Source organism: Psammomys obesus, unplaced genomic scaffold, assembly GCF_907164565.1.
Source record: "Psammomys obesus unplaced genomic scaffold, mPsaObe1.curated_primary_1811, whole genome shotgun sequence".
In the NCBI taxonomy this organism is placed as follows: Eukaryota; Metazoa; Chordata; class Mammalia; order Rodentia; family Muridae; genus Psammomys; species Psammomys obesus.
This window is the reverse complement of record NW_026596064.1, coordinates 23,220,755-23,284,965: the sequence shown is the minus strand read 5'-3', so window position 1 is coordinate 23,284,965 and position 64,211 is coordinate 23,220,755. Positions and strand designations below refer to the sequence as shown.

The window sequence follows — 64,211 nt, the reverse complement described above, 5'->3', positions numbered from 1 at the left end:
ATGTGTCTGGTCTTATGTTGAGGTCTTTGATCCACTTGGACTTCAGTTTTGTGCAGGGTGATAAGTATGGATCTATTTTCATTTTTCTACATGTAGACATCCAGTTGGACCAGCACCATTTGTTGAAGATGCTATCTTTTTTCCATTGTATGGTTTTGGCATCTTTGTCAAAAACCAGGTGTCCATAAGTGTGTGGGTTTATTTCTGGGTCTTCTGTTCGATTCCATTGATCCACCATTCTGTTTCTATGCCAGTACCATGCAGTTTTTATAACTGTTGCTCTATAGTACAGCTTGAGATCAGGGATGGAGATACCTCCAGAAGATCTTTTAGTATAGAGGATTGTTTTAGCAATTCTGGGTTCCTTGTTATTCCATACGAAGTTGAGAATTTTTCTTTCCAGGTCTGTAAAGAATTGTGTTGGCAATTTGATGGGAATTGCATTAAATCTGTAGATTGCTTTTGGAAGATGGCCATTTTTACTATGTTAATCTTGCCATGACATGAGCATGGGAGATCTTTCCATCTTCTCATATCTTCTTCTAATTCTTTCTTCAGAGACATGAAATTTTTTTCATACAAGTCTTTGACTTGCTTAGTTAGGGTTACACCAAGGTACTTTATGTCATTTGTGGCTATTGTGAAGGGTGTTGTTTCCCTAATTTCTTTCTCAGCCCTTTTGTCTTTTGTATACAGGAGGGCTACTGATTATTTTGAGTTAATTTTGTATCCGGCCACTTTGCTGAAGGTGTTTATCAGCTTTAGGAGTTCCCTGGTAGAGTTTTTGGGGTCACTCAAGTATACTATTATATCATCTGCAAATAGTGATAATTTGACTTCTTCCTTTCCAATCTGTATCCCCTTGATCTCCTTCAACTGTCTTATTGCTCTAGCAAGGACTTCCAGCACTATGTTGAAGAGATATGGAGAGAGTGGGCAGCCTTGTCTTGTCCCTGATTTCAGTGGAATTGCTTTAAGTTTTTCTTCGTTCAGTTTGATGTTGGCTATAGGCTTGCTGTATATCGCCTTTACTATGTTTAGATATGTGCCTTTTATCCCTAATCTCTCCAATACTTTAAACATGAATGGATGTTGGATTTTGTCAAATGCTTTTTCAGGATCTAGGGAGATTATCATTTAGTTTTTTTTTTCTTTCAGTTTGTTAATATGGTGGATCACATTGATGGATTTCCATATATTGAACCAACCCTGCATACCTGGGATGAAGCCTACTTGGTCATAGTGGATAATATCTTTGATGTGTTCTTGTGTTCGGTTTGCAAGTATTTTGGTAAGTATTTTTGCATCAATGTTTATAAGGGAGATTGGCCTGAAATTCTCTTTCTTTGTTGAGTCTTTGTGAGGTTTAGGTACCAAGGTGACTGTGGCTTCATAGAATGAGTTTGGTGATGTTCCTTCTGTTTCTATTTTGTGGAATAGTTTGAAGAGAATTGGAGTTAGCTCTTCTTTGAAGGTCTGGTAGAATTCTGCGCTGAAGCCATCTGGTCCTGGGCTTTTTTTGGATGGGAGACTTTTGATAACCGCTTCTATTTCTTTGTGGGATATAGCACTATTTAATTGATTTACCTGGTCCTGATTCAGCTTTGTTAAGTCAAATCAATCAAGAAAATTGTCCATTTCATTTAGATTTTCAAATTTTGTTGAGTATAGACTTTTGAAGTAAGTCCTAATGATTGTTTGGATTTCCTCAGTGTCTGTAGTTATGTCCCCCTTTTCATTTCTGATTTTGTTGATTTGGGTGGTGTCTCTCTGCCTTTTAGTTAGCTTGGCTAAGGGTTTGTCGATCTTATTGATTTTCTCAAAGAACCAGCTCTTGGTTTCATTGATTCTTTGAATTGTTTTATTTGTTTCTAATTGATTGATTTCAGCCCTGAGTTTGATTATTTCCAGCCGTCTACTCCTTTTATGGTGTGTCTGCTTCTTCTTTTTCTAGGGTTTTTAAGTGAGCCATTAAGTTGCTTGAATGAGCTGTCTCGAATTTCTTCTTGAAGGCACTTAGTGCTATGAACTTTCCTCTTAGCACTGCTTTCATTGTGTCCCACAAATTTGGGTATGTTGTGTCTTCATTTTCATTGAGTTCTAGGAAGACTTTAATTTCTTTCTTTATTTCTTCCCTGACCCAGCTGTCATTTAGTAACAAGTTGTTCAGTTTGCATGTGTGTGTAGGCTTTTTGCTATTTCTGTTGTTGTTGAGGTCCAGTTTTAGTCCATGGTGATCAGACAAGATACAAGGGATTCTTCTTGTATCTGTTGAGGCTTGCTTTGTGACCAACTATATGGTCTATTTTAGAGAAGATTCCATGAGGTGCTGAGAAGAAGGTAAATTCTTTTGTGTTAGGGTGTAAAGTTCTGTAAATGTCTGTTAGGTCCATTTGATTCATGACCTCTGTTAGAGACATTGTTTCTTTGTTTAATTTCTGTTTTGTTGACCTGTCCTTTGTTGAAAGTGGGGTGTTGAAGTCTCCCACTATTGATGTGTGGGGATCTATATGTGGTTTAAATTTTATCAATGTTTCTTTAACAAATGTGGGTGCTCTTGTATTTGGGGCATAGGATTGTGATGTCTTTCTGGTGGAATTTTCCCTTGATGAGTATGAAGTGTCCTTCCCCATCTCTTTTTATTAATTTTGGTTGAAAGTCTATTTTATCAGATATTAGAATGGCTACTCCCGCTTGCTTCTTGGGTCCATTTGCTTGGAAAGTCGTCTTCCAACCCTTTACCCTCAGGTAATGTCTATCTTTGTGCCTTAGGTGTGTTTTTTATATGCAACAGATTGCTGGGTTTTGTTTACATATCCATTCTGTTAATCTGTGTCTTTTTACTGGAGAGTTGAGTCCATTGATGTTGAGAGAGATTAATGACCAGTGGCTGTTAGATCCTTTGATTTTGATGTTGGCTGTGGTCATCAGTATGTGTGCTTGGTTGCTTTTTGTTTTACTATAGTAGGGTTAATTATTTCCTGTGTTTTCTTGAAAGAAACTAATTTTCTTGGGTTGTATGTTCCCTTCCAGTGTCTTCTGTAATGCTGGATTTGTGTGTAGGTATTGTTGAAATTTGTTTTTGTCATTGAATATCTTGTTTTCTCCGTCTATGAGGACTGAGAGTTTTGCAGAGTATAGTAGCCTGGGCTGACATCTGTGTTCTCTTAGGGTCTGCATGATATCTGTCCAGGCCCTTCTGGCTTTCATAGTTTCTGTTGAAAAGTCTGGTGTGATTCTAATGGGTTTGCCATTATATGTTACTTGGCCTTTTTCCCTTGCAGCTTTTAGTATTTTTTCTTTGTTCTGTATACTTACTGTTTGGATTATTATGTGGCGTGAGGATTTTCTTTTCTTGTCAAATTTGTTGGGTGTTCTGTAGGCCTCATGTATTCTTATTGGCCTCTCCTTTAACTTGGGGAATTTTTCTTCAATGATTTTGTTGAAAATATTTTCTGGGCCTTGGAGAAGGGAGTCTTCTTTTTCCTCTATATCTATTATTCTTAGGTTTTGTCTTTTCATATTGTCTTGGATTTCTTGGATGGTCTGTGTCAAGAATTTTTTGGATTTAACATTTTCTTTGACAGATACATCGATTTCTTCTGTTGAATCTTCCACACCTGAGATTCTTTTTTCCATCTCTTGTAGTCTATTGGTTATGCTAACCTCTGTAGTTCCTGTTTTCTTCCCTAAGTTCTTTCTCTCTGCAGTTTCCTCCATTTGTGTTTTCTTTAATTTTTCCAGTTCTATCTTCAGATCTTGAGCCATTTTGTTGATCTCCTTCACCTGTCTGACTGTATTTTCCTGTTTTTCCATCACTTCTTTCAGCTGTTTGTTTGAACCAACCTCTGTTTCTTTTATTTCATTCAGTGCTTTAAGCATTTCCTTTCTAAAGGCCACAAACTGTTTGGCTGCAACTTCCTCTATTTCTTTACAGATGGCAATATTCTGTTTGAGTTTATCTTCCTCTATGTCTTTACACATCTTATTTGTTTCCTCTGTTATCATCTTCATGAGCATAGTTGTTAGGTCATCTTCTTGGATTTCAGTTATGCCGGGGTGTCCAGGGCTACTTGCCCCTGAGTAACTGGGTTCTGGAGATGCCATCTTGCTCTGTCTTTTGTTGCTTGAGCTTTTACGCTGGCCTCTACCCATTGGGCTATCTTAGGTGTTTGGGGTTATTTTCTGGTGGTTCCTGGGGATCCTGTGGTGGAACGAATCCCCTTGGCAGAAAGCTGTTTTTTCCTGAAGGAAGTCTTCTCAGCTTTTTGAGTATAGTCCCTGGATGGCTGGCGTTTTTTCAGGAGTTGCTGCTGCTCACCTCAGGGATAGAGACCTGAGTGGTAACTGGTCTTTGTTAGTCGAGAGGGTTCTCCTCTCACCCAGGGAAGTCCTGAAGACAGCTGCCCTGTTTCTGGGTTTCTTGCTGTAAATTTAATGATCAGCTGCTGTGATACAGTTGGACATCTGGCACGCAGCCAACTGTTTGTGCCTGTGTCTGAAGCACAGCTGAGTGATGGCAGCTCGGCCCCACTGGTCCATGAGACTTTTTCTAGGGAAGGATTGGGTGATTTAAGTCAGTACAGTTACCTTCCTTCCTTGTGGATTCTCTGGAGACAGGGACTCTCAGTTTCTTTTTTGCCCTGGGGCGCACCGCTCAGACTCCACCAGCTAGTGTGCAGAGACTGCCTGTGTCTGGAGCACAGCTCAGTGATGGCGGCTCGGCCCCAGGGAAGGCTGGGTGATTTAAGTCAGTACAGCTTCTTCCCTTCCCTGTAGATTCTCTCGCGACAGGGACTCCCAGTCTCTGGTGTTTTTGTGCCCACCGATCAGCCTGGGAAGGGGATCAGGACACGCAGGCATGTGGCTCTGGTCTGGGGACCTAGTACCTGTACGACCAGGATCTCTTCCAGGTTCTGGCTGGGGGACCTGAGAGTGGTCAAGACCGATTCCCACGCCATGGGGGTTTCCTCTCACCTGAAAAACATGATCCTGTTATTTTAGGGCCCAGGGTTCAGTCTCTTGGTCGCTGTACAGGAAATGTTTTCCGGCTCCTCAGACTCCCTGTTCTCCCTGCGCAGCCATCTTGTCCCCTCCTCTCTATCTGTGTTTTCTTAAAGACCTGTTAGGTGGGGTTCCCACCACTTTCATAGGTGATATTTGTGACGGCCCCGGCCTCTGCATGTAGGCAGATAGTTTTCTGAATGAGGCGACTCTTCCGTGTCTGTACTCTTATCAAATTAGGTGAGGTGTGGCGTGCTTTTAAATTAAAAAATAAATAAATAAAATGGAGTAAGACAAAAACTGAAGCAACTTAAAACTTCGTTTTTAACTAAGTCTTGGTGTCTGAAGAGTGATTAAATTCTCTACCTTATCATAGACCTTCTCACCAGTTACATGAAATGGAAAGATTATGTCCACAAGGGTGATTGATTCTTAAGTTAAAATAAGATCGAGCCGGACCTCACTTTTAGGAACAAGAGCACGCAAATCATCTTACTGAGCAGATGAAGTTGTAGATGTGCTACTTACAGACATAGTATAGCAAGCATCAGTGTCAGTAGTGTGCCGTAGTTTGATTTTTCTGATTTACAATTACTGTTTTGCATTACATTTTGGAAAGCATCCAGTGCTCACCATCAAGCTTACTCTTGTTAACTTACCACCTCCTGAGGGGGCTGAGATGGAAAAAAAAAATGTCAAGTAGATGCACTAGAGTACTTTCAGGGCATCACTGTTTTAAGAAGGACAGTATGGGACGGCTCAGAGGTTAAAAACACTGGCTGCTCCCCCAGAGGTCATGAGTTCAATTCCCAGCAATCACATGGTGCTCACAACCATCTGTAATGAGATCTGGTGCCCTCTTCTGGTGTTCAGATGTACATGCAGACAGAACATTGTGTATGTAATAAATAAATAAAAAAAACTTTAAAAAAGAAGGAGGAGGATAGTGCGAAAGTGAGAGGCCCAGAAACAGTTTCCCAGGTACTGTTGGAGGCAACAGGTGTGTGACCTGAAAAGAACAATAGTCACACAGATAAGAAAAAAGACATGCTTCCTACTCCAGGAAGTAAATGGCAGTGAGGTAGCATGGTGATTCTTATACACATAGGATAAAGATCCCAACAAATGATGTTTCTCGACAGTGGGCAGGGAAGCAAGAAAGCAAATACTGGTTATGACAGGAAAGGTGGCTGAGACCAAGATCCCAAGTCCTTTCCCAGCTATTTCTTGCTCCATAGGTTTCCAAGATCTATGTACCAAGTGACCATGTCAGGGTATAATTACGTAGCTAAGGCTTAGTTTTTGTGCCTCTAAATCTCTGTGTGGAAGCCCTGTTGCTTGTGGACAGATACTGTTATAACTGGACTTTTGGCTACTTTAGTGAGTTCGTTTTCCTATCACCTTTCTCCACCCCAATCCCTTCCAAAACCCCAACACTAGTTAGGAGAGAGAAGGATAGAAGGGAAAGGGGACATCAATCTGGTTAGACTACTTCCTTTCCCCTTTACCTACAATCATTTTTATCTATGAACTCTTAACATTCCAAGCAGAAAAAGCTAAACATAGTAGGAGGGTGATGTCCCCTCTCTAAAGCCTAAATCAGAGTTCTTGAAATTGAGTAAAATATATTTCCACTTTTAATGAAGAAAACATTTAATAAAAGTTTCACCTTGAATTTTTAAAGTGCAACCAACAGAGTGCCACTCTGTAGCTTAGGCTAGCCTTGAATTCACTTCATAGACTACACTGGACTTAGAGCAGTCCACCTGCCTCAGCCTCCCAAGTGATGAAATTTCAGCCGTTTATATAAAAGCTAAAACACATTTACAGAATGAAATATGGTACTAGAAAGAGCAATAAATCTTAAATTACAATGTGAACTGTTCTGGCTAGTTTGATGTCAACTTATCACAAGCTATGGTCATCTAAGAGGAGGAAACCGTGATTGAGAAAATGCCTCCGTAAGATTGATCTGTAGACCATTTTCTGAATTAGTGATTGGTGGGGAGGGACTAGACCGCATACATAGAGTCATCCCTGGGCTGGTGGTCCTGGGTTCTTTAAGAAAGCGGGCCAAACAAGCAACGGAGTGCAGGCCACTAAGCAGCAGGCACACGTGCGCGCGCGCGCGCACACACACACACACACACACACACACACACACACACACACCTCGCCATTCCCCATGGCCTCTGCATCAGCTGCTGCTTCCAGCTTCCTGTCCTATTTGAGTTCCTGTCCTGACTTCCTTCAATGATGAACAGTTCCTCCTCAACTTGTTTTTGATCATGATGATTTATCACAACAAGAGAAATCTTAACTAAGACAGAAATTGGTACCATGACTGTGGAGTATTGCTGTTACAGACCTGACCATATTGTTTTACGGAGGATTGTGAAGGACTTTGGAAGTTTGGCCTGGAAAAGTCATTGAGTGTTGAGAGCTCAGTGGGCTTTTCTGTAGAAGATAAGTGTTGAGAGCAGTGTGGAGAATGGATGCCCTTTTTTGTAAGTTTCAGAGGGAAGCAAAGACTAACAGACTGGAGAACCTGTGGTGCCTGGTTAACAAGAACTGGCTGTGATTAACAAGAGACCAGAACCACTAAAGTGAAACCTTCGTTTTACTGGAACAATTGATGCTGGTCACCGGGAGCTGAAGAATTATTTGTGATTAATAAGAAACCAAAGTCTTTGAGATGAAATCTGGAAAGTGTTTCCTGAGAGCTCACAGAAGCTGTGTTCCAGAGGTGGTCAAGGTTGTACTTCATGCTGGCATTCCCATTTTTTTTTTTTGTTGTTGTTATTATTTTATATTTGGAGCACCCAATCTCTTCTGGTTATCCTTTAAACAAAGAATGGGTTGTTATAAACTATCATTACTCCACTAGAGTATAGAATATTGATGCCAATTCTTTCTAAATTATTGTGTTTGGGTACCCAGTTTCCAATCACCTCCACAACCCCCACCACACACCTTGACTAGTCACTATTTCGTTGTCAGATCAATTTCATAAGCTTCTGTATATGAAAGCATGTATATTTTTCTGTGCCTGACTTGTTTTGTTTAACACAATGTCTTCCAGATTCATTGACTTTACTGAAGTTGATAGGATTTTATTTTTTCCAAGTCTAAATTATTCTATAATTTTCTTGAAAATATTTTCCGGACCTTTGAGCCTGATGTCTTCTTTTACTTCTACTCCTATTATTCTTAGGTTTTGTCTTTTCATGGTGTCCTTGATTTCTTGAATGTTTTGTGTTTGGAACTTTTCTGATTTTATTTTTTCTTTGAGAGACACAATTTCCGCAAGTGTATCTTCGGCTCCTGAGATTCTTTCTTCCATTTCTTGTATTCTGTTGGTGATGCTTACCTTTGTAGTGCCTGATCTTTTCTCTATGTTCTCCAGCTCCTGGTTTTTCTCTATTTGTGTTTTCTTTATTGATTCTAATTCTGTTTTCATGTCTTGCACCATTTCCTTCATCTGTTTGAATGTGGACTCCTGCTTTTCAATGATAGCTTCTATTTTTTTGTCTGTTTCCTCTCTATGTATCACTAATTGTGCCTCTACTTCTTTGGGTATACTTGCCTGTATTTCTATGAGAGCTTTGTTCATTTCTTCTTTATTTGCCTTCATTTGTGTGGACATTTCTTTGAGAGCTTTGTGCATTTCTTCTCTGTTTGCCTCAATTTTCGTGGTCATTTCTCTGAGAGCATGATTTGTTTCCTCTTGGTTAGTCTCGATTTCTTTGGTTATTTCTCTGAGGGCTTTGTTCATTTCATCTCTATGGGCCTCTAGTAGCTGGAGAAACATAGTTTTGAGGTTGTTTTCTTGTATATCTAGTGAATTGAAGTGTCCATTGTTTTGTGGGGTTGCTGGTGAGGTCATTGTGTCTTGATTTTTGTTGGGAGTGTTCTTACGTCTGCCTCTAGCCATCTGGTTATTTATAATCCTCACTGGTTGTTCCTCGAGATTGTAGTTTGGGCTGTGATCCTTTCTTTCTGTTTTCTGGACTGTTTTTTCAGGAAGATGAGAGAGGTTCACTGCTTTGGGAGTGTGCACTTTGTTTTCAGTTTTGCCTAAGTAAAGAATGTGACGCTGGCGCTATTCGCGTGCGCTTTTAGCAGGCGCAGTGTGCATACGCGGATTCTCTGACTATTGCAGTGGCCTGCAAGCCACTATTACGCAGTTCTGACTGAGATCCAGGGATTGTTTGCCTGGATTACCCTGGTGGACCCACAAGGCAGAGGCTTCACTGTTGGGGTCGCTATCCCAAGAATCCCTCTGATGCCCACACTAGGAGTGTGGGTGCCAGGGATCTCGTCTGATTGCTTCTGTGGAGAGGCCCTGGGTCTGGGGCAATCTCTCCCTAGAAGGCTCACTCACTCTCTTGCAGGACCAGTTGGAATGCACAGAGGTTCCCCTTGCTCACTACTCTCTATTTTGGTCCTGCTGCGGAAGTGCACGGGTAGGCTATCAGTCAGCTCTGTGACACTGTGGCTGCAGAACTCGGTGTCCACCTTTCCTGTGTGCTGCCTCTTTGTCCTTTCCCTCTGCCAGGAGGGGTTATGTTGACTGGTCCCTAGGTGGCGCGGGAAAGAGTTAGGGTGAGTGTACTCAATCCCAGATCCCGGGCCCAGATCTCTCTGCCAGAAGCAGCCTAGCAGTAGAATCTATGTTTGCTGATCCCAAGAGAGTACCGGGTAGGGTTGAGTGACTTCAGATCCAGAGCTTGGGTTTCTCTGCTAGGGGCCGCTGGAGAGAGGGTGCTGTGTCCTTGGCAGGCTGCCTCTCTGTCCTTCCCCTCTGACCTTCTCCTCTGCTAGGTCAAGCTTATGGAGGTGCTCTCAGGGGAGTGCCAGCAGGGGTTGGGGCTTCTCAGTCCGATCCTGAGCTGGCGGCGTTTCTCTGCGGGGTGGGGGGGGGGGGGGCGCCGGTGGTAGAACTTGCTGCTAGACCTTATTGTGCTGGACCCAGGATAATCTCAGGACGTGTAGAATGACCACAGTCCCCAATCCTGAGCTATAGTTTGTTTGCTAGGAGCGGCAGGTAGCACTGGAGTTCCGGCACTGTGAAGCCGCTGTGCGCCTCTTTATCCTTCCACTCCACTGCGGCAGGGTGATGGCGGCGTTTGGGGGAGTGCCCGAAAGGATTGGGTTTTCTCAGCCCCGATCTCGGGTTGGGGTACAGACAATGTGGTCTGTGGCAGATTCTGCTGGATGCCTCCTGCCTCCTCCGAAGAGGGAGTAGGAATTTTGAGCTGGGCGCGCAGCTGAGATCCGTGCGCGGCAGGAGCTCAATTGTGATGGCGGCAGGTACCCGCCGAGGTCGGAGAGACCTTCCAGGGAAAGACCGGGTGATCAGTGACCAGTCTGGCAATTTTCCTTCCCCGTGGGGTTTTTTTGTGACTGGGACTCCCAGCCTCAGGCACCCATGTGCCCACCAATCAGCCTGGGAAAGTGATCGGGACAAGCAGGCTTGCAGCACCAGCCCGGAGACCCAAAGTCCGTATTAGCCGGGTTCTCTTCCGTGTTCTGGCTGGGCAGCCGAGAGTGGATCCGACCGATTCCCACGCCGTGGGAGCCTCCCCTCACCTGGGAAACACGATAGCTGTTGTTTTAGGGGCCAGAGTTCAGTCTCCTGGTCGCTGCTCGGAGTGTGTTGTCCTGCTTCTCAGACACGTTGTTCTCCTGGTGCCGCCATCATGGCTCCCCCCCAAGTCTAAATTATATCTATCAAATATATATATATTTTTAATAAAAAAACATATATATATATATATTTCTTCTAATATTCCTATGCTGATAGACAGCTGGGTTGGTCTCATATTTCAGCTATTGTCAATATTGCACTGTGAGCACTAGGGTACAGTGCCTGATTTCTATGTCTGTATATCCAAAAATAGTATGCTGTTCCATTTTTAGTTTTCCTAAGAACTTGCTTACTGTTCTTCATAGTGGCTGTCCTAATTTTCATTCGTACCTATAATGTGGAAACTTTCCCTTTCCTTCACATCTTCACCTGCACATTTTGTGTTTTCTTCTGATAATGGCCATTCTGCTTTTAGTGAAATGGTATCTTTTTTGAGAGCTCTTTCCCTCGTGGCTGAGTGTTGAGCAGTATTTAATGTTCTTATTGCCATTTAACTCTCTTCTTATGAGAAAACTTTATTCGGATCATTTCCTCAGTTTTAATTTTGTGATGTGAAGTATACATGTTTCTGTGTATGTTTGCGTGTGTGTAGATGCACATGTGTGGCTGTGGTGAATGTGCAGTGTGTACACATGTGTATGGAGGCCTGGGGCTGACATCAGGTGTCTCTCTTGATTGTTTCCCACCTGTTCATTGAGGCTAGTTATCAGTTGAAAACAGGACTCATCAGTATGGCTTAGATGGCTAGTCAGCTTGCTCGAGGGATTCTGTCTTTACATTAGATTCTAGAAATCCAAATTCCTGTCCTTGTGCTTACTAATTACATAGTGAGCACTAAAACTGCTAAGCAATCTCCCACGACCTATTTCCCCATTTTTAAGTTAGATTGTTTCTTTTTAATGTTGTTGTTGTTGTTGCTTGAGACTTGGGTTTTGTTTCTTTTTGTTGTTGTTGTTGTTGTTATTGATTATTATATAACATGGACAAATGAATAAATCCTGGCAAATATTCTTCCCAATATTACTCTTTTTGGTTGTCTCTTTTGCTTTGCAAAACTTCTTATTTTGCTATGATCCCATGTGTATGGTATTGGTTTTGGGTTGTTTGTTGTTTCTGGCTTGCTTTTTTTTTTCTTTTTTTCTTTTGCCTTTTGTCTCTTTTAAGAAGAAAAAGCTCTGTGCATATATCAGTGTTTCAATGTGTTTCCCTTTCTAGTAGTCTCAAGTTTTAGATAAAATTCAGTATTTGTTCATCATAAAACTTAGGTATAGAATAACATACATACACACACACACACACACACACACACACACACACACACATATACACCCAAAATAACATTGCATAGGGAAAACCAGAAAGTGTTTCCTCATATCAGAAATAACACTCAAATGTCTACTTCTAATGATTGTATGCATTATTATACTGTAAAACTTAAGATTAAATCTTACAGAAATTGGAAAGGGGAAAGAATTAAAAGCACACACAGTGGAAAGGAATAAGTAAAACGATCTCATATTGAAGATAATATGACCCAAAACATAAAAATCCAATTTATTGAATAAATGGTTAAGTGGGAATAATAAAAGAGAAAGGCGTGAACCTATGGCTAGATATCTCATTGACCTTAGGGGAGAATATACTACAACCATTCTACTAAATATCCATAGTATAATTATTACTTCAATAGATTAGTGCATAAGTCAACCTTCATCATTGAACCTTTTTTAATAGAAGATGTTGATTAACAGGGATCCACAACTGGTCAAGGTGCAGAGAATAAGAGACTATGGAATGCTCAGCCTTAAATGAGATGTCTATGTCATAACCCCTTCATCCCTAGACTTAGGAATAATTGCAGAAGAGGGGCCAGAAACATTGTAAGAGCCAGTGTGAGGAAACAGCATTTTCCATATACAACAGGGAAGCTGCACATACTATCTCAAAGTGATTGTGACCACATGAACAAAACCTGCCCAACCTCAAACCAGACAAATCCAAACATGAAGAGAGGAGGTGGGCACAAAATCCTAACCTTAGCTAAGAAGCTATTGGCAATGGATAGCCGCTAGAAGATGGAGAATTAGCTTTCTTTAAGTGTATCATTTGGGTAGGTCAGCCATATTTCAGTGGAAGGCCAAGAGTGTAAAACAGTAGCACAAACTGTCATTGATGGGTAGGTAGGTATAATAGTTACTTTTCAGTTGCTATGAGAGAATATTCTGACCAAAGGCAATTTGTGAACAAAAGATTTTATCTTATGCTACTAGATGGGTAAGATTCCATCCTGGTAAGGAGGTATGGTAGCAAACAGTGGCAGTTGTATAAAGTTTACATCTTCAACTGCAAGGATGAAGCAGACAGAGGGAACTGAATGAAAGAAGGGCAAAGACCGTATGATTTCAAAGCCCATTCCCAGTGACATACATCCTCCAGCAAGGTTTTCCTACCAAACCCTCCCCCAACAGTGCTACCAGATGGGCACTATGTATTCAAACACCCAATCCTATGGGGGAAAGCCCTCATTCAAGCCATCATTGCAGGGAAGAGGAGGTAGATCTTGGAGCCTTACTCTGCTTCTTTTTTCAGTCTTTTAAAGTTTTTATTATACAAGTCTTTCATCCCCTTTGTTAGAGGTTTTTCCATGATATTTAATTGGGGGGGGGGGTGTTGTGAATGGAATTGTTTCCTGATTTCTTTCTCATCTGTTTGTCTTCAGTATTTAGGAAGGCTACTGATTTGTATGTTTTAATTTTATAACCTGCCTCTTTGCTGTAACTGTTTATCAAGCCTTAGTATTTGGCTGATGGATTCTCTGGCTTTTCTTGTAGATAGATTCGTATCTCCTGCATAAGGTGATACTTTGACTTCTTTCTTTTCTATCTGTCTCTCTTTAATTTCTTTCTCTTGTCTTATTGCTTCAACACTTATGAAAAATTTAAATATAAAATGAAGTAGGAGCCAAGAAGACAGTTCAGTTCCACACAACTGAATAGCCAGTGTTGGTTCAAACCTCTGGAGTCTACCCCTAAGTAGTTTATTTTAGGTATATTTAAGCACAGTACTAGTTGGTGAAAACTTATTCTGGTGATAATTAACTTAATCCCATGTTTACAACAAAGCATGCATAAATCTCTTTAAGGAACAAAATAAGCTAAATATAGATTGGACATGACTACCTCATAACTGTATGCAAAGTCCACAAGGTTCTATAGACTAACTGAGAAAAACAAGCTTACCATAAGGGTCTGGGGAATCCCGTGCTGGAAGCGTCTCTAACCACACAGTGCAAAGAACACAAGCTATTGAATATGTTCACTCCCAGCCTTCTGGGTGAATAACAGGTTATACATTCTTTCCCTCAAAGGAACAACCCTGTGTGTTTGACATTCCAGGTTCCCCTAGTGCGTGTCTATGAGCACAAAGACCTCCATGCCTCCTACACACTCCAATACAAACCTATGAAAACAAATAAATATGGAAGCTTTTCAGACTTTTAAAATAAAACTATCTTAGGATCCAAGAACTAGCATAGATTCCTTTCAAGCCATTCCTGAAGGACTCTTACCCTACTCAGAGATACCTGCATATCCATGCTTATTGCTGCGGCAAGGAAATGTGCAGAAGCTTTTCAGAGTCTTTATGTAATGCAAACTTCACTCCTTTCACTATCTTCAGCTAAAACAATAAAGAGCTTGTATATCTGGATTTTGGAGAAGTTCAAAGTAAAACATTTAAGTATATTTTTTCATTTAAAAAGTTTTTATTATAATTACTGAGAGTAGATAGGTCAGAGAACAACTTGTAGGAGTCGGTTCTCTCCTTCTACCACATAGGTTCTGAGAATCAAACCAGGTCATCACGCTTAGCCCCAATAATCACCTGCCCTGCCATGCCATGTTGACAACCCCTAAGTAGAATTTGAAATATTTTCTTGTCCACCTAACCAACTAGGCTTAATGTTATACCAGTTGGAAACCACCTGACCTCAATAGTTTCAGACTGTAAACAGCACATTGTAAATTCTGCTGTCTTTGTCCTGGCCCAGAGTCAAAAACTATTCTGGTACTCCCAGAAGTATAGGCTTTGTTGCTTTAACTTTAAACCATACCCTGCATATCCTCTGCACTCCTCCTTACTCTTAAAGCTGGAAGAGGAAATGTAGGCATATAGCTTTGTCTCTTGTCTTTGGCCTCAGCTACAAATAAGCTTTATATCATGGGCAATAGACTACAAGTATGTTAATTATCTTTCCAGCTGCCTGATTTCCCCAAGTTGAAGATGGTAAACAGGCACTTATTTCTCAAAATGTAGTGTTAAAATTATTCCCTAGGTTCAACATTGATGAAATATTCTTTAATGAACTCACTATTCCATTTGTGTTTAGTTCAGGAGAAAAGAAGGCAACCTTTATAAATGAATTAGTACTAGTGCCACCACCTTTTACGGATACTCAAATAACTTCTTTTTTAATTTTTTTATTGATTTATTATTTATTACAATTTATTCACTTTGTATCCCAGCTGTAGCCCCCTCCCCCATCTCCTCCCAATCCTACCCTCCCTCTCTCTTCTCTTCCTATGCCCCTCTCCTCGACCACTGATAGAGGAGGTCCTCTTCCCCTACTACCTAACCCTAACTTATCAGGTCTCATCAGGACTGGTTGCATCCTCTTTCTCTGTGGCATGGTAAAGCTGCCCCCCATGGCAAGGGGGAGGTGATCAAAGAGCAGGCAAATGAGTTCATGTCAGAGACAGCCTCTGCTCCCCTTACTAGTGAACCCACTTGGACACTGAGATGCCATGGGCTACATCTGAGCAGGGGGTTATCTCCATGAATGGGGTACAGAGCTAAATAGAGAATTCTCAACAGAGGAATATCGAATGGCAGAGAAACACTTAAGGAAATGCTCAATGCCCTTAGTCATCAGGGAAATGCAAATCAAAACGACCCTGAGATTTCACCTTACATCCATCTTAGAATGGCTAAGATCAAAAACTCAAGTGACAACACATGCTGGAGAGGATGTGGAGAAAGGGGAACCCTCCTCCATTGCTGGTGGGAATGTAAACTTGGAAAACCACATTGGAAATCAATCTGGCACTTTCTCAGAAAATTAGGAATAGTTCTACCTCAAGACCCAGCTATAACACTCCTGGGCATGTATCGGAAAGATGCTCAATCATTCAACAAGGACATTTGCTCAACTGTTTTCATAGCAGTTTTATTCATAATAGCCAGGATCAGGAAACAACTTAGATGTCCCACAACTGAGGAATGGGTACAGAAATTGTGGTGCATTTACCCAAATAACTTCTTAAAGCTGAGAAAGATGACATTTCCAGAGAAGTTGTGCCTATACTATGAGGATCTCCATTGACCACTGACCGTGGTGATGGTGGAGCCAATGGAAGACACCTACTAAGGTCACGGGGAAATTGAAGGAAAAACAGTGTAAACATCAAGATGACTACCAAGCTGCAATTACTCTTTTTTCCTCCCTTGCTACTTCCTTCCCTTTATTTCCATCGCTATACCTACTGTGACAGTTGGCTATCTTTGTAACTGTTCTCTACTTGTCTGAGTTTATATGTAAGGAGAAGTTTCCTGTTTTGTGTTCTGTATTCTAGCAGAATGTAAAGAAAATAGTGTACATTATTTGAATCATTTATATGAAGTAGAGTCTCACCTTCAGGCTTATGTCAAGTCATTTCTTGCATGGGCCAAGTCTTTCAGTAATTCCCAACTTGGTCTTCTCAAATTTAGGCATGTTTCTAGAACTGGATCCACCCATGTTCTCTTTCATCTTTCCGCGGACACCCCATAGCAAGAAGCAAGCCAAAAGAGCTGTATATGAAGTACCGAGAAAAACTATGGCACGTTTTGTAGCTGTGGTAGGGGTTAGCTCTCATAAGCAGTGAAAGGGTCCATAGGAAATTACAAGGTGGATACAAAACCTAGGAACAAAATGATCATAGTTTGCTTAGAAACTGGCACACCTAGGCAAGGTGTATGGATGTCAAGCCAAGCAAAAGTCAAAAGAAAATGAACAGGCTGAAGCTCATGACACTCACCTGATTGGGAAACAGTGCACGATCATGTCCCAGGTTGAGACAGGGGGACCATGAACAGAGTATATGAGCTCCTATTGACTCAGTCACAATATGCTCAAGCTTTGTCTAGTTTCTTCCAAAACCCCTTTAAAAGCCCCTACACACAGGTCAACCTGTTTATTAATAATAAAATTTATTTCTCAAAGTCAGTTTTCAGTTTTGCCATAACAGGATTCCTAAAGTCAAAGCAAGTTTCTATCTCCTGGAACCTTTCCCATTCTCAGGAATCTTTCTCACTTTTCCTTAATACATCTGCTTTCATGGTACTCACTCCTTTCGGCAAATTCAAGAGGTGACTCTGCTGACCATCAGGCACCTTTGTCTCCTAGGCTAAGGACACCAGAGCCAAGAAAGGCAACAGCCATGTCCAGAAAATCAACATTAATACAAAACCTCTGGATTTAGCATTTTACCCCCAAAGCTGAAAAGATCATAAATGTCACAGAGTATGACAGGAATTCAGAAATTGCCTGTTTATAACAACATTGGTTTATTGTTGATGACCAATATCACTATTCAGGGGTCACCAGGTTTAATAAAAGAGCCTCATGTGGCATAAAACTGTTGTAAATATTTTTAGGCTGAGATTTCATGTGTTAAAAAGCCATCTGTAGCCAGACATGGTTACTCGTTCCTTTAATCCCAGCATTCGGGAGGAAGAAGTGGGTGGATCTTGTGAGATTAAGACCAACCTAATCTACATATGAGTTCTAGATCAGTCAGAACTATACAGACAGTCCCTGTCTCAAAAGAAAAAAAAATAAGCCATTTGTTGTCTTCTGTGTCTATCCAGACATTTTATGAAAACATTTGTACTATGATTTTTTAATTTTCTTTAACATAGTTTTCAGTTACAAAGTCATATTAAAATGAGGAAAATATGTGTAAACACTTTATAGACATTTTCATATCAAATAATAGTTATTTTATAAAAAAGAGAGATACTGCCTTTTTTTAGTACAAATTATTTAGCACCAGATTTTTCTCTCTCAAGTTAGAGAGTTCTTTTAAATGTCTTAATAACAACTCATGAATAAGGGAAATCTTACTATTTCTTTAATCTTGGAAGAACACTGGAAGAGAAAGGCAGGGAGTGTAGAGTATGGAGGAATTTCCTTATGCAGCTAGCCACACACAGCGTTAGCAGATGAAGGGGAAACTGGAAGGGAATAGGGTTACATATTTCTGTTCAGTAAGGGTAGCCATGATGGTAACTTTCATGATGACGATAGTCATCCTGGTAGCCATCCTGGTATCCTTGGTGGTAACTATGGTAGCCATATCCTGCATACTCATCTTCTGGGCAGCGCATCCCCAGTGACTGCTGAATGGCCATTTCCTGTCTCCGAAGTTGCATGGAATCAATTAAGTCATACACGATGACCATCGACCACATAGGAGAAGGATACCAAGATTTAACATTTCCATCTTTTCCAACTAGAAGCATGGAGAAGTACTCTGGGCTCACTTGAAAATAGTTGCGAATGTCTTTGACCAAGTGGGCTGGTACATCTTCCCTCTCAACTGTGGAGCTCCCTGAAACAGCATTGGAATGGTTATTAGTGGATTAAAGAGTCAGAATTAATAGAACAAAGCAAGAGGAAATCACTTTGAGAGCAGAACACCCACGAACCTGTTCTCTTTAGCTCAAAATCCAGTTGCCTGCTGGGAGTGCCCAACTAGACATTAAATGCCACATTGGGCAAGGTTGTTAGTGTCAAACTATGGGACAACTGGCATCTCTTTTGAGAGTGTTACAAAATACAAAACCCATGCCCTAATTTAATCCTACAGCATCAACATCTTTACTGACAAACAACAATGTTACTATATCTAGGCATGGTTTCCAATTAGCTGGCTTCATTGCATCCAGTTTTCCTTTCAAGGGAAGATGGAAAGCTTGTTTTATCACCCACAGTGAAAAATAACTATGATATTGAAAACCAATGATTGGATCTAAACTAGTAGTATATGTGAAAAGAAAAAAAGAGGTGACAGGGAACTGAGGCTTTCTGGGTGTCTACTCTGGCGATCCTCTAGGTATTTCACACTCTGCTATTTATATCAAAAGGGGGGTCCATAGGAGGAAGGAGGAGGCATGCTTTCCGAAACCTTCAGTCTGTGATCATTTTCTTTTAGCTTCTGTGAACGCTTTATTGCATTTCCTTATCTCTTGAAGAAAAATCAAGGTGATAGAACCTCATAAAACAATCACGAGATTAAGTGGTAGCACATATAGACCAAAAGCATTATTTTGATTATGAAAATGGACATGTTTCCTGTTTGAATAATTTTATATCAAAACCAAGCTTAGTTTTTAGTCCAGCCCCCGCCCCATCCACATCATGGGCACGCAAGCATGCTTGTGCACACACACACACGGTTCCTTTGGGCTTGCACATAGCTTAACGTAATGTTTTTAACATAATAAGACATTACCATTTATAGGGAACAGTTCTAAAACTCCTCCAACTTCCTCTCCGACACCCAGAAGCTTCAGAATGGTAATATGACGCAGACCTGACACAAAAGAAGAAATCCGCAAAATTAGAGGAAAAGATCTGAAAATAGCTTTTACTTCTAAAGGCCTGACAACTGATGATCTTCAAAGCCACTTAAAATTTGAAAAGAAAAATATAGAACACAATAAGCCAAGCACAATAATCTCTCTTTGATTTTCAAAAGACAGGAAACACTTTTAAAACTGAAAAGACCAGTTACTGATTTTAGGATTAACAAGAATCAGGTGGTTTTGTGTGAGGCGGATGGAGTACAAGAATTTGCTCTTAAAGTGGACCTTGCTATAAAACACCAAAATATGAAACTACTGAGAGTAAAACACCTAACATGAGCTAAGCACAATGATGGTTTCTAGGGCAAAAAATAAAAATAAAAAAAGGCCTAAAATTTCTATACCTTTTATGGTTAACTTCCCCTCAGAGAGAAAAGCCACACAAGCCATCAAAGTGATGGTTAAAGAGCCAGTCACAAGACAGATGCTTCATTTGATTATCAGGTTCTTAGTCATAAGAGGATGGATACACAGGGGAACCCCAAGCAAGCACAGCTTGCTTTCCATCTTCAGCTAAGGTTTCAGCAAAGGAGGGAAGGTCATGCCTTGATAGCTTGTTGGAATGCTTTTGAAGATGAAAAGCTTATGAAGGGAGCCTGAGAGAAAGAAGCAAGATGAAGAGTCTGGCTGGGGTAATAGCTTGGAGCCAATGATAAGATCAGTGGAGTTCGTTGCCCAAGAGAGAAAATTAAAAGCTTCTATATAGGAGGGCTCCATTAAGGGAAAGCTAAAATCAAGGCAGGATGCTGTTCCCCACAGTTTGTTTTGTTTTCCACCATTATCTCTTCCCGGAAAGGTGAAGCATCCTATTCCAAACACCAGTGAGTCATTTTTTCAGAGACTGAAGCTCATGTGTTTAATGACTCCCTGGAAAGCATGATTTGTTCACACTTCCTGCATGTAACAAAAGGCTTCACTTATACTCATGTGGCACAGGCTTTCTATGCTAGAGTATAAAAACTAAGCACCACTTTCTACCGCTTGAAAAGGCATCTATAGAAAGCTAGTAAACCATGATTGTATTTGTTTTTTGGCATGGGTCATAATCCACAGCCCAGGCTGACCTAGAACTCACAACCCCCTGGTTTGAGCCTCCTGGGGCTGAGATTAGAGCTATATGCCACGAAAGTGAGATTTCTTCTGATTTACATTTTTACTGTGATGAATTTATGGCTGCTTTAGTAATGTTATATTTATAATTAGCACCATTGATGACTCTGAAGAGTTCTAAATATAATTCAGAATATTGGTACAATCAAATATTCTGTTGATAGTCATAAATTATTAGCCTTGAAAAACGGAGGATAAATGTGAAATTCTTGAATTATATCTTACCATTTTGGGCTTGCTTTCTGCCTTCCTTTGAGTTATTTCACATCTTACAATTGAAAACTATTTATAATTTAGAGGTACTGGGACATACCACAGACCTTGGTCCTGATAATGCTTCACAAGACTTATGATGAACACCTTCCTTCAAAATCCAAGTACAAGCCGGGTACACCTATAATCCCAGCACTTAGGGAGGCAGAGGCAGGTAGACTGCTGTGCATTCGAGGCCAGCCTGGACTACAAAGCAAGTCCAGGACAGCTAAGGCTACACAGAGAAACCCTGTCTCGAATCCCCCCCACACACAACAAACAAACAAAACAAGTACAGTTTTATAGAAGTGCCATGATAACAGACATGATTCTCCCTACTGGAAGAATCAAAATAATCTTGATTTATAATGTTGTAATAGTGAATGTTTAAATCAGTGACTGGGAAACCAGCACTCCATACCTCTAATGACTCAAAGTGCTTCCTCTGCAATTGCACAGCTCATGGGTGTCAGCTACAACACTGCCACTGTTGACCTTGCCATCATCACATTTCACACTGAACCTAGCGGTAAGTTCTGTGGGCTGTTCATACATTTCTGTGGCCTGATTTAACATGATACCGGTGGGGTGGAGAGATGGCTCAGCAGTTATGAGCACTGTCTGCTCTTCCAATGGTCATGTTCAATAGATGTCTCACAACCATCCATAATGTGAACTGATTCCCACTTCTGGCAGGTATAAATGCAGATAGAACACTCACATACATAAAACAAAGAAATCTTTTTTAAAAATGATACTGGTGTTTCCCATTAGCCTAACAGAAAATTTGTCATGTTATTTTTCAGATGTTAAGGGATTTACAACAAAGAGAAAGGAAACTTTTTTTTTTCTTTCTGGCTTGGCTCAAAAAGGTTCAAAACCAGACACAGTGACACATACCCCGTAGCTCCAGCACACAGGAAGATAAGATAAGAGGATTTGGAGTTACATAGTGACATTCTGCCTCTAAGAAAATAAGGATCTGTTTCAATGATTCCCAGAACAAGAATTTACAGAGAAGTATCCAATGTTAGTAGCCAGTACTAAGTATCAGATAAGTGATAGTGCCTGTATTTTATCATCTTCAGACATGTTTAAAAAGAAATAAAAAATAATTAAAAGTAAAATAATTTAAAAATCATTAAAAAAAACTATTCAAAGTAAAGCAGTACACACTTTCAAACACTTCAGTATAAAATGTGGAAGGAATAAGGGTTATCTATAATTCACTAAAACAGTCCTTTGAAAGCAACTTAATATTCAATATAATAGAGTATGTGTCTATGAATCAACATCTGGATTGGGGTATATTTAGTTGAGCTAAGGTTTTATGATCCACTTGAGAATCATCCAGAAAGAAAGTAGTATGGGAAAACAGAAATGAGGTGTCTCCTACTCACCAAAGTTGCATGCCTGACCGCTAAGGGCAGAGAGCTGTTGTGAATAGGCCCAGTCTTCATCATTAGGGGCAGAGATCACTAGCAACCTCCTCCTCCATCGGAACCTGGAAAAGATGCAGAGGACCGCTATGACTGTTTCATACAACAGAGGCCAGTGAAAGAAAACAGAGCAGCTGTGGCTATTGGGTTTTTCCATTCCCAGAATTAAAACCCCTGGCCCATAGGACTCTCCCACAGTTCCTGAAAGCAGGGAAGCTGCATCACCACATGCTCTTAGTTTTTCTGTTGTGACTTTCTGCCTGCCTGATGTGTTGTGTCATGGTGAGGACACTTAGGGTAAGGTGAAGCTCTCAGTTACAATGAAGACTAGTCAAATTTGTAAGGGAAGAAGCAAAGCCAAGATTACAGAAGAATGCTGGAGAGAATTAATGTCCCAGTAGAGTTCCCCTAGGAGTTCAGCGGGGGGTGGCAAATGAGAAGATAAAGTAGAAAAGGACTACTAAATTTTAAGTACATGACCATGGTAGCAAGAAGGAAAATGGGAGGGGGGATCACTAAAAGAGTTAAAGAGAAATAAAACCTCATTACTTTCCTTAGTACATGATTGTTATCCTAGAGGCAATGCAAGTTCTTATCTTTATCTTATTATCATTAATAGAAGTCAATGCAAACTGCCTCTGTGAAGCACGGGATTTTGGTAAACCCAGTTTCTACTGTTAGTTGCCTGTCATGGTGCACTAATAGAGCTTTTAGCTTAGACTTGGACACTTTAATTCAATTTGTCATCAGATGTCTTTGTCCATGTTACTCATTTCAATTAAGTGTCACTTTTTCCTTATTTCTGGAAAGGGGTGATACAAAATTAAACTCCAAAACCCATCAGTATGTTATCCACATGATGACATGGAATTAGAAAATCATGTCTTCATTTGCAGCTCCCGGTTTAAAAACCTCTATCATTAACATACCTTGGACATCTATCACATCCATCACAATACGACATAACAACCTATTTGATTGTGTCAGTATGTAATTTTAAAGCTCACTTTTACTACACAGGAAGTGTTCCTCACTAATGCTCAAGAAAGCAAGCTTTATTTTTCTGATTTTATGAAGACGAGACACAAAGAAATAAGTAATTTGTACAACTAAGAAACCTAAGGTGGTAGTGGTACCAAAATATAGTCTTAAGGATGCGGATGCTTAATTCGTGCTCTCAGGATCCCCAGTGTGATATGAAATAAATAGTACAGTATACCTCAGAGGGAAAGCTGAATGGAGTTGTCTCAAACTGGAGAAGGAGTGTCGATTTCGGCCTGAGACAAGGCAACCAGCAGGGGTTAGCAATCACTGAGCTGACAGCCAGCCATTTTGCTCATGGTTTCTCTCCCTGTGCCCCATCTAGCTTCAGAGTGGACACGAGAGTTCGCAACTTCCAAAGAAAATGGCCTCTTGGAGGGAACAGCGGTTTTTGGTGAATGAGGGAAAATAATAGTCTAATGAAATACAAGCTCTGAATGGATGCCTGTCTCCTAAGACTCGCCAAGAATTGCTTGCTGTGACATTACACTCGGGTTCTCTGCTTGTTTTTCTTCAAAGGGAAAGGAAAACAAGTCTCCACTGGGGATAAAAAGATGACTGTTTTGGCACAGACAGAGGGGGAAGGAGCATATGAGACAGTCCAGAGGTTCCTGGGAAAGGGAACCCCAGCGGCTGCTGGGTCACAGACATGGTCTTTGGATCTCCCAGCTTCCTTAGGAGGAATGCCAGACCAGAGCTGGTCCCCAGCCACGATGTAACCAGGCCGGCCTGGCCTACATGGAGCCATTGAGTTATTTTGGTGAGATCTGTTTTAACTTGTTTACCTGTATGGCCACTGAATGAGGTTTTGATAGGAGAGGGATGACACGCCCTATCTCAGACACAACCCAGAGAAGGTTGCTTCCCATAAGGAATGATTGGACTTCCCACACGGGGACCCACAGCCCCAGCTCAAAGGCCCTAAAAGGAAATAATTTTCAAGGCCCGTGACAAGAATTGTGGCCCTGCTTAGGTCCCCACTTGAGGCAAATTATTCTCTGTCACTTTAGCTTCTCAGTAAATGAAACCTTACAAGCTCTGCGTGTGTTTGCTTCTTTTAACTGGCATCCCAAATTAGTGTGCATTTGCCCACTCTTTGGGGCTTCTGTCTCAGGAAGGGTAATTATAGCCTAAAATACAGCGCTAAAGACCAGACTGGCTTCAGGGTCTGGTCAGTTGAAACCAGGCTGTGCAGTCTCACGAACAAGTCAGCAAATTTAAGGAAAATTCCCATTTAGGGACTGGCTTAGTCATGGAATTTTTTTTTTCCAGTTTCAGGGTTTTTTTTTTTTTTTTTTTTTTTTTTTTTTTTCTTTTTCTCTTAGCCTGGGTTTCAATTTCAATTCTCAACTGTCTACTGAGCTTCTCTCACTGACAAAGCCAGGTATAGGACTTGTGCAACACACTGGAGCACTGGATTAGCCTTTGTTGACGGCTCTCTTTACTAGGTCCTGGGCCATCCTTACCTTCGTTATTAAATTGCCCTTTCACCCAATGATCTTAAGAAGAATGGCACTTATTATTATCATCTGGGAAAGGCAGGAAGCAAAGAAGAAATTGTTATTTTGTTTTTCTTACTGACTTCTTCTGGGGGCGGGGGCAGGAAACCCTGCTGTCAAAGGGCTTTGGGTAAACACTGCTTCCCAGAGAATCCTGGAGCTAGGTCAGGGGGACTCCCACTTGCAGGGAGGTAATGGGGCTCTCATTGTTTTGTTGTAAGGAAATGGAAAATCAACACTGTCAGTCCTTTTGAAGTGGAAGTAGACACATGTAAAACAAAACATTTTACATATTCACAGCTTCTCAGATTCACTGAGTGAAGCAATCCTCATGGAAGTTCTGAATTTTATGCTCTGTACCAAAAAAAAGAAAAAAAAAAGAAAAAAGGAACAGAAGGGACCCATCCAATATCACTAAATCAATCTTTGTAGTCGGAGTTGGACCTAGGCAGCCTTGCAAACAGAATCAGACACACAAGACTAAGCCCCGGAGCCAGGATGCGCAGAAACAGACAAGCAGTCTCTCATAAATACATCTGAACTTCTGTGTTTCTTTGATCCTGAATCATCAATTCACCCATAAGTTTAAAAAGAAAAACAAAAGAAGGGAGAAAAAAGAAAAAAGAAAAAAAAAAAATCTCCAGGCCAAACTGCACTGGCTTCTTCTGGGAATGCAAAGATGATGTACCTGGATAGGAAATTCTCCAGGGACTGCTTCTTGTCCTCCTTGCACGCAATGCCCTCCTTCTTCTGCTTCTCCATGTCTTTGATTCGGGATTGGAAAGTATCAATCAGATCAAACACCGATTTCATTGCTATTGGCACTTCGTAGTATTGCTGTTTAAGAAAGCATAGGATGCATATAATTCATACCTTCCAGAGAGGTCTGGGAAAAATCTTGTGATTTGGAGTGTAGAGGGTTTGTTGTTTTGTTTTAAGAATTTTTACCTTTTTGTTTATTTATTTATTTGTTTGTTTATTACGATTTATTTGCTTTGTATCCCCGCTGTAGCTCCTCCCAATCCAGCCCTCCCTCCCTCTTCTCCTCCCACGTCCCTCCCCCAGTCCACCAATAGAGGACCTCCCCCTCCCATCTGACCCTATCCTATCAGGTCTCATCAAGACTGAGTGCATTATCTTCCAGGAAGACTGCCCCCTACCTCAGGGAGGGTGATCAAAGAGCCAGCTACTGAGTTCATGTCAGAGACAGTCCCTGTTCCCCTTATTAAGACACCCACTTGGAGACTGAGCTGCCATGGGCTACATCTGTGCAGGAGTTCTAGTTTCTCCATGAATAGTCCTTAAGTAATCTAATTAAAAAATGGGGTATAGAGCTAAATAGAGAATTCTCAACAGAGGAATATTGAATGGCAGAAAAACACTTAAAAATGCTCAACATCATTAGTCATCAGGGAAATGCAAATCAAAACGACCCTGAGATTTCACCTTACACCCCTCAGAATTTCTAAGATCAAAAACGCAAGTGACAACACATGCTGGAGAGGATGTGGAGAAAGGGGAACCCTCCTTCATTGCTTTTGGGAGGTAAACTTGTACAACCACTTTGGAGATCAATCTGGCACTTTCTCAAAAAACTGGTCCCCTTACTAGGGAAACCCACTTGGATGGTGAGCTGCCACAGGTTACGTCTAAGCAGGGATTCTAGGTTATCTCCATGCATGGTCCTTGGTTGGAGAATCAGTCTCAGAAAAGACCCCTGTGCCTACTTATATTTGGTTCTTGTGGCACTCCCGTCCTCTCCAGGTCTTACTAACTCCCCCTTCTTTCATATGATTCCCTGTTCTCTGGCCAAGTTTTCAAGGGGAACAGGGACTGTCTCTAATATGAACTCAGTGGCTGGCTCTTTGACCTCCCTCTGTCCCGAGGGAGGAGCAGCCTTGCTAGGCCACAGAGGAGGACATTGCAGCCAGTCCTGATGAGACCTAATAAACTAGGGTCAGATGGAAAGGGGAGGAGGACCTCCCCTATCAGTGGGCTTAGCGAGGGGCAGGGAGGAGATGAGGAAGGCAGGGTGGGTTTGGAAGGGAATGAGAGAGGGGGCTACAGCTGGGATACAAAGTAAGTAACTTGTAATTAACATAAAAATTAAAATTAAAAAGAAAAAGAAAACTGGGAATAGTGCTACCTCAAGATCCAGCTATACCACTCCTGGGCATATACCTGAAAGATGTTCCACCATTCAATAAGGACATTTGTTCAACCATGTTTGAGGGTTTGATGCTTTCTAAATGCTGTTTTGAAATGCTACTATCTGCAAGTTGCTTTAATTGAGACCCCAGGAAGCAATTGGTATATTTATAAAGAATTATTCTGTTCTTCTCTTACTAAAAACAATTTATAGTTTCCTTACCATACAAACCCTATGTTTACTCCTATACTTCTGACACTAAGCTAGTTGCTATTTATGACACAACTAGAGATGCGAGGAACAGTATACTAACAGAGAGAAGCAAATGAGATGGCACGCTAGAGTTGTTAACTTTTCCCGCCAAATCCTGAGTCATTTAACATTAGGTCATGCTTGCTCACAGGTTCTCAGAAACAGGTGAGGATTCAACTTAAAGACAATGAAATTCATTTCCTTGGATCCCAGCCACCTAGACTTTAAAAAGTCACCTGGTGTGGATATGGACCCTGCTGAGCAGAATCAATAGGAGCGGCCCCTTCAGTGTGGCCTGGAACTTTGCCCTAGTGGAGCTTTTCACTTTAGAGATCAACTAGTTCAACTTCTGTGAGGCAACACACCTATAGAACACATTAATAGGGTGCTATCTCCCCAGAACCACAAAAATGCTACAGGTCAAGTCAGCTGTTCTGATGGTCCTCAAGGATCTTCATGAAAACTTGTTACACTGTCAGAAACCTAGATGGCTAAAGACCCCAGGATGTGTAGCTAGCCTCTGTGGGGGTGAAATCTAACACTAGCTGGATCAACTTGGACTAGCTACTTACCTTCTGGAGCATTTTTTTTTTCTGTGAAATAAGAAAGATATTGATTTTGTTTTAGATATTTGCTTGAGCAGGGTGCTTGGTGCAAGCAAAGCCCCCAGTAGAGTTAGCTATTTTATTACTATGGGGACTATATAACTCAGTTTTTGATGGTTCAGAAACTTTGTCACTACAGAAAGAAAGTAGGTAGAAAATTCTTGAAGTCCTTTTTTTTAAAAAAAAAAAAATCTTAAATCAGCAGGTAAACGTGTAGATTTTCCCTAAAGTAGTGGTCCTCAATTTGCCTCCCAAAGGGACCTTCCAAAGGGCCCAATGCCATCGCTTCTTAATACAGTTCCTGTGCTGGCCCCTAACCATAAACTTATTTTTGTTGCTACTTCATAACTGTACTTTGCTACTGCTATGAATCATAATATAATACCTGATATGCAGAATATTTGATATGCAACCTTCGTGAAAGGGGCATTTGACCCCCAAAGGGATTATGTCCCACAGTTTGAGAACCACTGCCCTAAAGGGACCTATGGTAAGTGTAGGTGTCTTGAAGAAAGGGACTCCTTTCCTCTTTTATTACCAGGGCTCTTTTATTCTCACAGCTATTTAACTAGTGTCTGATATATTCACGGCATTAGTGTGATGGAAAGATTCAGTCTGAGTCACATGGCTGGGCTAAGTTCAATTATTCAGTCTTTCACTGGAGAGATTATTTCTGAATGCAAATTCATAAGACAACTGAAATACTGGAGCCACTTTAAAACCTTATCATTATATGGCATAGTTTGCTCTTAATCATATCTCTAGTGGACTCATTGACCATAAGAAACCATAGGTTCTATTTCAAGGAATTGGGCTGCATCACCCACAGCAAAAATCTGTACCTTGACTCTTAAATCCACATCTGTTAGCACCATGAAGAAGTCATTATAGGTCATTCCATACTCTTTCCTCAGCTCGCCAATGAGATGTTGGTCTACCAAGTCCTCATCATCCACCACACGCATGGGTTTCTCATTATCTTAAGGAAAACAAAGTGGGAAGAAATATGAGTGTGGCAAACTAGAAATCACAAAGTAAGAGTGAGTGGGAACCCTGACCTTTCATCCAGCTCAAATCAGACAATCCTTTCTAGTTTTATATGCTTAACTCACAATATGTGTGAACAATTCTATAGTGAATTAAATTAAATCAATTCTATAGTGAATTAATAGGTATAAAGCAACCAATGCTTTATAGTTATAGAGTACATAAAATAGTATTGAAAACAATTCCTCTAAAGATGGCAACCCCATCTCTGCCCATCCTGTTCATGAGAATAGGAAGTGTTAGCATTAAGGTTGCCTTAGAAACGAGCCCATCCTACCACAGTATGAGCCTTTACCTACATTGCCAGGAAACTAGACCAAACCTGTTTGTAAAGGCTCACTTCCACTATAGGTAATTCTGAGTCTGAAGCCAGTGCTTGTTCCTTTTCTTAGCATATAATTAACTTTGGAGCTCAGGAAACATGCGCCATTGAGAAAAATAGAGTCTATGCTCGAAAGTAGTCACAGGTTAATTTTGGCTCCAGAACACACTATACAAATTTCTCAAATGAACATAATTTTTTAAGCAAAATTTAAGAGCTTTTGGAAGGCTTTTAGAATTAGGCAAGTTTTCAGTCAACAAAATCATAATTCAGAATAGTTCCTGAAGGTGTCAGTGAGTAAATAGGAAACATGAAAATCCAAGTTTCTTAATTAGGGTTTCCATTGCTGTATTAAAACACCTTAACCAAAAGCAGCTTGGGGAGGAAAGGATTGATTTCAGTTTGTAGTTCCACAGCACAGCCCATCACTGAGGGAAGTCAGGACAGGAACTCACACAGAGAAGGAACCTGGAGACAGAAGCTGATGAAAAGGCCATGGAGGAGTGCTGCTTACTGGCTTGATCTTCCTGGCTTGCTTGGCCTACATTCTTTTAGGACTCATGACCACCAGCCAAGGGATGACACTACAAAGACCACAGTGAGTTGGGCTTTCCCACATCAACCATCAATCAAGAAACTGCGCTCCAGGCAGTATGGTGGGGACATTTCCTCAATTGGGGTTCCCTGTTCCAAAATGAGCCTAGCTTGTGTCAAGATAACAAAAAAACTATCTAGAACACAAGACACAAGTAGCTGTGGCTTTACATGCAAGTTACATGTCTGAAAGTATTTAAACATTTCCAAGGGCAAGACAGCTTTACAAATTGTCACCAATTTGTGGTTTGGTTTAGAATTTTTTTTTCAGCTTTATGAAAGTGATATAATTTCAGTGAAGCCTTGCTTTGAATTTTGATCTTTTCCAAATATTTTCTCATGATGTAAAGGCTCCAGAAGCCATTTGATTATGGGTAACAGTTGACTCTGTAGAATAACGTGTTACTATGCTGTACCTCACAGCTTACAATATCAGTACGATAAGTGGATTTTTTTGTTGCTTTTGGAGGCATGGTCTCTCTGTGTAACAGTCCTGGATGTCCTGGAACTTACTACGTAGACCAAGAACTCAGAGGGATCAGTCTGCTTCTGCCTTTCAGGTGCTGGTATTAAAGGCATATACCACCATACCCGGCTTAAATGCATCTCTTACTTTTAATTTTGTTGATTTATTAGTGTGTAGGTACCATGTGTCCATGCCACAGCGTGGTTGTAGGTGACAGCTCTAGGAAGTTAGTTGACACAAGAGCCAGTTCTCTCCTGCCACCTGTGGGCTTGAGGAATTGTATTCATGTCATAAAGTTTTCATACAAGAGCCTCAATCTGCTGTGCCACTTTGCAGGCCCTAAATGTGTGCCTGTGTTATAATGGTCACAGTGGGTTTGTCTGGATACAACCCTATGATAGCTTAAAAGGTATCTATGTTTACTTCTTTAAAACAGAGTTTTCTTCAGCTTTACCTAAAATTGTATCTGCTAAATAATTCCTCATATTAAGGATAAATGTAAAGAAAATGAAATTAGTGAATGATGACAACATGAATATTAGCACAAAGAGTCTCAGTTATCAACACAGACACACAGTGAGCAATACTATAGACTGTTTTGCAAATAAAAGATTAAAGCTGAACATAATATCCATTACCTTCCTGATAAGAAGACAATTATAGCTAAACTGTTACTTCGATTGGTTTGATTACTTGAGTTGAAAAAATTAAGTGAGACTTGGAAGAGATCAAGAAATGGAAACAGTACTGAAATGATCAAATATATTGTGTACATGTGTGACGTGTGTAAAAAAACTCATTATTATACATAATAGGTTAATAAAACTATGAAAAATAAAAGCAAGAATTTGCAGTTAATATTCTAAATCTTTACAAACAGGGTTCATCTTCACCTAGAAATTATAATTTTGAAGGGTTTTTGGTTGTTATTTTGCTTGTTTTTGAAATGGGATCTCATATAGCCCAAGCTGGTCTTGAATTCACTCTGTAGATAAAGATGGCCTTGAACTCTTTTTGAAAATATATTTTTATTATTATTATTATTATTATTATTATTATTATTATTATTAGTTATGTCCATTATGTCAGTAAGTGGGTACTTATGCCATGGGGCATGTTCAGAGGTCAGAGAACAAGTCTGTGCAGCCTGTTGTCTGTTTCCACCTTTACACAGGCCCCAGGGATTAAACTCAGGCCACCAGACCTTGAGTGGTAGCCATGTGCCTTGAGCCATCTTATTGGCCTGATCTTGTACATGTACAATGATGGCTGCAAGGTTTTGTGAGGGTAATAGATACAAAAGCCATCCTGCTCACCTCAAAACTGACAGCCCTAAGTGCCAACCACATTAGAGCTCAAAATCAAATCTTTGTTCATCCTTGCACTCCTTTTCCTCATAGGAATGGAGGAAAAGAGTTAATTGTCAACTAACCTCTGTACATTAAAAACTCAGAGGGTTGGGGGGGTCTCTCTCAAAGAGCACAGTCTGTGACAGATTCTGAGGGGTAAAAAAGTGGACTGATGTGCTCAAGCTCACACTGCTAGCTAGACACAAAATGGCAGCAGGACTCAGACAACACAACTTATTCCCCCATAGACCCCTCTGTGCTACCCAAACCCCTCACAATCATTGGTCAACAGGACCCCGGTTCCAGACCCAAGATAAACTTTGTTCTAAGCAGCAAGAAGCTCATTTCACAGTCTCGTTTCTCCTCTCAAGCAAAATGTTTTCAGAAGTAATTCAGCCAAACATTAGAAATAAAACATTTTGCACTCTTGGGATACTGAAATGTCTACATGTTTTGCCTGAGAAGGAAAAATCTGCCAAAGGGGGGGGGGGACAAAAAACAGTGAAGGCTCTGATCAGCACTGGATCCAAGGAAAATGGAGGCAAGTGTACAGCAGCGAACAATCTACTCCCGGTCAAATTGTGAGAGGAGATGTGTATGAGGCCAGCTCCTGCGTGCGGCTGCCTGCCCTAGGCACAGGTCTCTGCAATCCTCCTTCAGGTTCACGTACATTCTGTGAGATCCAGACTAGGATTATCAAGGAAAGGGCCAGCCAGATGAGGGAAACTGTCTTTCACATGATTACAATCAGCCTAGAAATGGGACGCTTGCCTGGCTCCTCATCCTTTAGGAACCCCGACCCCAAAGCAAGTATGTGAGTTTTTTCATGCATCTGACTGTGCACAGCACAGTGGCACTTTAAAAATTAGCTTTAATTATAAGCTACTAAACAACTGTATGCCTGGAATTATGGGCAACCCCCCCACACACACACTTGTGACAACTTCCTTATTGTGTCATCCCTGATTTTTTCCTTCTCACCTTCCCCGAAGTTCAAGCTGAGAACTGAAAGGATGCTGTCTCTGTGCTAGAGAGTGTGCAGACTGACTGACTGGACTGGCTGACTGACTGACTGACTGACTGACTGACTGACTGACTGACTGACTGACTGACTAGACTGTTGTAACTGTGGAAAGATGGAATCTTGTACATTAAGAGACAAAATTATCCTGGGCTATCTTTAGTTGTGTTAATATCCACTTACCCTCAAACCATGTCTTTGACCTAACATCTTTGTGACTGCTAGTAAAACTTGTGGAATGTGTTACTCAGCAGATCTCCAGCTTCCACCAACCCTAAAGCTATGAATGTTAAAAGATAACATCTGGGCCTGAGGAGATGACTCATTTCGGTATAGTGCTTGCCACGCAAGCAGAAGGACCTGAATTTGGATCTTTAGCCCCACAGAAAAAGCTGAGCATGGGCGTGTCCTAGCTAGCCAGCCTTGCCAATCAGCAAGCATCAAGTTCAGTGACAAACTCTGTCCTAAAAATGTGGTAAGGAGGCCAGGCATGGAGATGCACCACCTTTATTTCAAGCAGTCTACAGGCAAAGCAAGTGGGTTTCTGTGAGTTTGAGGCTGGCCTGGTCTGCCTACATGGTTCCAGGCCAGCTTGGGCTACACAGTGAAACCTTGTCTTAAAAAGAAGAAAAAAATTGGCTGGAGAGTAATTAAGAAATAAATCTAACATCAACTTCCTATCACTACACATATGGCACACATAGGATCACATACACACACAGGCACACACACACACACACACACACACACACACACTCTCTCATCATCTGAAACCTGTAGAAGAGATTGCCCCGATGTGCTTACTGTGCCTCACTGTACCTTACTGTACCTTACTGTACCAGATCTCCCACCAATGTATTGGACAAGTACATTGATTTAGAGTTTTCTTTTTGCTCTATCACTAAGAAAGCTCATATAACCTCTTCCATACTAGAGCAAGCCATGAATACACCTGAATCTGTGTTCACAAGCCATGGTCTCTCATGCTTATATCATGGTGAACTCCATTATTTCCCTGGGACAAGGGCTGCTCTTTGCATCTCTAAAGCCATTCAACAAATACCAGGACCATTTCACCTTCCACTATCGCTTCAGCACTTTCCTAGCTTCACCAGCTGTTTTTTAAAGAGTAGAATTTATTGCCTACTTTCATCACAGTCACTGGAAACTTACCGTGACAATCTTTAGATCCAGACCACTCAATTTAGAATCACTCAAAGTAAAGCCAAATGAGCTGCATTCTAACAGGTTTCCTAGCTGACTTTAATGCACTCAAGAGAACAAAAGCCACTGTCTCACAGAAGAAAACCTGAATTCTTATCACAGCACATAAGGCCATTAATGTTATGGACCTAGTGTATCTTAACTAATATTACTATTAAGACTGTGCCCTTACACTATGCTCTATTTTCAATTATTGTAGCTATGGCCCCTCCCAACACATTAACAGTGCAAATCTAGAATCCCAGGAAGCTGAGGCAGGAGGATGGCAAGTTCAAGGCCAATACTTCAAGGCCATCCTGGGCAACTTAGTGATTCTCTCTCTCTCTCTCTCTCTCTCTCTCTCTCTCTCTCTATATATATATATATATATATATATATATATATATATATATATGCACACACATATATGTGTAAGTCTACATATATGTGTGTTATATATCAAATACAAACTTATATACAACAAATAAAAAATAGATATTTGTACTTATTTGTTCATGCATAAAGAAGCACAAATGGGCAAAGAAAGAATCATACATATGGTTGCCTGAAGAGGGCAGGAAGTAATAGGATAGAAGGATCAGGCACAGACTCAAGAACCATCTATGCACAACTTCTTATATAAAGAGTATAAAATGTATCAATTTCAAAAGTTAGATAAAGATAAAATACCTCAATTTCCAAAACTAGAAGGATACAAATTTGATTTCCCAAGGTTTCTTCATTAACAAACCCACTATTTACAAATTTTCTATCACTTATGGTTTTATCCCTGATAATGGCGATTGGAAGAGTCTGTTTTGTTTGTGTTTACATACATACATATACACACATAAAAGCTTAAATTTAGCTTCTTAATATGAGAGAAAATATAAGTTACTGGTCTGGGTCTGGCTTCTTGTGCTTAGCATGATGTCTAGTTGCATCCATTTTCCCCACAAATTTCATCTTTCTTAATGGTTACTAAAATTCCTCTGGTTTATGTGCCCTGTTTTCTGTATTTCCTCAGCTTTTGAAAGGGAATTATTTATTTCTCCGCCACATTGTCCAATACTTCTTTTGCACAGTTGACTTTATTCCCTTGGTTATCAGGGGTTGATCTTAACCCCGATACATTTGAGAGATACATTTGAGGCAGAGAGTGATGGAGTAAGATGAGTGAATGGTTGCTAGGCTTTGTAGCCTATTTAGATCACTGATGGTTGAAAACTGAATGAACATACAGGAAACACCTAGACGCTGTGGAAATCCATTCACCTGGGATTTCTATCTTACTAAGGGTGGTGATGTGTAAAAGGGGCAGCTGCCAGACGCTGTAACCAAAGATGAAAACAATGGTTGGAGTCAGAAGATCAGTTTTTCTGGATTGCCTCAAGGGGAAAGAAGGATTTGGGGGGATTATTATGGGTGCTGATGATTGTGAGCTTCACCATATAATGTAATTTTCTTCAGTGAAATTGAAGACAAGCAATACTTGAGACTAGACTGTATTCTGCCATTCTTATTTGTATGTTAGTTTAAAATGCATCCACATGTATTGCTTATTCATATAAACGATTTTTACTTTGTTTCTTCTTGTATTGTATTCCACACCCATCACTTTTTCTACGCCCTTTTTATTAATTACCCCTAAACATTCATTTCTTCAGAAAAAAAAGTTACCAGAGATGGGTAGATAGCCCAGTGGTTAAGACACTTGCTTTGCAAGCATGAGGATCCAAGTTCAAATCCCTAGCACCCATGTAACACGTCAGCATTAGTGGATCAATACTGGCAGATATTGGGACCTCTAGTGAAAACAGTGTGCTTCAGGTTCTGCAAGAGAACCTGTCTCAAAAGAAATAAAGTGACCAGTGATAGAGGAAAACATCAAGTGTCTTCCACTGGCTTCTGAATATAATCATCCTGGGGTAAGGTGAGGCATGTGCACATAATACACATGCACACACACACACACACACACACACACACACACATTGTATCTGGTTGTCAGTGTCTGCTTTCAGGGCCCAGTAAAACTCTGGAGAAATGCAGAGGACTTGCTTCCTATTTAAGGAGAAGTAAAACCACTGGACAGATCTCCAGCTGAAAACCAGGCAGAGCTGAGATTTGGTTCACTGAGACTCTGGCTCACGCCAAGTTTTATTTTCCCATAACTGATTCCCAGTCTTGGCTGATAGACCTACAAGCCTTTCTCATAGGGTAACCTGGGACATAACACAGGGAGTGAAGGGCCTTCCAGGAATTAGGTGAGAGAGAAAAAATGCTCCCCACACTCCAAATCAGGCCAGCACTGTCACTCTGTGAGGCAAGGATGCAAACTGAAAGACCGGACTTCCAATAAGTCAGGGAAACAAACAAAGAAAAAAAAAAAAAAAACCCTCAACCTCCCCTACAGTCATATTCAATCCAGATTTCTAGAAAACACCAGAATAATGCTAAAAATTTTCAAGGCGGTTCCAGATGCTTATAATATGACTATACCAAGTTTGAAGTAGAAGATGTAATGGCTTTTCCAAACTCCTCTGAAGTAAGGAATGAGAAGAGTTGGAAGGTAGCACTTTTGACACTGAGAACACCTGCCTGGGGAGAACTTTCATCACCTGCCAGCCCGGTGCTGGGCTGAATGCCGATTTCCTCTCTAGACATCTGGAGTATCACGAAGCCTGCTGGCTCAAGCTACTATGTGAAACTCCAGGAAACAAATGGTTTGAATCGTTGTTAACCACGAAATACGCCTTTACGTTGTTAGTCTCTTGGGCTTCTCATTTATCATCAAGAGGACGAATGCAATCTGACCTGAAAGAGCAAGTCAGCATTTTATAACTAGCAGGAAGCAACAGCAATTGTTTTCCTGGTGACCATTGTGACAGCCCATCTGATCTGCAGACTACTTGGATCACCAAATCCAACGAAGATGATAAGGATGGCCACAATAATAGTGCCCCTTATCAGGAGGGGTGTGTAAGCACAGCCTGTGAAGTAGATTCTGTTCCTTTTAAGACTTAAGAATTGGGCTGGAGAGATGGTCCAACTGTGAAAGGCTAGGCTCATAACCAAAAATATGAGTTAAGATTTAACCTGCCCAAGCTCCCATAACGAATAAATTGTAACTCTGGGTGTGGACCTCCTGTCCTCCAGAACTACTTACTTTGTTTCTTTGATTTACTTGATTCTTGTTGAAGCAGAGTATCACTGTGTAGACCAAGCTGCCCTTAGACTCACAAAGATATGTCTGCCTCTGCCTCCCAAGATGTGTGTCACCATATCTAGCTGGCGTTGTTCATTAAGGTCATTATTCTCTCCCACATACATACACACAGAAGAGGGATAGAGTTCACCTATCAGTTACAGGCACATGATGATTTATGTTGAGGCACCGAAAAGGATGTTACTTATGTATCCTTTGCAGCCACTTCAGGGGATGGTGAGCTAATGAATGAAGAAAAAGCATAGCTGAAAATGTATAGCCCAGTTCTGGAGAGCTGCTGTGTAACACTGTGCCTATGCTTAGACCACGTATAATAGATCATATGGTAGCAGTTGCTGTCATGAGTAAAAGTGAATAGTCTAGAAAACTAGTCTATATGCATATCCAGTTGACATCATAATTAGGACAGACGTGTCATTTGTACCAGATCCTGCATCAGAAAAATCTGAGCTGGGCTATATTATTTTGTGTAAATGTTAATTAGTTGGAAAAATATTTTTGCATATTTTCAGAAGAAATGTATCTTATGAAAAAATACAGATGGTAATGAAATATAAAGGATGAATCCAAAGAACTCTAGTTATAACTAAACAATAAAAGCAGGTAAACTAATGTTTAAGAAAAGATTTTTCGGGGGCTGGAGAGATGGCTCAGAGGTTAAGAGCACTGGCTGCTCTCCCAGAGGTCCTGAGTTCAATTCCCAGCAACCACATGGTGGCTCACAACCATCTATAGTGAGATCTGGTGCCCTCTTCTGATGTGAAGGCATATATGCAGACATTGTGTACATAATAAATAAATAAATTTTAAAAAAAGAGAAGATTTTCAAAAAATATAAAACTTTTTATGGGAAGAAGGGTGTCAGTTGGAGATGGAGGTGTATGAGAGGGGGTAAAAAAAAATAACCAAAATATCACACACACACACACACACACACACACACTTTTCACATGGAAAATTTTATAGATAAAAGAATTGTAAAAGAAACCATTGCCTCTGGTCCAAGCCTTCTTAGTGTGAGACTTGACTAATCAGTGAATCTAGCAAGACGCCCATGGGAACTGCTGCAAATTACATCTTAGCTGCCTGAGGCTGAGCTGTGCCTCGTGAACCTCATACACATCAGCAACTTGAAAAATTGCAAAAACTCTAAAGTTCAGCCAAATTCTTCTGCTCTCCAAAAGGATTTGGGTGAAGTTCAACCCGTATTTTCACTGGCTTTTTATTTAGCCTAACAGTTTCTAACTTAGCTAATTCCCTCTTCAGGGTTGCCAACATCTAGGGGTCTCATAGGTCCACATGTATGATGAATCACCCATAGCATAAGGCCTGTAGGCATGTTGACTGGTACTACTCACAGCCAAGGGGACACAGGAACCAAGAGATTATCCTCCTTTGATTATCCAATCATGTAATACTTTTCTCATGTAATACTTTTGCTCCACTTTTCTGACTTAAAAAAAAAAAAAAAGAGTACTTTCATATCTTTGTTTTAAAATCATGACATCTTAAGCCAGAATTTTTCTGGCTCTACTGGATATATGATAGATAGATAGATAGATAGATAGATAGATAGATAGATAGATAGACAGACAAATAGATGATTGATTGACAGATAGACAGGATCTCTGTCACCACAAGCAGAGGACCCTCCAAACATTCCAGTGTCTTTTTGGATATCCTCAAAGCCCTATCTAAGACCTCTCCCATAACAACTGTCCCTGATGGGATCAGTAAGCAAGCACTTCTACGGCCAGCTCCAAGGGACCTAACCGGTTATCAGGCATTTGTGAAGACACCCTGACCACCTGGAACTACCTGCACATGCCCTGGATCACCCTATAAGAGAATTGGAGCCCCCCCCTCTCTCTTTCTTTCTCTCTCTTACTCTCTCTCTTCCTTACTCTTCCTCTCTCTCTCTCTCTCTCTCTCTCTCTCTCTCTCTCCCCCCCTTCCCCTAATAAACCTCCCACGTGGACCCGATCTCGTGGTGTGATTTGTGAACCGCGTGTAACCTTTACATTCACACGTTTCCTAACATTGGTGCGTTTTGGCCGGGATAGGTTACCTCCAGCAAGTTCACCAAGTGCGCCGGGGCTTCTGGAGACCTATTTTTCTCCAAATGCACCTGAGATCTCCACTTTCCTGCTTCCAGTTCGCTACAAAGTCATCCAACACCAGCTACATTGGTAAGTTTCCCTTTTGGTCACCATATCCCTATTGCTAGACCCCATATCTACTAGGGCCTCAGTTTCCCTTGGGAGCCTTCTACACGCGGTTTTCTCTACCTGCTCTTGCAGAAAGCCCTAGCTGGGCAAAACCGTGTTCTTCCGGCCGTGCCACAGGGCCTCGTGCCTCGATCCCTGGCCAAAATCTGACGAGATATTGGACCAGACCAGATCGCTCTCTCCAGAGACCTGCCTTTTTCTGGGACGCCATTAAAGGCCACATCTCTCTCGCCTCCCAATGGAAAACGCCCATATGACGCCATCTATTCCCTCGACTTCTCCACTGGGATGTCTTCTATAAAGTTTTAATACTTTGGGTTTACAACCCCAGTTAAAAGCTTCCAAACTCATACACCTCTATAAAAACCTGGCCTACATACTCTTAGGTAAGGGTCCGAATTGGCCGATTAACGGCACGTTAAATCCCAGTATTTTATGGGATCTTCTTAACCATTGTCAGCAAACTGGTAAAGGGAAGGAGGTACCCAGGCTTTCTTTCTCCTTCGCTCTAAAATTCCTCTCTGTTCCTCCTGTTCTCCTACTAAACTCCTTCTAACCATAAAACTAAATCTAAGGAGTTCTGCCTTTGACCCAGTGGATAAAGTTCCACCCCGCCTGCCTGCTGCTCCACCTCCACTGCCACCACCTCTTGGCGCGGAGAGCTGAGCGGAGACCCGCGGAGCATGAGCCGAGGCGTCCACCTGCGGCACCCCTCGTCCCACCCGCCATGCCCGGCTCCGCCGCAAGTGGTCGGGCCGGGGTCTTCACCAAGATAAACAGCCTGAGTCGCAACAGTCCCGGCGGCCGACAGCATTCTGAGATGCGGAGACACACAGCGCCAAAATCGACTTTTCAAAACTTGGTAGGGAGCTTTACAAAATTTAAAATTCCCGCGAAAACCCCTGGGCACAGCCATCTTGGCTTTGGGAAAAAATGGGCGAGACCTTGGTTTCATCAGAGGCTTCCACATGGCCAGCGCCATCTTTAATTTGGGCAAAGAGGCCCCGCCTCCCATGTGCCTTTCTCCAGTGCGATCCTTCCGCCCCTTTCCCAAGCGGCTTCTATTTAAAAGCTCTCTTCCAGATTTCTATACTCAGCTCTTGTATTTTCAAATGCTTTATAAAATCTTTATAATTTTCTCATTGGGTTTACGTTTATAAGTCTTAACCATAATTAACTGTTTATCTTGTCTTTTAGGCCTCATTTCAAGTTGGTATGGATTTTTATAAAAATGAAAGGTTACATTTCACTATCCTGCTTCAAAATAAATTTTATATAATAATAAAATTTCAAAGTTACAAATATCTGTTCAAATTGCATTGGTTTAAAATATAAGATTATTAAATTGCTTTATACTGTTCTGCTTAGGGGTTCATTGTTACATACAAATTGTTTATCAATATTTTAAATTAAGACCTAAAATATGTACCATAAAAAAATTCTAGTAATGCTCTGAGGTGAAGAGCCACCTCACTGCTTGCATTCTTTCCGCACCCACTAGAGATACAGTTGCTAGGAAACTGGACCATCCCCCTAGGGAGGTACACCTGGTCATTAATGGTCTGGGAACCTTCCTATAGCCAATCAATTCAAAATGTAGCATTTTGACCATTTATTTACAGCGGAGTCTAGTTATTCCTGGTCTTTTGGGGTTCGAAAACCGGGCAGAACATTTTGGGGGCTCGTCCCGGGACCCCAAGACTCCAGGAACCTGACCCGGAGGTTTTTATGCCGGCCGTAAGTGTCTAAATGTTTCTGTGCAATGTTTGTATGTGTAGTACTTTCTGTTCTCTGTTCTGAAAATTCCTCAGAGCTCGAGGTGTCTGTATCTGGGTAGCAAGACATGATCAAGGTGGTCACAGCTGCCAAAGTTCAGGGGGACGCCCCTAGCTTCATCAATATTTTCAGTATTTTGATGGGTAATCTGTACACCTGGTCCCAGTGAGTGCCACTGGGTGTCTCCTGGGGCAACAGCCCACTCTCGGTGTCTTACTGGGGCATCAGGGCCCTTTACCTACGAGGAATCAGTATGTTCGGCCTGCCCCAAAAGAGTCAGTTTTGGTCCCGGGAAATTTGGCCAGCTGGTTAGTGTTTTTTGTCTCAATGTCTCTGTGCAGTATTTGTTTGTGTCTACCTTCTGTTTTATGTTCTAAAAGGCCTCATAAAACTTGTTTAAAATGTGTGCCTATGTGTTTATAAGCTCTATGAATGCATATTTACAGGTTACCACGTGGTATATAAAGTGCCTCAGTGCCTCACCGCCATCTTGACTTTACCATGTGGGTTATAATTTGACTGCCATCTCGGTATGGGTTAAAAAAAAAAAAGGGTAACCTTGGTCAAAAATTCTCATTTCCTTCTAGGTTAAAAGGATGAGTTATTTTAAATTGGTATTGGTTTTAGAAATTAAATTGTTTGCACTGGTAAATTCTGGTTTTAAAATCTGGGTTTGACATTTAAGATTATGGTTATGCCTTGTGACTTCTACAAAAGGGTTACTTTGTTTTGATCTTGCAAAAACGGGTTTTAAAAAATGTTTAAATGTTTAAGGCTACAAAATATTTAAAGTCTATCAGGCATTTTGCTATGACAATGATCTTGGGTAGTCTAACAAAAAATTTAAAAGTTTCTCGATACTTTGAGAGAATAAAAATACTTTAGTATTTATTTTATTAATTTTACTAAGTAAAACTGAGCCATATGGTTTGGACTAATTTAAAAAATTACAGTTTTTAAAATTTATCTTGTGGAGAGCTGTTTGTTTGTTAAGCTGCTTTGTTTATGGAGAAACATGTTTTCACCTAGTTCCTTAAAACTTGTTCTAGTTCCTTAGAGTTTATGTTACCTTTATGTTACCTGCTACAGGAAAGTTATTTAAAAAAAAAATTGGCAGTTTCAAAACTCCTCTTTATATTAATGTAACTTGTTTTTGCTTTGCCTATAAAAAGCAAATCATAGACGCTGGGCTCCAACAGGATCATGTCAAAATGCAAAGTTCTATTTTAATGATGGGGATCGTGGATGCTGAGTTCAGTTACACGTGGCCAGCCACCACACTAGTCCAGAGATAAAGAGGGTAAAGCCATGAGTTTACGATCACTTTTGTTTAGGTCTGAGTTATGTTCAGTCGTCTGATTAGTGCTAAATGCAAAGTTTTTTACTGTTTAATTTTAATGCAAGTGGTAGGAGCAACAAGATTTGCTAGCTCCTGTATAAACTATACCTGATTAAAAGGTTTGCTTTAATTTTAGTTCAAAATGAGCAGATTTAAAGTTATGCTAACAACTACAGTTGGTTAAGATGTTGAGCTATACCTAGTGTCTTTGTTTAGTTTTTTTAAGGTTAAGCCTAGGGTGGGTAACTAAAGTTGCCTTTATAAATCTACTTAAAATATCGTTCTAGATAGCATTCTGTTTTATAGGACACAGTTTAGAGCAGATAATAAAGACAGACAAAGTAACTCAGACATGCTGACCCTCAAGCTTGTCAGAGATCTGATGAATATGGCATTTTAACATGTGTAAGCTTATTGTGACAGAAAGTCCCAAAATCCTGACAGTGGCTCCCCAAGGTCTCTGAGAAGATTTGGGCACAATGACAGATGACTTCGACTCTGGATTGTGGTATGCTAACTATGGGCAATACTGCCCCAACTGTCCCACTGCTAGGGCCCAGCCTAAACTGTGGCCAAAACACCTGGAGAGTCAATGTTTCAGGTTGCTAAGGGTGAGGTGAGGCCATTCTCTCATTTCTTTCTCCACAGAAACAGTCTCGTCTTCTGTGCCTAGCTGGACCACCTCTGCCCATGACGTTATGAGACCACAGGAGCCAGGGACACTGCCTAGGTGATGGACTAACTAGTCATTTCTGTTATTTTGATTGGCACATGGATTGGTATATTTATTTAGCTCATAACTTGTCCTTCTCAGGTCTCTGATCACCTTGATGGCTATGCTAAGCTAATGGTAGCTTTGCAGCTAAAGAGTAGACAATTAGATCCACTGTTAGATAAAATATATATAGCTTATGTAGGGTCTAAGGATAAAAGGAGTTTAGGTTATAAAAATACAAGTTACACATATTTGAGAGTCTTAAAAAGTGTCTTAAGTTTGATAATGCAACTTATAAATGTTTGAGGTTCTAAAAAATGTTTTAAGGTTGGTAAATGCAAGTTATAAAGGTTACAAGGTCTAAGGTGATTTAAAGTATCTTAAATAGGCAAAAAGGCTTAATATTTCTTCCTGTTGTTATGCTACTGTTGTATTGACTGTCCAGAGTTTTGACCTTTATCAGTAAAACTCTAATTTATTAATCTAACTCTGATGCAAAAACATTCCACTATACCACTATTCCACTATTAGGTCCTAAGCTCAAGATTGTAAGCCTCCACAATGTCTATGCTTATACTAAAGGTTAAAATCAAGTGAGTTTCCCTTTTATTTTATAAAAGGCTTTTGCTTTTTCAGAGTTCACCTTAAAAAGTACTTATGCCGTTAACACATATGTATGTCTACTGCCTTTTTCTCAATGCAGAGTACAATTGTAATACTAACATGTCTAAAGTTTTATCTCCTTCTTAAAACTTAAAAGTAATTCTTGTAAGCTGCAGAAAGTCCACCTAAATCTACCTCTCAGGACAACTAGATTCCAGATAAGTACTGCACTCATTGCCCATCTCAAAAGGTGGGACTCCTCCCCTTTCCCTGGTTTTGGGACTTCCTTTCCTGGCTACCAAACTGCCGTTTACTACATGCAACCACTGGCTAAATTGGTGAGTTCAATCCATTTTCTCAGCATAAACTCCTCTCTTGCCAGACCACAGAGCTCTGGCAACTTCCTACTATCTTTTGAGACAGAGGGACCCCCCTCAGCTGTAGCCTTAATTGTCTAGGTTTGACCCTCTATGCTGACTTTCATTTTCGGCCACACTCTCCATTGGGGAGTACACCCCCTCTATGGGTTCCTTCCCCACCTCGCTCACTCATGGGAAGGTCCCCCCTCGCATACGGTTCCTCTACTTCTCTGCCCCCAATGGGAGATGTCCAAACGCCTGTCCCTCCAGACAGGCTGGAGAATTTCAGGTTTCTACACCTAATGCCAGCTGGCATTAGGTCCGCTAAGTTTACATGCTTCTGTAACCAAACCTCACCTCAATGACAAGTCAAAAACAAAGCCTTCTTTAAATATTGCCAGTGACTGGGTAAATAAAGGTCCCTCCAGGTAGACAGAGGTTCCCATGTACAAGCTTCATCAATCCAAACCTTTCAATGTATACCTACAAAATTTTCTCTATACTCAACTTTATCTTTTGCCTATATATGTGTTTCAGTGTCCTGCCAGACACAGATGTTTCCTACAGCCACAATAGCGCCAAAGCAGCTACAGGTGTTCAACTCTGACCTCACGGACTTCCAACAAGCTGCAGGTGTTCAGCTCTGACCTCACAGACTTCCAACAAGCTGGACCTGCACCTTTCCTCCCAGCCATAGATGCTCTTGCAGACCCTGGAAAGCATCAAAGCAGCTGATTCTTCCTGGACTTGGCCAACATTTCAGCCTTTTGGCCTCCCTACAGCGCCCCTAGTGTCAGCAGGAAGTAGCCAGAAGAGAATCTATGCCCGTTATTCACTTATTGTTAACAAAAGGCTGAAGTGGTGTGCTTCAGGACCAGGACAAGCAACTCCAGGTTCTCCCAGCATTCCCCCGTCCCTACCTGCTGCTGCCTTGTGTGGCTAGCAACTCTCTCTATTGACAACCCTCTACCCTAAATTTTCCAGGGCAGAGACTTCTCTTATTCTTAACCTTACAACCTAACCATTTTGTTACTATAATTCCTCTCTCTCTCAACCTCTTGCATGACAACCAAGAGCTGCTTCCAATGAGCCTAAATTTATAGACTTTAACTTACCTTATAAAAGGCAGGCCAAGCTCCCTCTTTTTAATTATAGAAAAAGGGAGGAATGTTGGGATCAGTAAGCAGGCACTTCTACAGCCAGCTCCAAGGGACCTAACCGGTTATCAGGCATTTGTGAAGACACCCTGACCACCTGGAACTACCTGCACATGCCCTGGATCACCCTATAAGAGAACTGGAACCCTCCCCCTCTCTCTTTCTTTCTCTCTCTTCTTCTCTTCCTTACTCTTCCTCTCTCTCTCTCTCCCTCTCCCCCCTTCCCCTAATAAACCTCCCACGTGGACCCGATCTCGTGGTGTGATTTGTGAACCCGAGTGGAACCTTCACATTCACACATTTCCTAACAGTCCCACCACAGATAAGAAGCAAGCAAGCAAGCAAACCAACAAACAAAATACGATAAAATGCCAAAGAGCACCTAGCTGGAAGTGGTCAATTTTCATGGTGCTGTTGTTGACAGGACCAAAGATGGTGACTACAGAGATTCTCCTGGTGGCCATCTTGCAGAAGCTCTCCAGATACTCATCCCGCTGCTGCACGTACATGTTGTTCTCAGCCTTGGGGGTGGTGATCAGCTGGAGGCATGGAAGGACAGGCAAGTGTTAGTTCATAGTGCTCAAGTCACAATGAGGCCAGACACAGAGACAAATGAGAGCAGAGGGCAACTAAACTGTTAGCTGCTTTCTTAGGTGGCCGCATAATCAAAACCCGAATGACGATTTAGACAGCCTTTGTGTTTTAAGAAAAATAAAAACTAGTCCAGGGAGTTTAGAGGTCTCTGCTCAGTTCTCTAATTTACCGTCATTTCATCTGTGTCGTGGTTTTCCTATTTGTGGCCACGCAGAGATATTTGTTTTTCAAGTCTCTCACATTCTGTGAATATCTGACATGCAATAATCATCTGCCTTCCCTCATTTAGATCTTCATTATCCTAACTAATTAATTAGACACTGGGTAATTCAATTTTTTTTTTAAATCACTTCTACAATGTTGAAAGAGTTTCACAACCAGGCCCTGAACACGATAGATTAGAATTTTTACTAGGTAACCTTGCAGACAGTATGATGGCTTTGGGGGGTATATTTTACCATATAAATGACATTTATTGTCACACTGGCCTCAAGGAGGGGGATTTTGATACTAGAGCCCAGCCCTACTCTATCAGATGGCTCTAACTGTTTTACTTTAGCCTTCTCTAAGCAGATCTGGGTTTTTTCATCCATATTTTATGACTCTTCTGAAAAAAAAAAAAAAAAAAAAAAAAGGTACCCAAAGATATTTTGATCACTGATTTTGGTTAAAATGAGTATTCTTTGATTATTCTGTGTATGAATGTATGTATGTTGTATATGTACGTATGTATGCATGTGTATATGCATGTATTTGTGTACGTATTTAGTTAATTGTCTAGGTTCTCTTGTATCCTCTAAGAATACCTCACTGTTTGGAATCTACCCTAACACAAAAGCTTCTCTGATCCTTTGGTAATTTTAATTGCCTTTTTTGAAGCCTCCTCCAATATCACAGGTTTTCCAAGCACGAACCAAAACTATCTCCCACACCCTGAGAATGAGCAGCAGCGCATTGCCTGCTCTGGGAGTGGGAAGCCGTGGAGCTGTTTTCTGATGCTGGTCAGGCCCTTCTTAATCCCCCTGAACCAGGAGAACTCACAGCGCAGGTGCCGTAGTGAGGCCTGTTCAGGCCCCTAAATTGGTTCACTTCTGAGGCTTGGAAGCAAACCCATATATGTATGTATATAATGTATGTATATTATATATAAATATAATAAACATTTTCTTGCATTTAGCCATGTTCAAATGTAACATGTAAATGTTTCCATTTACCCACCAAAAACTTATAAGCTCTTCTTAAAGTCTTTGTCTACCAGGTTAGCATTTTGGGTGGGGGTGTTAATGGGTTGTTAATCTCTGTCAAATATCTCCTCAAAAACGGCCAGTAAGTTTGGCTCCAAATCTATCTTGCTGTTTATTTTTCTCTATCTTAGTTGTTTATTCATTCCTACAAGCTTTTCCTGCTGACATTTCTGTGCTGGACAAAATATTCCCTCCAGAAAATCAAAATGCTTCTGGAAGCCTCTGAGTGGAACATTAGAAAAGGTTTTTAGTTTTGTTTTAAAATGTTTTTCTTGGTTCATTTTTTTAAGTAGACTTGCTGCAGTTCATTTTTGATTTTCTCTTTCATGCCTGTTCAGATGGACATAGCAGCCAGGAAATTTAAAAGATGTTTTAAAAGATGTAATCTCCATGAGCAGAAGTATAAAAATTCCACATACTACCTAAAATTTATTAATTAATTTAGACTTAGCCTTAAGGAAAAAAAAATTAGGGTGGTTCTAAAAAGATATGTTGATCATATTTTTGGCTTGTTGGTTGGTTGTTTTTAAGTAGCTATATGTTTTGATAGGGAAGGATGAATTTTGAAGTTTTAAGTTGACATATTTGTTATTTTTATTTTTTGGCTTGTCTTTGCTCATAAATAGACCATTTTGGAATGAACAAAATGTTGTTTAGATGGGAACGTGAAACAATGAAGACAAAGGTAAAAAGATCCACTGTTCATGATTTTGGACTCCAAGCCCATATTTAGAATATATTTTAAGGAGTTCCAAGGCACAGCATCCCAGACTCTAGATGAATGATAATTACTGTCCCCTTACTTCATAGCCATACACAGGCTTCATTTCATCGTCTCATTCTTTGTCATGGGGCCTTGTGGTCCATGACCATATTTTAAAAGTTCTCAAAGCCTCCTCAAGTATTCTCCTCCTGGGCATGTATAATTAAGAGCTGCAGACAATATGTAATCTGAGAGATGCTCTTCCTCCCCTGCATGGCAGCTTCTCCCACAGAGCTGTTGCCCAGGGAGGTTTTAACTCACTGAGGGAGGTGATGTTCATGTTGCATGATTCACCCCCTGGCTTCTGGCCTTGCAGGCACTCTCCCAAGGCTTAAGGGTCCTCTTTACTCTTGTTATCAGACCAAAATCAACCATAAAATAAAAGCAACTAAATCAACAAGATAGACAAACCCTTAGCCAAACTAAGTAGAAGGCAGAAAGAAACTATCCAAATCAGCAAAATCAGAAACAAAAAGGGAGATATAACAACAGACACCAAAGAAATCCAATCATTTGGTCTTACTACAAAAGCCTATATGCCACAAAATTTGAAAATCTAAATGAAATGGCAATTTTATTGATAGATTCCATTTACCAAAATTAAAACAATATCAGGTAAGTAGATAAATAATCTTATATACCAGAAGGAAATAAAAGCAGTCATCAAAAGTCTCCCTTCCAAAAAAGGCCAGGGTCAGATGGTTTCAGCACAGAATTCTACCAGACCTTCAAAAAAAAGCTAATTCCAATTCTCTTCAAACTATTCCACAAAATAGAAGCAGAAGGAACATTATCAAACTCATTCTGTGAAGCCACAGTCACCTTGATACCAGATCTTATTGCAGAAGGTTGTGAGCCACTGTGTGGTTGCTTGGAATTGACTTCAGGACCTCTGGAAAAGCAGCCAGTGCTCCTAACCCCTGAGCCATCTCTCCAGCCTCCCACCTTGATCACAAAGACCCAACAAAGAGAGAGAGAGAGAACTGCAGACCTGACTTGCTTATGAAAATTGATGCAAAAATACTCAATAAAATGCTTGCAAACCGAATCCAAGAACACATAAAAGATATCATCCACCATGACCAAGTAGGCTTCATCCCAGGCATGCAGGGGTGGTTCAATATACGGAAATCCATCAATGTAACCCACCATATAAACAAACTGAAGGAGAAAAACCACATGATCATCTTAGATGCCAAAAAAATCATTTGACAAAATCTAACAACCATTCATGTTTAAAGTCTTTGAGGGATCAGGGATACAAGGCACATAACTAAACATATGTGAAGACATATATAAACTAAACTAAACATAGTAAAGACAATATACAGCAAACCTATAGCCAACATCAAACTAAACAGTGAGAAACTTAAATCAATCCCACTGAAATCAGGGACAAGGCAAGGATGCCAACTTTCTCCATATCTCTTCAACATAGTACTTTAAGTCCTAGCTAGAGCAAGACAACTAAAGGAGATAAAAGAGATACAAATCAGAAAGGAAGAAGTGAGATGACATGATAGTATACATGAGCGACCCCAAAAATTCAACCAAAGAACTCCTTCAGCTGATAAACACCTTCAGCAAAGTCGCTGGATACAAAATTAACTCAAAAAAAAAAATCAGTAGTCCTCCTGTATACAAAAGACAAAAGGGCTGAGAAAGAAATTAGGGAAACTATACCCTTCACAATAGCCACTAATAAAATGAAGTATGTTGGTGTGACTTCTAACAAAGCAAGTGAAAGACCTGTTTGAAAAAACTTTAAGTTTCTGAAGAAAGAAATTGAAGAAGATATCAGAAGACTGAAAGATCTCCCATGCTCATGGATTGGTAGGGTTAACCTAGTGAAAATGGTCATCCTTCCAAAAGCAATCTACAGATTTAATGCAATTTCCATCAAAATACCAACACAATTCTTTTTTTTTTTTTTACTTTTTTTTAATTAATTACAGTTTATTCACTTTGTATCCCCTCGTACCGACCTCCCTCCTCCCCTGCCAATCCCACCATCCCTCTTCCCAACTCTTGTCCCTCTCCCAGTCCACTGATAAGGGAGGTCCTCCTCCCCTTCCCTCTGATCCTAGTCTATCAGGTCTCATCAGGAGTGGCTGTATTGTCTTCTTCTGTGGCCTGGTAAGGCTGCTCCCCGCTTGAGGGAAGGTGATCAAAGAGCAGGTCAATCAGTTCATGTCAGAGACAGTCCCTGTCACCATTATTATGGAGGCCACTTGGATACTGAACTGCCATAGGCTACCTCTGTACAGGGGTTCCAGGCTATCTTCGTGAATGGTCCTTGGCTGGAGTATAAGTTTCAGAAAAGATCCCTGTGCCCAGACTTTTAGCATCTGTCGCTGTCCTTGTGGCACTCCTGTCCTCTCTAGGTCCTACTATCTCCTGCTTCTTTCATAAGATTCCCTATACTCTGCCCAAAGTTTGGCTATGTGTCTCAACATCTGCCTCGATACCCTGCAGGGTCGAGCCTTTCAGAGGCCCTCTGTGGTAGGCTCCTTCCTTTTCTCTGTTTTCTGCCTCCTCCGATGTCCATCCTCTTTGCCTTTCTGACTGGGGATTGAGCATCTTAGCCTGAGTCCTCCTTCCTAATTAGCTTCCTTAGGTGTACATATTTTAGTATGTTTATCCTATATTATATCCAACACAATTCTTTACAGACCTTGAAAGAAAAGTTGTCAACTTCATATGGAAAAACAAAAAACCCAGAATTGCTAAACGATACTGAACAACAATAGAATATCTGAGGCTATCTTCATCCCGCATCTCAAGCTGTACTACAGAGCAATAGTAATAAAAACCGCATGGTACTGGCATAGAAGCAGAATGGTGGATCAATGGAATTGAATAGAAAACCCAGAAATAAACCTACACAGCTATGGATACTTGATGTTTGACAAGGAAGCCAAAACCATCAATGGAAAAAAGACAGCATCTTCAGCAAATGGTGCTGGTCTAACCGGATGTCTACGTGTAGAAAAATGCAAATAGAACCATATTTATCACCCTGCACAAAACTAAAGTCCAAGTGAATCAAATACCTCAACATAAAACCAGACACACTAAATCTGTTACAAGAAAAATTGAAAAAGGTCCTTGAACTCATTGGCACAGGAGACAACTTCCTGAAAAGAACACCAACAACACAAGCTCTAAGATCAACAATCAATAAATGGGACCTCATGAAACTGAAAAGCTTCTGTAAAGCAAAGGACACTAATCAGAACAAAAAGACAGCCTACAGACTGGGAAAGGATCTTCACCAACCCTATATCTGACAGAGGGCTAATATCCAGAATATATAAAGAACTTAAGAAGTTAAAAAGGAACAAATCAAGTAATCCAATTAAAAATGGGGTACAGAATTTAAACAGAGAATTCTCAGTAAAGGACTATTGAATGGCAGAGAAACACTTGAAATTCTCAACGTCCTTAGCCATCAGGGAAATGCAAATCAAAACAACCCTGAGATTTCACCTTACACCCATCAAAATGGCTAATATATGTGACAATATATTGTCATGTGACAATATATGCTGGAAAAGATGTGGAGAAAGGGGAACCCTTCAACATTGCTGGTGGGAATGTAAACTTGTACAACCACTTTGGAAATCAATCTGGCGATTTCTCAATTAGAAATACTGCTTCCTCAAGATCCAGCTATACCACTGTTAGACATATATCCAAAAGATGTTCAAGTATACAACAAGGACATTTGCTCAACTATGTTCATTCCAGTTTTATTTGTACTAGCCAGAAGCTGGAAACAACCCTGATGTCCCTCAACAAATGAATGGATACAGAAATTGTGGTATATTTACACAATGAAATACTACTCAGCAATGAAAAACAAGGAAATCATGAAATGTGCAGATAAATGATGGGAACTGGAGAAGATCATCCTGAGTGAGGTATCCCAGAAGCAAAAAGACACACAGGGTATATACTCACTCATAAGTGGATATTAGATATATAATATAGGATAAACATACTAAATCTGTACACCTAAAGAAATAAAGCAGGAAGGAGTGAAAGGGTTAGACTAACTTTGTAAACTGTATGTCTTCTAAAGCCTATAGTTTTGAGTTTTAGGTCCAGGTTAAGCTAAAGCCTCTTAGTACCTTTCCAGAGAATGGAGAAATGTGACCCTATCTGTGAGGACAGATATATTTAACAAAAAAAAAAAAAAAAAAAAAAAAAAGGCAAGCAAGCAATGACCTTCACTCAGCAAAAAGAAGGACCAGACCCTTGTCTTTGAGATAGTGTTTCTTAGCAACGAACCCAGACTTCTTCTGAGTAGCTTTTGACCTGCAGCCAAAATTCCGCAAACCCTAATCTTCAAGGATGAGCTAACCACCCCCACCTTAAATTACAGCTGCATCCACACTTGGCAGGACTGGCCAAGCTTGACTAACCAATTATCTTACTTTATAGTTTCCTCATCCAATCCTAAATTGCCAAAACTGCAACTTCAAATTTCCCACAATTTTTCTTTTAAAAACCCAAAGGCCTTTGTCTCCCGGTGCCACTCTTTGCTGACCAGCAGGGGTGACCCATTGTGCAATGGTTAATAAACCTCTTGCTTTTGCAACGAGTCTTGGTCTGGGGAAGTTTCTGGGAAGGGCTCGATCTTCAAGTCCTGAGGTGTGAGACCCCAGGTCTTACAGGAGGACTCTCGGTAAGATGATGAATCCTCACTCAGAAAGGCAAATGGGACAGACATTGGAAGAGGATGAAAACAGTGAACAGGACAGGGTCCTACTACAGAGGGCCTCTGAAAGATTCTACCCAGCAAGGTATCAAAGCAGATGTTGAGACTCATAGCCAAACTTTGGGCAGAGTACAGGGAATCTTATGAAAGAAGGAGAAGATAGAAAGACCTGTAGGGTTCAGGAGCTCCACAGAGATCAACAGAACCAAAAAAATCTGGGCACAGTATTTTTTTTCTGAGACTGATACTCCAAACAAGGACTATGCATAGAGATAACCTAGAACCCCTGCACTGATGTAACTCATGGCAGCTCAGTGTTCAAGTGGGTTCTCAGTGTTCAAGGGGCTGTCTCTGACATGGACTCATTGGCTGGCTCTTTGATCACCTCCCCCTGAGGGGACAGCAGCCTTACTAGGCCACAGAGGAAGACAATGCAGTCAGTCCTGATGAGACCTGATAGACTAGGATCAGAGGGAAGGGGAGGAGGCCCCCCCATCAGTGGACTTGGGGAGAAGATGAGGGAGAGAGGGTGGGATTGGGAAGGGACGAGGGAGGAGGCTATAGCTGAGATACAAAGTGAATGAACTGTAATCAATTTAATTTTAAAAATAAATACAAGTAATTTTAGGCAGAATGGCTTAGGGGAAAAGGTGAAGTCCACTATCAAAGAACTGACATTTTTGTTTTAGCTCAGACCCTGGATAGCCTGTGCCCTCTCACCCTTGTCATCTTTGCAACGGACAAACCTCTGTGAAAACTTCATAAAGTCTTGAGCATTGAGCAATATGCCTAGATAATATGGGCTATGCATCCAAGCACAAACATGTCTGTTGCTTTTGACTTCTCTTCTACTTGCTGTATTTGTCCATGTTCTCCAGCCTCCTACACCTTCCCTATCACCATATCTCAAATTCTTACTGCTTTTATTACAGTTCTAATTGTCCTCACAGCTCACATAGAATTTTGTATCATACACACACACACACATATGTATATATATATATATATATGTATATGTATATATATATATACACACATATGTATGTATATATATATATATATATACATACATGTGTGTGTATGTGTGTGTGTGTGTGTGTGTGTGTATGTGTGTGAATATATATATTTGACATCAAATTCCTTAAGGCACTGAGGTCTCAACCTCTGTCCCTGTCCAGTGATCCATATTGACTTGACTACACTCCTCAAGCTTACAGAGATCAATCCATCCATATAAGGGGCAGGAGGAACTCAGAAACATGGGGATCCCTGACCATGACAATCTAGACAGAGCCCATAAGCTAGATGAAACAAAACCTTCTCCCTAAGCAAATGGAGTTTGCACAGGGAAAGGGGAGCAGCTGATCACCTGACACATCAAAGCTTGTCCCTGTGTGTTGACAGTGTTGACATCTCTGTGGCCTCCATTTTCTAGCTTGGCAGCATTTCCTACAGTGCTTAAAGTGGAAACTGTTTTCAGGTTTCTCTTCCTAGAAAGAGCACCATAGCACTCCTCAGTGACTGCCCCTGTTGTTTGGCCTCTTGCAAGCTTGATGGAGGTAACTCTGGGCATGTGTCATGAATTTACAGTGTGCTGTGATCTTATTTGTGTTTCTGTCCCAATGGTATGTTGAGTCAATGAATCACAGAGGAGAATAAAGCCTGGTTGTATAAGTAAGGGGAGCAAACAAGAATCAGAAGACACGGGGGGGGGGGAGTTTTGAAATATTTTTAAGTCCCTTCTTAGCCTAAGCACTATGTTAGGCTCAAAATATTAGATCTTAAAAGAATTCCATAAACCAACTTTCTGCCTTGTAAAACAGAACCTTAACTCCATTTCTAAAACTAAACCACGAAAGTAGATTGTCATCTCAATACCCTGGTCTTTCCAACAGTGTTGAAAACATAAGCCAGCTTAGATTATAGGAGAATCCATGGCCAACGAAAGCTGAGAACTGAACTTGAATTCATGCAGTTCAGCATATCGAAGCTCCCTGTGAGCTGACAAGTAGGTGGGTCGCACAGTCCCCAAATAACAACTGTCTATTACCTATCCTCCACAAAGACCAACGTTTCAGTGATGAACAGCATTCCCCAACTCTGTAGCCATTCCCAAATGGACATCAAGCAGTCTAAAGGAATAGGGAAATGGATTTAGTCAACTGTTCTTCGCCACCTGCCTGGGTAACAAGGGTCAAGCTGTGTAGTAAAGGCAGTAGCTCCACATTTGCACTTAGTACAAAATGTGACTGTTTCTTCTCTTGTCTCAAATGCTCAAAGTTCAAAACAAAGTTCTTCCAATATGTATTATTTCTCTACTATATGTGGGGCTTGTGGTCTTTGTTACATAATGACTACATGCCTTTGGTGAACATCTCAAGTAATCAAAACTTCTGTGTTCTCAATGGGGAAAGGGGTTGATAAATCATTCCTTGTAGGAATTGTGAGAACTAAACCACACAGTTTCAATAGACAGTCTTACCTGCTCTTTTTAACAAACCAAGAGGCAGGGAGCTCAAAGGATGGAGCTCTGGCCTAAGAGGGGGACACCTGGATCTATCTGCAATGCACTTTAGAGGCCTTGAAGAAGCCATTTGCTCAACCACAACTTACACGGTTGCTGCTAGGGCTTCCCTAAGTAATTGGCTAAGTAGCAGCTATGGGATGTTTCACATTGAAAGAATGGTATGAATGAGCACAAAGCACCAGGGGTTTTACAATAGAGCCAGGGATCCGGTTACTGAAAAACTGGAGAAATGAGCCAGAAAGTCCACACCATTTCTTGGAGTGCAGCCCCACTCACACATTCAGCACACCAGGTTAAGTAGAGGGTAGAGAGAAGTAAACGTTCTCTGCCATACTTTAACAGCTCAAGACTGCCAAGCCTTAAAGAATGCTGATTGCGTCACCACACTTCCTGAATTTCATCCGCTGAGTTCGGTGGGAAAAGTGAGTGGAAAGCGATTAATGCTCCAGTCATTAATCCAGAAGCTTTGTTTTGATATCGTGGTAGCTCCATCTTGTCTTCTCTACCCCATTCTTTCTTCATTCATCATTTGCACTTCAGAAAACACGCTGGTGATATGATCAGCTAGTCACACACAGGACTAACAGACTGAACTGTATCCTGATAGGATTTTCTTTCTCATAACAAACCTGATTCTCTGGCTAGCTCCAAAGAGCCAACATAGGCAGAAGCAATCCCAGCTGGTTTCGGTTTTGCCTCATGTGACATCAGCAGAAGCTGGCCTCTGAGTTTCATTTGATAACAATTTATGATCAGGGATACTGTTAAAAGCAGAGAAGCCCCAGCTGGACATTCCAACTCTAACAGAGAGAGCAAGGAACAGGCCCGAGAAGCCAAAGGCTCAGCTAACATGGAGATAAAGTATGAAAACCCCATTCTTTTGAATTACCCGCTTGGGGCAATGAGAGTATTTGTCAGGCTGGTGCACAATTACAATCCTGACATTTCACCCTTGATTACTTCTTTCTGTCTTTAAAATCTAGCCATGAGGAACGCTCTGCCTGTTGTTGGCTAAATGGACAGAACTGAGTGAGGGGATACTCTAGTGGGCTAGGCAAAGTCCCAGGTACTCGGAGAGCAAAGCAGCCAAAAAGTTCTGCTTTCCAATGCCCCCCAGGAAGCAGGTTGGCTCTGTGGATCTAGGACAAAACATTCAGGTACCAACCAGCTAGAGTTGTACTTTGAAATCAGTGATTCTTATGGCACTAACTGGAACAGTTCCATTCCAGTTTATGGAGTCTGATAATATACAAGCAGCTGTTAAATGACTTTAACAAAGAGCCTATCATCTGATTACCTAACTTTGTACAGTCACTTGAAAACTCTGGTTTAAAATGACCTCAACCTACAGAAAGTAACAAAGGGAGTCTCTCTCTCTCTCTCCCAGAGCTAAGGTTTTCTTTTAATCTCTAACACCACTATTGATAGAAATGAAAAGAAAATCCAGGACATGCTCCAGAACAAATTCCACAAAGGCATCGGCCCTAGTTAACATTTTAAATGTTCATTTAAAATTTTTCAAACCACAAGAGATACATGGTCACCAGAGTCTCCCTGCTCAGGTCAAATTTAGGCCACTTTGGAGAAACTAAAGGACTCTTGAGAAATGCCCTAGAGAGGAGTGCCTGTCTGGCTTGCAAGATGGATGGATGCAGCTAGGAGTCAGCACCTGTGTTTGGGAGAATGGGCATGGTCACAATGGCTTGCCATGGCTCCCCAAACAGCATCCAGGAAAAGTCTCACCCAATATGAACTTCCTGGTTTTTTGCTATGTATTATGTGTAACATGTTAAACTTTTCCTTGGCTGCCTGGACTAATATTGTGCTGTTAAGAAGGCAGGGTTGGGGCAGGAATCTTGGAGGAGTTCTGAAACATGGGTACATGCAGGAGGTGTCACAGACAAGAGCTGTCGCTGTTCTGTCCTTGATGAGGAAAGACCTTTCATTTAGGATTGGCTTGTTCCTGCCCAAAGCTTTCTTTTAATTTATCTAGATCCTTTTACCATTTTACAGACAGTGGCAAATAATGCCCAAAGAGAAGGTTCCTGAAATGAATGACCACATACTCAACACTAGTGGTACTCTGAATACCAGGCAAAACAGAGAAAGGCTTGCATATCTCCTTTCCCCAACGTGGGCACACACACTCGTTTCCAAAACAGCCTCAGGAGAAACTGACATCTGACTCCAAATTCATACACACCTCTGGGGCACTAGAAACCAGAGCAAATAACTCAGTCTGCATGCCATCCTGGGATTCTTTCTGCTCTTTGTTTTTTAATAATTGGAACAGTGGTGGAGGAGGCAGCCTTCCTGGAGAGAAGATATTTTTTAAAAGTGTCTCTGAGTTTCACAACCACCAACTCACCGTGTAGACCAGAAATCCATCTGCCTCTGCCTCCCAAGTGCTAGTATTAAAGGCATGGCCCCAACCTTTTTCAATGTGAGTCAGGCTCAGCCCCAGCCTGTCGTCCAAGATGTGATTTTAAGACACACAACAAACACATCAATGCCCCAACCACAGAAAACAGGGGAAAATGGCAAAGAAGTTACTTACGAGGAGTCTTCGTTTGCCTTCGAAAGATCCCAGCAGGTCTGTCACTGACTTCTTGGGGTTTGGAGTGAGATGCTTGGCTGTGGGTTTCTGATGGCCATCCTGCTCTGTCTTGCCCTTTTTCTTCTTATTCTTTTCTTTCTCCTGTTTGCTCTTTTTCTCAGCTTTCTTCATTTGCTTTTCACTCTTGAGTAGCTTGTCTGGTTTCACACTCTTTCCTTTTTTTTTCTTCTCCTTCTCAGGTTTCTCGAGCTTTTCATGCTTTTTCGACTCCTTGGCATTCTGGGAGGGAATGTTGTCCACCTGTAGCTCCTCCTCCCCAAGAGGGGTGGTGGGCCGGCCGAGGTCGTACTTAGCTTCATACTCATTGCTGAGAATTTTGTCCTTCTTTTTGGGCAGCTTCCCCTTGGCTGGCTTGTGAGGACCTGGCACCACATTTGGGTCCTGAGGGCCATGTTCTCGTCTGTCTGTCCGGTTGTCTCGGAAACGGCTGGTGCCCACAACTCTTGTGCTAGCCTCCCAGAGGGTGGTAGGTGGCATGGTGGTGATACTCCCATAGTTGGTGGCTTTGCTGGGCCTCCTAGTGGCCTGTGGCTTCTCTCTCTGTTGCTCCTTCCGAGGATAGAGCTGCTCTGAGACCGTGGGGCCCCTGGCAGTGGTTACCTCCGCTGTTGCAGAGGGTCTGTGGGAGACTGAGAAAGGATTCAGCCGGGATGTCCAGGGCCTCTGGGTGGCTGGATAGGCCGTCGTGGTTGTAGATCTTGCAGCTACTGTCACCACCCGGGATGTGGCCCGAGTGGCTGTTGTGACTGGAGCAGGAGGAAGGGTGGTGGGTCTCGCAGTTGGGGGAGGCTGGGGAGTGGCTGCCTTGGTGGTGGCCAGTTTTCTCTGAGGCTCTCTGGTGGGGTGGACTTGTGCTCTCCTTGGGTCCTCTTTCCTCTTCTCACTGCCCAGGCCTGTGCTCCCTGCTCCTCTGCCGCCATTGTTCCCTTCCTGGACCACATGACCCTCTAAGCCCGAGGTCTTACACTTTTGGACAAAACCCTTCTGCCTGATCTTCTCGATCCTGCGGATGGGGCCCTGGTCAATGACCTCATACATGGCTTCCAGCCTGACCGGGTAAGGGTAGCGCTCTTCCACCTGCAGAGTCTTCTTTAACAGCACCATGCTAAACTTGCCCTTCTCCAGTTTCAGGAAGCTCATCAGCTTTGGGATGAGATTGGGGTCCAGAGGCTGCTCCAGGATCTGGCCCTCACTGGTGATCCTCCGTACCTTGCCCCCTTCCTCTCCTGCCTGGTGGAACAGCACGATCTGTTGGATGTGCCTTTCAGCCAGCTCACAATACACATCGTCCTTCAGGAGGCTCATCATGAGGCGGTAGTAGCCTTCTGAGGCATGCGGGGCTGAGATGACCCACACCCTGTTCTTTCCTGCAAAGCTGGCCAGGATATTGGGAGAGCTGGACCCAGAGGGGAAACGCAACATTCTTGACCGAGCCGAGGACCCCTCATCTCGGACCATCTCACGCGGAGAACTCCTAGCTATCAGTCTGGACTCAGGTCTGACTGGGACTCCATTGATACCTGAGGAGGCTGGCCTTGCTGTCGGGGATGCTAATCTCAACACAGGTATGCGCTTCCTCCTCTGTAGAGGCTGAGGGTTTGGTTCTTCCTGAGCGGATTTCTCAGTTCCACGAGACTGCCCAGCATGCCTCAGATACTGAGCTGACCTACTGCTGATTGGAGAAGCCAAAGGTACTTTCCGCCCTGTGTGGCTGCCGCTCTCCAAGGCAGGGGAATGAGAGTCTGATCCACACACCAGCCACATGACAAACAGCATGGTGAAACGGGGTCCCATTTTCCACATCATTGTGTTATCCACTTGGGGATGCAAAGGGGTCGTAATAAAGAAAATAAATATGTGAAAATAAAAATAAAATGGGAAGAAAGAAAAAAAAAGAAAAATCATTAACTGTAAACAGAGCTGTGCACTATCTATTTTGGCCTGGGGGTAGGGGGAAGGGGTAGCTAAAGAAGAAAAAGAAGGGAGAGCAGAGGACAGAAAACAGTCTGAGTGCTCCTTTCAAGCTGCTGTGATTGTCAGTGCCTGGTCGTTAAGCAGGAAATCCAACTTTGCCTCACGGGGCAGCAGGCAGGCTAGTTCTGCCTCAGCCATGCTCGGAGACGCACCAGGCACCGTGTAAACCAAGCATCGCAATCATAACAACATTCACACCTCGTTTCTTCAGACAAGCAACAAGAAAAGAAGCAGCAGAGAGCAAAGACTGCACACTTACATTGTGGTTCATGGAGATGGAGTGTAGAGGCTTTCCAAGGAAACTCGCAGGCTGGTCCCGAGGACAGTTTCCTAGATGAAGTCGGCTCCTTCCAGCCCTCTGTCTCCTTGTGGAGGGTGAGCAATACAAAAGGGCTGTGCTGCAGCTCGTGTTTGTGAAGCAGCTCCAGGGAGCCCAGCCTGAGCTGATTCCTTTTCTTTCTGGCTGCGTCTTTTTACCTTCTGGTCCAGTGGGATGAGGTGAAAGTTGCTGTCCTTGGGACTGTTTGTATCTCCATTTGTCTGCAGTTTCTCTCGGGTCTGTGTGTGTTGGTCCTTTGCTGCCACAGGGATTTTCCTTAAAGTGAATTCCTAGAGATTTCTGAATCTTCCCCTCTGAGGAGTTCCAAGATCTTTCTTATCACCCTTTCCCTGAAGTCTGGCTGAGTCCCTTTGTTTCCGGGCATAAAAGCACTGGGATTAATATGTTTTCCAGGCTGAGGGAAAACAGAGGAATGTGAATGTGAAAAAAAGGGACAATTTCTCCCTTTCCCTTCGGTCTCTCCTCCCTTTATTTCTCCCCACCTTTTTTCTCTTCTTTTTCCTTCTCCTTCTATATCTTCTTCCTCATCTGGATTCCATCCCAGAAATGTCACGGCTACCTTAGGTTTGCTCCAAACCAAACTCAAACAACAGCAGCCACTGGAAATCACGAAAACTTCACTAAGAATTTAACAGATCAGCAAAACACGCCTCCTTCCCATTTCAGTAGAGTCAGTGAACCTGGTGAGGAAGGAAAAGGCTTCGCTAGGGCTGGGAAAAGTTTTGAAACTCTACACATCATCATAAATCACTTCAGAATAGGATGACTGAGGACTTAACCCTTTCTAAACCGAGCTGTGGGGCAGCTTCCCTCCCAGTGGATTCTCACACTATGGTGTGAAAGGGGGAAATCCTCATATTTCTCCATCGGGCTTGTTTTCTTAGAGACAGCTGCTCATTTGGGGCACAGAACTTGGCATCACATATCCAGACAGTATGCATCTATTTATAGTTCCATGGATGTATTTTTATCTCTTTATGCCTGCTTTACACTTCGAGTTTGGGGTTGGAAAAGCCCATGGAAAACATGACTAAGTTGTTTTTATATTATGGTAATTGGGGCTCATGTTACTGTGTTCTCGGTCCTTAGTTCTCCTCGGGATGGGTGGAAGCTGGTAAAAGGTTAGCAATGCAGGCAAAGGCTGCTGTCTCCTGAGACTACAGTTGGACATTACATCAGGGAATGGGCATTCTGGCTCCCTGCTTCTCTGGAGATGGTGTGTGTGTGTGTGTGTGTGTGTGTGTGTTTGTGTGTGTGTGTTACAATATTCAGCTCTCCAGATGCTTTAGGAATCTGAAATCCTTTAGGCAGTCCCCAGAAATATTTGTGTGAGTGGGCTGGGAAGATGGCTCTGTTGGTAAAGACTTTGCTTCTCAAACCTGAGGACCTGAGTTTGGATTCCCATCACTCACATGAAAACTGGGCACCTAAGCTGTCACCCCACCACTGGAAGCAAGGAGCAGAGACAGGCTGATTCCTGGAGCTCACTGGCCAGCCAGCCTAGCTGAATCAACAAGCTCCAGATTTGGTGAGACACCCTGTCTCAAATAAGTAAGGTAGAAGGCCTGGACAGACTCACTGGTTAAGAGCATCAGTCGCTCTTGGAGAGAACTTGGGTTCAATTACTAGCACCGCATGGTGGCTCACACCTATCCATAGCTACAGTTCCAGGCAATCTGGACCTTTCTGACTTCTGACGTCACCACCAGGCACACACACATATATATATACACATACATACATATGCATACATACAAATATGTGTGTGTGTGAGTGTGAGTGCCCAGGCACAGGGAAAACATTCATATACATTAAATAAATAAGGTGGAAAGTGACTGAGGAATATGACTGACATCATCGTTTGAGCTCCATTTCCTGCTACATGTGAGCACACATATGAACATGTATGTACACACATAACACACTTATACATGCACACATACAAAGAAATACCTGTATCAGGGCATACAGGAGAGATGGTGATGGTAGCTTTTGGCTTCCACTTTCTGGGTCTGCCATGAGGACTCAGCTTTAGGTGAGAAGGGAAGGCATCTTGGGTTATATGGGAATTTCTTTCACTCTCTCCAGTTCAGTATTAACTGTCACCAACAGTGGCAGGCTCAGGTGCACCCAAACCTTGTGAACTAAGCTGAAAAATGGCTTCTCTCAGTGGGTAAAAAACCCCATCCCTAGCCGCACCCTCCAATCAGCTCCATGTGCTTTCCCGGCGCATAAAATTCTGAGCACAGAGTTGAGGAAATTCCTGTCGGAGGTGTTGGATGTAGCACTCTCATAGAGCGCTCTTCGAGCTCACAGAGTGCCAAGCAGGAAGGTTTCCTGTCTGCTCCCTGTGCACCCTTGTGAATACATTAAGTCAGAGCCGATTTCAGTCCAAAATGTAAAGCTGATCAATGCTTCTTGTTACTCTCATTATTTTTAGGTGGGTTCCACACTACCCAGCCGTCCCTCCTCCCTTCTCTTATTTCTTGTTGCTGTTTTCTTCTCTTTTCCCCTACGGATGACAGCTTCCAGTTTACCAGGCATCTTCATGGGCTCGGTGCTTTCATATTTTCTGCTATTTAACACACCAGGGAGATAATAGGACCATCCCTCATTTTATAGCTTGACAAAGGCTTGGCATGTTTCAATAAATTTGTTGTTGTCACACAAAGGATTGTGTGAGGCTGAAGTTCAGACTAGGTGTCCCACAGGGTGCTGTTCTGCCTTCCTCTCTCATTTTCTGCCTACGCTTGTCCTTTTTAAAATTCACTTTCAATCCCTTTGTGTTTCCCGTTTTCATAAAAGCATCTCTCGTTGATTTGTTCAACCGGAGCCAACTTACCCTTCTAGAGTTCTGCCTTCTGAAATAATCATGCAGCTTACCTTTTGCCTTTCTCAATAGATGCGTAAGAATCTCATTCTTTTTACTGAGTTCTCATGTATTCTGCGAACTCCCCAATCCATAGGCACAACACTGGGAACCTGTGCCCCAGGTGGGAGTAAAGCTGAAATACAGTTTATCAACAAGCTGGTGGGTGCCAGACTTTGAAAACCACTCTGAGCTGCCTTTCTCTTCCTGAGAACTCAGGCTCTCTTTCCTTCCTTCCGGTAGGCTGTGTCAGTAGGTGGCGCACTAAACACACCAGTAGCAGCTGGCCTGACATTGTTCTTCCCCAGACCAGGGGTCTAATTTGGATCAGTCCATTTTCCTGCAACCTAAGAACGAATTAATTTAGGATAGCGTGAGGCCGATTAGAGGAAACGGTGAGACTGAGTTGATGTGTACTCAGCCAGAGGTAAAGGGATATATGGATTAATTTGCCGGGGGTGGGGATTTGCTTTAGTTGTTGGACTCTCTACATAGCCCTGGGTGTCTTGAAACTCACTACATAGAACATACTGGCCTTGAATTCACAGAGATCCGCCTGCCTCTGCCTCCTGAGTGCTGGAATTAAAGGTGTGCGCCTCCATGCCCCAGACAAGAGTACACGTTATAAATGCCAACTTGGAGATCTTGTGGCAGGAAACTACCTGGTGTTGATTGCATAGTAATTGAGCAGGAAAGAAGAAAAAGGTTATCAGGATTGCTTTAGAAAAATGTGGGTCAGAGGTTTGTCTGATGTTTGTATTTTGATGCTAATTACTGGTCCTCAAGATCTGGTTATTGTCTTATCCTTGTTGTGTAAACCTGCTTAAGACATTATTCCTGATTGGTTGATTAAAACCTGGGCAGGGCAGAATGGGGTAGGCATGCCTAAGGTTCCCAGGCTTTGGGTTCAGGAGAATCATGGGAAACAGAGAGATGGAAAGAGAGGCGGAAGAAGGACGCTATGATGGGTTAGCATGGAGAAGAAACCACATGGGCTGGAAGGAAGGACTCTAAAGATGGTGTGTATAGAGAAAACATCAAGATGAAAAATATAACCAAGTATTTATAAGATTATGGATGGAAGGTAGGCCAGATAAGCATGGTTAAGGCAGATGGCATTGGATGGGGACTGGGAGGTAGATGGTGAAGTTATTGAGATAGTGTAGGTGGAAATATCTACTCAGCTCAAGGTAAATAGGCTATATTAAAATCTAACAGGTGTCTGTGTTTTATTGATTATGATAGCGGGTTAAAGAATACTATGGTAGTCTCCAAGTAGGTTCCCTAGTAAAGGGAACAGGGACTGTCTCTGACATGAACTCAGTAGCTGGCTCTTTGATCACCTCCCCCCTGAGGGGGGAGCAGCCTTACCAGGCTACAGAGAAAGACAATGCAGCCAGTCCTGAGGAGACCTGATAGACTATGGACAGATGGAAGGGGAGGAGGACCTCCCTTGTCATGGGACT

At 41.7% G+C, this 64,211-nt stretch overlaps 1 protein-coding gene across 2 annotated transcripts; it reads right to left on the bottom strand.

Annotated features, from left to right (window-relative positions):
- Nucleotides 1-15,862: 15,862 nt before the first annotated feature.
- Ccdc80 (coiled-coil domain containing 80) lies at nt 15,863-60,512 on the bottom strand. Of its 2 annotated transcripts, XM_055625072.1 has the most exons (9): nt 60,359-60,512; nt 59,796-60,270; nt 57,503-59,379; nt 45,477-45,633; nt 28,529-28,665; nt 25,369-25,517; nt 22,102-22,205; nt 19,207-19,287; nt 15,863-18,303 (listed from the first exon to the last, which is right to left on the bottom strand). In XM_055625072.1, exons 3-9 carry the CDS (start codon nt 59,366-59,368, stop codon nt 17,957-17,959), a joined length of 2,841 nt encoding a protein of 946 aa, XP_055481047.1. In that variant the 5' UTR covers nt 59,369-59,379; nt 59,796-60,270; nt 60,359-60,512; the 3' UTR covers nt 15,863-17,956. The 2 variants fall into 2 exon arrangements, with proteins under 2 accessions (XP_055481047.1, XP_055481046.1); XM_055625071.1 differs by having other exon boundaries at nt 59,796-60,512.
- Between the last annotated feature and the right edge of the window lie 3,699 nt (nt 60,513-64,211).

Excerpts from the sequence above, each read along its gene's own strand:
- Ccdc80 (XM_055625071.1), bottom strand. The coding sequence starts at position 59,368 with ATGATGTGGAAAATGGGACCCCGTTTCACCATGCTGTTTGTCATGTGG. Across the intron at positions 19,288-22,101 it reads CGGTCAGGCATGCAACTTTG|GTCTGCGTCATATTACCATT; the intron begins GTGAGTAGGAGA and ends CTTTTGTGTCAG. Across the intron at positions 18,304-19,206 it reads AGAACTGTTCCCTATAAATG|GGAGCTCCACAGTTGAGAGG; the intron begins GTAATGTCTTAT and ends ATGCTGTTTCAG.